The 72,089-nt window shown below is 43.7% G+C and overlaps 1 protein-coding gene across 1 annotated transcript; it reads left to right on the plus strand.

Moving 5' to 3' along the window:
* The first annotated feature begins 5,366 nt into the window (after positions 1-5,366).
* LOC144799892 (NAD(P)H dehydrogenase [quinone] 1-like) lies at positions 5,367-37,382 on the plus strand. The gene is made up of 6 exons (XM_078671501.1): positions 5,367-5,619; positions 15,267-15,446; positions 15,549-15,679; positions 15,952-16,065; positions 34,209-34,310; positions 36,962-37,382. Exons 1-6 carry the CDS (start codon positions 5,613-5,615, stop codon positions 37,277-37,279), a joined length of 852 nt encoding a protein of 283 aa, XP_078527627.1. The 5' UTR covers positions 5,367-5,612; the 3' UTR covers positions 37,280-37,382.
* The last annotated feature ends 34,707 nt before the right edge of the window (positions 37,383-72,089 follow it).

Raw genomic sequence — 72,089 nt, forward strand, 5'->3', positions numbered from 1 at the left:
CGCCCGAGTCTTCCTGTCTGCGCGCCTCAATGAATCCTTGCGCCCACGCTGGTCCCTTCGCCTTAGCTACGGCCATGAATTCCTCCCACAGCCCATCCTGCGACGCGCCCTGTTGTGACTCGTCCACACAGGTTACTTGAGAGAACAGCGGAAACGGGGTCCCGAGGGCGTCCATTCGAAAGGTGGCTTCTGCCCTCACGGGTTCCTACGGGTGAAAAGGTATATGAATGCGTGAGCCACCCCAATCCCAGGTTGCCACCCTGGTTGACAACCGCTGAAACCTCGAAACCATTGCCCTCCACCTGTCCAGTATGCCCCGCGCCCTCCAGTGTCACCATGCACAGCCTTATACCTGTACTCAAACTGTAATCCGTTCAAATGGCAATGACGGTCGCTCGTTCTTCACCCGCGGTGTGTGTCTGACCTGTAATACAAAGGGAAAATTTTAACAACATTCTTCTTCCCTTCTGCTGGGCCCTGTGTCATAGGCCATGTTCCTTCATGGCAGGGAACCCTCAGTAATACACCCGTGTTAGCCCAGTATTTTATCCATACAGTGTATGTCCCGCCTCGCACCTGGGAATGTTCTCTAATGCAAAGCTGTGCTTCGTGACTAAACGCACGGTCAACCTGTCTTTCAGCATTGCTTCCCTCCATGTATCAACGAACAAATGTGACACAGCTCCGTGTCCTTCCCCCGGCTCTGACACACTCCAATTCAAAAACAGCATGCCTACTTTTGTTGACTAAATGCCAATCCAGGTGTTAGAGCCTACATCACTTTGCATTCTGTGATTCGCAGTTTTCACTTTAACATTATAGCTGTGTCCTAAAAGAAACCAGAATGCCCATTTGTTGGCTAAAAAGCTGGTAGGCGCATTTGCGGCTTTGCATACATTTTTGTTAATGTGCTTTGTAAATTACTGGGTGTCATCTTATGCCTTATAACTTCAAAGCCCCTGAGACAATTCTGCATGTATTTCGTTGCCTCGCAATGCACAGACCTGCCTGTCGCTTTCCTGTATCCATTTACGTGAGGTGCGGTGCTCTTCCCACGCGCTACGTTTAATTTACCCAAGATGTCCGGGTTGACGTCATGACACTGGCCTGTTACATCGGTGGTGACCCGGGGAAGGCCGACCTCCATATCCCACCCCACCTTGGTAAGGGGAAGCGCTTCCAGTCATTTAAGTTGAATAAGCAGGCCCTGAGATTTTGATATGCAATAAAGAAGGCAGTGCGCGTGGGCTGTGAACAACGACTACTTCTATGAGACCCCCCTACAGAACAATTAACAAGGTACTAACTGCACTCGGATGAGTTCAAAGGCCATATTTGCATTGACCTCCGACACACAGACCTCCTGGCAGGATGGCGACAGGCTGGTGTGGCCAGTCATGCCCGGCTGAGAACATTCGCAGGCAGGTGCGTGGTGCCTCAGAGAAAGACCCCGCCATTAATGATGTCGACCATGTAAATCGAGGGAACGACTCACCCCCCTTCACAGACGACGCCCCATAAGGAGTCCAGCCCAAAGCCTGCCTGGCACAAATTAAATCGGGGCGGGCTGGGAAGGCAGTACTTCAATACCTGGCCTTCAGTGGGAGGAGGAGTCGTAAGCCTCGGGTAGGGAGAGCGTACTGCAGCGGTTCCCCCCTCGGGAGAGGGGGGGAGAGCAACAGTCACCGCGATACCCGGGACCCCCCCAGCACTGCCGGCGGGCCCCTTTCACCGGCAGACCCGCCGTCACGGGCGCACCTGCAGTCGTGGGCATGGGCCTAGCTGTGTACTATACTTTTAGCCAATTGAGGTTAAAAGCAGCGACCCGAGACTGTCACAGAAAGAGGACATGCCGAAGGGTCCCCGCGATGTATCCAAATGGCGGCCATTTTAAATGTCTTTCTAGCCTCAACTCAAGCCAATCACGCAACGAATCGAGTGCACCACCGTTTTCAAACACCGCGTTTTCCCGCCAAGATTGCCCCCAGCTAAGCGGGCCGCCCGGCACAGCTGCGACCCCCAGAGGGGGGGGGGAGCATGCACGAGGTGGGGGCCAAATCCCCACTAACTGCACGATAGGCCCTGCGAGCCGACCCAGCCTCAGCGGCCCGCGGCTAAGTGGGCCGCCCGGCCCAGCTGCAACCCCCAGAAGGGGGGAAGCGGGCAGGAGGGGGATATCTGCGTGCTCCGGGCCCATCATAGTCAACTACATCATAGGCCCTGCAATCTGCCCCAACCTCAGCAGCCCGCAGCTACGCGGGCCACCCGGCCCAGCTGCGACCCCCAGAAGGGGGGGAGCGGGCACGAGGAGGGCTTCCCATGATACTCACACAGCTCATGCATTGCGGCAGGCAGGGCAGAATGACCGACAAAGAGGTTGCTTTCAGGGCGGCAGGGGCCTAAATACTCTGCCCGCCCCCCCCCCAGGCGTGCCCTCCTCCAGATACACGGCACTGGTGCCCTGGCCAGGGGAGGGGTCGTAGAGCTACCCGAACCTCCCCCTCTTCGAGGACTGAGGGGGGGCTTCCAACTAATGGGCACTAAGGGGGCTGCCCTGCTGATGTCCCCCTTTGGGGGACGCGGGCAGCGGCATACACCTGCCCGTGGGAATAACAGGATGCCGTGATTTTCGTCCTCAGCCCTGCAAAAAGGACTCCCGGAGTATTAACATGAAGCCCCTGTGGGCTCTCTCTTGTGGTTGCTTTTCGCACCAGAATCCTTAAAATCGCCCTCCAACTCTGCCAAGCCTCAGGGGCAGCAACCGCTGGTACTGAGTCCCCAGTAACTTTATATGACCTGAATGTATTTCTTGCTCCATTTGCCAAGCACTTAAGTTTACAGTGGTGCATAACTCATGGTGCACTGACGAACACTGTTTATAAAATGCTGCGTCTTGGGTCTGGCTGAACCCCCAGCACTGGTCTACTACACCCAGCGGGGATGCCTTTCTCCATGAAGGCTGACATTGGCTACCTAGACTCCCTCATGATATTGAACTGCAGTGTGAATGGTGAATCCTCAGGAGTCAACTGCACCACGTGCTGTTCGTACTTGTTCCTCCACTGTTGTAAGTGTGTGTCACTGCTGTACAAAGTGGTGCACTCACATTTAATAACCAATGTGCGTCATTGTCACTTGCAAGGTGAGCCCCCCTTACCACTTAGAAAAACTGCTTTGCTTTTTAAATACATGGCATGGCAACCAGTGTCAGCTGCTTTAACGTCATATTGGTGAGGCAACGTGAACGCTGGGTGTGGGGCAAGGGGGGTTGGGGCGAGGGTTTGGGGGACACAATGAATTAAAGCCCTTCCCTGCCATCTGCGGCCCCTACCACTGTGCTCCTCTCATGATGCTGGGCATACTGCACAGGCTCCCAGGGACAAATCGCAATGCTGCTCTCCTGCTGGTAATACCAGTATGAGAGCAGAGATATGATTAGCAAGAGCGGGCTGACTTGACGCTCGCTCAGGCACAGAGAGCCTGTGCCATTTCTCCACCTGGCTGTGCAACCCAGCTGGGTTAGAGAAATGTAAGTGTGCATGTTGGTTTGGCAGTCCTAAAATGGCCGGCCAAATTGGCATGCGCATTTGCAGTGCCTCCACCCCTCCTCCTCCCTGAAGCTGAGTGATTCTCTGTCAGGCTGGCACCATCCCCACCCTAAGGCTGGCAATTGGCTCAGCCGGAAAATTAATATGATAGTAAACTGCTTTTATTATCATTTTATCTTTCAGAGAGGTAAAGTTCGCCCCCCCCACCCCCATAACGGAGAAGCAACCCCTTATGGCAACATGACTGCTTGCATTTAATCAAACCATGCTCCTAATTTCCGTTAACTGTTTAATTAATTATATATATGTGTATATATATCTATACTACTATTATAAAGAGAGAACTGTCTCCTTTGAGCCAGGTAAACTCGAAAAGTACACAACCAATCGCAACACCCAATACAGCGTTGGAAAGGGGGGGTACTGTAGATGGACATAGGCTATAAAAAAATAAAAATAACGTTATTTAAAAAATAAACAATAAAAAAAAAGTAGTCCCTAAGAAGTAGCGCCGGCCGTGTGAGCAAACAACGTGGACGTGCGTGCTGACATCATCTAGCGCGGGGAGGAGCGGCGGACAGCAGCGGTGAAGTCAGGCTGAGATAGATGAAGCGCGGGGAGGAGCGGAACGTGTGCGGCTGACTTAAGCAATGGGAGGAGGTGGAACGAGGAGCGGTGAAGTCGGGCTGAGGTAGGTGCGGAACATGTGCGGCTGACTGAAGCAATGGGAGGAGGCGGAACGAGGAGCGGTGAAGTCGGGCTGAGGTAGGTGAAGCGCGGGAGCGCTGGGAGGAGGCGGAACTTGTGCGGCTCAGTGAAGTGCTGGGAGTAGGCGGAATGTGTGCGGCTAAGTGAAGCGTGGGAGGAGTGGCCCGTTAGCGCGGGGAGGAGCGGTGAACTGTGTGCGGATGATTGGGGGCCATGAAGGTGGCGGTTCAGCTGATTGGGGGCCCTGAAGGTGGTGGTTGCGCTCCAGGGGACCCCCGGACAACGTCGGGACGGGCTGCTAGTATATATATATATATATATATATATATATATATATATATATATATATATATATATATTAGTGAGTCGTGAGGCTCTGAGTGTGAAAGGAAGAGGATAATTGAAAGTGAACATGGACGGAATCGAGGCATATGAGACTCGTTCTTGTTAAAATGGGGAGGATTAAAGACGGTTAGAAATGCTGATGAACTAGCATAAGTGTCAACATTTAAAAGTTGAAAGTGGAAGATTTAAAAAAAAGAAATACATTGGAGAACTATATTTTCTCCATTGGCATATATTGTGGCAGAAGAAACTTTAAGCGGAAGACTGCTAAAATGAAGCAATTTTTGTGCTTAAAATCAGACACTCCTTACTGAATCGGATCTGTTGACATGTGTGTAATAGTCATGCCATGGTTGGTAGTCTGTTAGGTGGCATACTAGGGAATGCATTTCAGCGCGCAGCTCTTGTGATTGAATCATTTTTACACACTCAAATCACTGTTGGGTTTATTGTGTCTCACACTGTAGTTTTCTCTTTACCAACCTCTGATATTCGACCTACCTACCCCCTGTTCTCTAAATAAGTTGAAGGTCAACATTTTCATGCGTGTGACTTAGGGGCAGGGCACATTAACACAAAAAAGGTTTTTTGAAGAAAAAATCAGTTACCTCGCAGTTTACTGTGGTATTGTTCCTTATCTATCTTTAATAAAGTGCTTTGTCACTGGCCATGTTTTCCGACTAAAGTCCAAGTTCACTACTCCCGTGTCCTGAGGAGACTCGTGACGCTGCAGATTCCTTCTCAATACTTGTAACATATAAGGACACTTCCGGAAGCCGCTTCGCCATCCATACAACCTCCTGGGCCTCTTTCACTTGGGCAGAGATTGCAGGCGGAGGCAGGTTTTCACATCGCCTTGGTATAAAAGCACGGCGGCCGCAGAGCAGTGACTATTGGCCTGACGCCAGTGAGTGGGGAGCTGCGATCCGGAAGCAGAAAGTTGGGCATCAGGTCCCAGATAGAAGGGGGGAGATCGACGTCCAGGGACCACGAACCAGCCTGCCTTGAAGAATGGCCGGTGAGTACCCACCGGAGTCCAGGGGGAGGCAATAAAGTCATTTAAACGGGGGCCACTAGTCCCTCAGAAAGTCACGCGCCATTCTATTGTATTTGCATCTGCATTTATCTTTCTAAGTAACGCGTTCCACTAGTACACATTTATCCTGTCGAATTGTGCACTGAAAAGCGTGTATATTGATGTTTTTTTTTCCTTCAAGAAACGCGGACATCGAAATAATTTGTTGCAAAGTGCAGAAACAGCCCCTGTTCTGTAACTGTTCTGTCATTGAAAGGAATGTTTGCTCTTACACATTGCTACAGTTCACCTCGACTGTTACACAGTAACCAATGCATGCTTTAACACAAATCTGTATTCCCCAAGTTTATTCTGTCTTTCTGTTTTTTTTTGTTAATATCAATCGAGCACTCACAGTGTATGCCGTTTTTGTTGTATCCCTTTTCTTGTTGCTAGTCTTTCATTAAATTATGTTTTATTATGTTGTATTTGCTTTTCTTACATGAAAATCTCAATAGTACTTGCTGAAAGCAAAACATAATAATACAATGTGACACTGAAACACGGAAAAATGTATAGATGCATTTATGTATTTATGCATTTATTTATTTATTTATTTTTGCTAACAGTTTTTCACCTCTAGATCCTTTCCTGTGGTGATTTTTCTTTAAACAGAGTTGTTCATTCTTTGATAGATGATTACGGATTACAAAAGATTAGTTTTTCTTGCCAGTGATAGTATTTAGGATATGGATAAGAAGTGGTCTTTATATACGGTTGCTTACCTTGAAAATGGTTTAAAACGTGTTTAAAATTGTTGATAACAAAACATAAAATTGTGCACAGTGCAGATGCGCTGGGGCTGGTGGACTCCAATAATCATGAGTGATTTGTGGTCCATTGACACAGCCGGACAACCAATAGCCAGTCTGTTCTTTTAGTAACAGTCTCTGGTGCATCTTAATGACGTCATAGTGAGTGTGCATAGTGGGAATAATTGTGCACATACCTACCACAGCTAAATCAATGCATGGAAGAATATGGTGTGGGAGGCCTGGTGCCGCCTTGTGAATCCTCCAAAAAGAACGGTTCTCGACTAGTGAAACAGGGCATCATGAACTCGTATGTCAAAGATTATTGGTTCCGTTTCAAATAAATACATGGTTCTCAGAAAGGCAAAAAAAGCAGCCATTTTACAAAAATGCATCTCCGCCTTCCATTGGTTTGTTGACCATGCAACTCACTACTGGGATTTAGTGACATGTTTTGGTTTACGGTATCCTTTCAATAAAACTTGCCCAGCATGGAACAGATACAAAGCTGCCCTTCTAATTTTCGGGGAACTACTTTCTAAGTGCCTCATGTAAAAAAGACTGCTTAGGTCAGCTGTAAAGTTTCACCGTTTAGCATGGCGGGCGAGCATCAATTGGTTACTTGCTGCATGCAGTCTTTTCTCTGTCTAAGGAACTGAAATGCCTCATGCACCCACGGATTCCTAGCAGAACAGGGAGAGGGTGTGGCTTAACAAATAAAGCTGCTTACTTTAAAGCTGGGGAACCCAGTTCGAGTTCCGGCATCTGCTCAATCTCCTGGTTCCTACAAAAAAATTAATATGTCCTTGTGTGATAAAACTGGTGCTTATGAAAAGTCTTCAATACCTTTGGGCAAAGATTGCATTAGCTCAGCATTGCAAAAAAATAACAAGCATTTGCAATGAAGTTAGATGGGGCACTGGGAGGGCCAGGTATCATTATTTACATAAAAACAATAATGATAAAATAGGCGCCGTGCAACAACATCATGCGCGGCGCCTGTGCCTATTGAATTAAGCGGACGCCGTGATCATGCGCGGCGTCCGTGCTTGTAAAATGAAATCGTGCATCACGCGCTCAATGTTGCAGGAAAGCATGTTGTGCCTGCAGTAGTAAAAACACGTTAAAGAAAGTAGTGTTTAAAGACTTACGAAGACGTAGCGTGTCAACCGAAGTAAAGGGGCCAGTAGCCATGGGAGGTTACAAATGAAGAAAAGGCGGTACTAAGGAGGGACTAACAAACTAATTACTGAATAAGAAACCTGCATTTACAAAGGACAAAGACCGAAGCCAATGACAGATATGGGTTGAGAGTGGGCGGGGCTTCTCTTCCATACTCAACTACAGCAGCTCACCCGAGCAGCGCATGCGCGCTGACTCAGGCTTGACCTAAAAACGGCCACCCTGGGGACCACAACGGGCCCTCACCCTGGCGGCCCACTGGGAAAACGCCCGGTGCCCGCTACAGCCAGTCCGGCTCTGCTCTATGGTGCAACATCCTGTGATTCTATGCAAATTATTGAATCTCTCAGGGTGATACATTGCAATATAAATATGCTGCAAGAGCAAAAAAAGGCAAAACTTTATGAAAAAATTGTTCCAAATCGGGTGTTAACAGTATTTTGGGTACGGGAAACTGTTAAGAGAAGCAGACGAGGAACAAGCATTGGTAAATGCAGAAAAATATGCTACCTCCAATAGAAATAGAGGAAAAGTAAGTGCCATGCACAGGAACTAATGATATGCCAGAAAAGAGAGGAGGCGGGATGTAAGCCCCTCTAAGTTTATATTAAAAACAAAAGATTTCTCAAGCACAGCGCAAGAACTGTGTAGGCGAAACCTAAAAAACAAGCAAAAACAGACAAGGGTGCCAGCAGCCTTCAGAAAAAGTGTTAAAACGCACTTTTTGTTGGAAGTAAGTGGTAGAGAGACTGCTGCAGGGAGTTACAGCTCCCCTCTGGAGGTGTGCATTCTGGGTGTGGGCCCAGCTTGCATATGCTTAAGGCCAGCCTGCATATATCATTTCCTATATGACATCCACAGTTTACTAAATGTTGTTCGCAGTGATCGAAGTAAATAAAGAAAATTATTGGAAGTTTGATCTTTAGTACAATAGGAGCTGAGTCAGCGAGTGTGGGCGTGAGCTGAGATGTGGCTAAAAAGAACAAAATACCCTGTAACCAGTGATTAATTTGTAAAAAGTAAATAAGTGCCGGGGCCCTTGTCAGTAGGCCACTTCAGCTTGTATCACCCATTGTCCCAGCCAGTGTGGCCAATTACAGTACCAACACAGCTACTAACCATCACTCTCCTACATGTGGGACGGTTAGACCATTCCAGGCCCCAAAGCCATAAAAATAGCTTGGGTGGCAAGCATCAGTATTTTGTATGTATATTCAAATTAATAAAAACCTGTTCTTGTGCTCGTTTGTAAATTAGCCAAACTGTACCACCATGCGGCAGACTGCCATCGGTGCCAGTTCTTACAATTATGTGCTGGTGCCGAGCACCGGAGGCCACTGGCTCAAATTAAGCACTGCCTACAACTATATTGTTGGTACTTCACTTACTGGTAACAGCATATGTAATAAAGTGCACACACCTTAAATGAAAAATAAATGTCATTTAAATGTATCCGTGGGAAATGCATTTTTCAGGAAGGACAGCTCACTTGGTTAATGCCAAGACTTCAGATTTCTGTGAATGAAACTGGACAGTTACTGATTTGAATCCTAGTCAGTGCACTGGGTAAGTAGTGGCTTGTATTCATAATGCTAAGAGATCCAAGTCTGTGATAAAAAGCAGTACTACCCACAGTATAAGATAGGTTGCACATAGTATAAATAGGTGGTTGTAAAAAGTGCTAAAAGATGGTGTTTAACTTTTTACAGAGCTTTCAAAAGTTAATTTTTAGAAATATGCTTACTGTGCCTAGTGCAGACCTTTTTTATAGGTTTCCATTAAAAGGACAAGTTCCATATTTTATCAATTAAAGCCTATACTGTCTCCCAAGAAACATTTCGATTTCTGATGAGCTTTTCTTTGAGGAAGCAGGCACCCTGAAGAGAAGTCTTGTTTCATCTTTAGCTGCCTCTTGTGTCTCTCACTTCACAGTAGAAGAGACTCTTCATCTCCCCCTTTCAACCTGCTGCAACTCAGAATTCAGAAACTGTTGGTCTTTTTTTTTTAAATAACGAGTAAGGGAACAGTTTTGATCAAATTAATAAAGCTTGGGAACTCAGTTCCCCCTCCCCTTGCCCAATTTGACCTCTGATTGCTTGCAGCCTTAGAATTTTACTTTTCCCTTGTTTATTCCAAAATGTTGTCAATAGATATGAGTTGTTTGTTTAAAGATAATCCTGTAGTTTTTCAATTATTTGTGGCTTCGTTATATGACTCAAGAACACCGGTATAGAAATTACTGAGTGGGCTGCAGAAAAGAAAATTATAAACCCTCTGCAAATATGTTTTTCGTAACAGCATAGGCACCATAGAGAGATGTTTGAACTTAAACCTAATCCTAGGTAAATACACAGTGGAAAAGCAAACACCATTATACCTTGCCTTCATGGACTTGCCCATGGCTTTTGACTGTGTTAACCGCTCTAAGCTGTGGCTTTTATTAGAAATGGGGCTGTTTGCGACCCATTGTGCATTTCTTAGCAACAATGCATGAGAACACAAATGCCAGGGTAAGATTTGGACAAAAAAGGGAAAGTATCCAAAGGAATTAACACTGGACGCGAGGGCGACAAGGGTGCGTGCTTGCCCCTCTGCTGTTTATCTTATACATAAACATTCTTAACCCTATTTCTTGTACCTCCGATGCAGGTGTACCACTTCCAGTATTACTATATGAGGACAATGCAGTTCTAAAAGCTCGTACCCCAAAAGCTCTGCATTTGTTAGTCCACTCTTTCATGTAATTTATGACTACCCTGGATTTACTGACTAATTTCTCCAAATCATTTATAATGGTGTGCAGGGCTGAACTGGCCATAGCAGGCAATGGGCATTTCCCCGGTAGGCCGCTAGGGTGGGGGCCGGTTTTGGGCCCCTGGGGGCTGTTTTTATTACTGGGGGTCAGCAATATCGGCCCCGGTAACAAAATCAGCTGAAACAGGCCCTTGCAAACTGCTCCGCTGCACTCCCCCTCCCCACAGGGGGGGGGGGTGCAGCTGAGAAGTTTGCAAGGGACGGTTTCTGTTCCCAGTCCGGCCCTGATGGTGTGTGGCTCCAAGCGTACCTGCCTCACAAACTTTCCAATTGACTCTAATCAACTGCTAAGCACAAGCAATTTTTCTTACCAGGGGATTACTTTTAATGCACCTTGCTCGTGGGTACCAAATATAACACAGGGCAGGGTGAAGTTATCTAGAGTAGTAGGCTCACTCTTCAGTCCCCCATTTCTCCCAAGTGGCAGGGCACTTGCATCGCTATTGCAGATATATGCCTCTCAATTTGTTCTGCGGGGCGAACAACCTTTACAACGAGGTTGTTACACCCCGATACATTGCGGTCATTACAACGCAAGTCGTTACAACGACTGGCGCTGGATGGCGCTATACACTAAGGAATAGTATGATTTATTATTCCAACACCTTCCCTACTGTTACGTAGGCTGGAGTTGGAATAGTAAATCATACTATTCCTAAATCCAGGGCCTCTAGTGCAAGTGGTTTTAACAACTTGAGTTATAATAACTGTGATGTAACCTACCGGGATGTAAATTATCGTGTTGTAGCATAACATATTCGTTCCGCAGGCATCCTATGGGGTGGAAATGTAGGGTGTTGCAGGCCCTATGGTAATATGGTTATACAGGCAGAGGAAAAGCGATTCTGTAAGAAGATTCAGTCCTCCTATCTTACTCCCATTTTATTTGCCACAAAGAACTGGGTTTAAGCTATATGAGTGACCGAATCAGAACGCTTCCACCACTGTTATGATTATCCATTTGGAAAAGTGAAGAGACTTCTCTCAATAGAGACATAATTACTGACTGCCTAGCTTGCTATAAAGGACTCTCTATTCTATGGATAGCTTATGCAAAGAAATCTTTTGAAGAGATCAGTTTAACCCATGTTTTTTCTGATACAGCATTGAGTGTCAACCTAGGGAGAAAGCATGTATAAGCATTACTATTAACCCCCGACAAGTGAAGAGGCGAAGTGTAGAAACATTAGAACCCTCTATTGCAGCTTACTTGCATTTGGGCCCTGCAGATTCTCCCACTAAATATTTAACACTAGAGGGCGATGGAAACACTCCTTGCTGTGGGAAGATACAATTCAATACTTACTCTGCATCCCACTAGGCTTCCAGAGTGATCTTGAATCTGAATTGTGCCCATGTAATGACATCTCGGCATAATCAATGTTACAGATGATAATTTTTTGTGTTTTTTTTATAAAGATTTACTAAAATGTTTTTAACGTTTTTTATGATGTCCAGAAACCTTGGGCAATGTTTTCAAGCCTATCATTCTTACACCTGTTATTTGATGATGATGCCTGTTTTTATGAGAGTTCTTTCTTGCGTGCTGCAGTTCGATCTCGGGTCACAATGCACTTTGATTAAATGTGTTTTTATTGGTCTTTTTTAAAAAGTTGTATGTGTGTTATCTGTATCTTTCTCTGCTGATTAAAAATTTCCTGGAGAAACTGGTTATGCAATGTTCGTATTTTTTGCATTTATGCACTTTATGGCTGCTTTTGCAGCCCAATAAAGTTTGATTTGACTTTGACTTTGAACACAAGAATGCCATTGGTGGATAAAAGCCAAAGTCTTGCCTGGCTGTTCGCATCAGGGTTCAAGGGACATTACGCCAATGACCCAGAAAGAGTAGAGCCGGTACAAGTGCACCTGAGGCCGTGCCGGCTCATAAAACAAACACCTCTGAAGCAGGGCTGGTTCTATTCGATGGCAACACTAAGCAGCCACCTAGGTAACCACCTGCAGCGGGCACAAGATGAAAGCCATCAACGCTGAACATGTGCCCCTTCTGTCAGGGCAGTGGATAATCTGACACACATCCTTGTAGAATCCCTTCTCTGACCTAGAAAGGCATGCCCTGCTCAGTGTGTGTTGGCATGCAGTTGAGGTGACATGGAGCTCTCCATTTTTTGATATTTTAATTGGTGAACAGATTGAAGAAAGAGCTCAAGATAGGTGATTTGCTTTCCTTGCAGATATCACCATTGAGTTGAGCTATTTTAGGAGATTATTTCTAGCTCATCCGTCCTCCACAACATTTTAGAGTTCGGATTTTCCTACATTTTTTGAAGCTCTTTACCAATGACAAACTTCCCATCTAAGATAAATGGTTGCCTATTTGGCCCACTGATTTCATATATACAAAGATTTTCATGTGGGTTAATCAGCATCTTTGGGTGGAGAGAGATTTGTCCATGATGACAATTATGAACAAACAAGAAAAAAGTTAGCAAGAGCCTTTGCAGTAATAAATATATACATGTGTATTAAAGCAGACGTGAGAAAGTAATTCACACATTTCTTTCAGAAGTGCTTGTACATGTTGCAGGTTTTCAGATATATTCTGGAACCGTGTTTGCATTTAAGTCTACAAGTTGGTTTACTCCATGTGTGAATTGGGTCCCTGGCTTTTATGTGTTAGATTACAATACACCATCCTTACATTTTTCCGCTGAGCAAACCCAATTAAGAAAAGAGGCTTGCAGTCACTACTTTTACAGACTCAGCAACACTTGCTATAGCAGTGGCATAGCAAGGGAGGGGGGGGGGGGCAGTCGTCACGAGTTTTGTGGGAAGCAGCCTCCTCCCTGCTCTTACCTGTAGCTGTCGTGCGGCAGCAAATGCAGGAATTGCCAGCAACCCCCGCTCTTACATGTGGCCGGGCTGCCAAACGCAGGGACCACCACGGGCAGCCAAAGGACTAGCTGTGCCACTGTGCTATAGAGACTGTGAAAGGTTAAAACAACTGAGTCGAGATGGGATTGTGTACTGGTCCATGCAAGTGGTCTTCTAGAGATTGTAACTGGACACTGATCTATGTCAGTTGTCTCTTTGGAGATGGTGATCGTACATTGATTCATGGAGATGGTCTTCTAGATATGGGTGATTGCGTATTGATCCAAGGCAGTTGTCGTCTGGAGATGGTGACTGTACAGTGGTCCATGTACATGGTCTTCTAGAGCATTCATGGACACAGATTCCTTTTAAAGTAAAAGTAAAGTAAAAGTAATGTTTATTGTTTAGTTAGTTAAAACCATAACAATTTAAAACAAGTAGCAAAAGTGCAATATTACAATAAGCAGTTAAAAAGCAGAAATTTAACTATAAAATCATTTCGTTTCTTAAAAGTTCAATGCAGTAAGTTAGACCTTGTTTGCCCAGCTTCCGACCCTTTTAGCAAAGCTTTTTAAAGGCTTTAATACATTTGTTCAATCTGCCATGCAGTGGGGGGTCTGAGGGGCTTAGGCACGCTATTATTGCGGCTCTGCAGGATCTAATTCCTCTTTCGTTGAAACTTGTCTTTAGAAAGATTACACGTTCAGCCCGCAGTTTTTTACATGTGCAAATTATATGGATGAAGTCTTCTTTGTGATGATTGCACAGCCGGCATGATTTAGGGCCTGTGTGCCGCCAAGCTGGCAGCTCAGCCTGGGATGGTAGTAATCCAAAACGCAGTGCCATAAGTTGTTTTTTTACGTTAATTGAGTAACTTTCGCTCAAATAAGCCGCCGGTGCGAGGGACTTGTAGTGGTTTATCACCATCCAGGCGATTCCTTTTGAAACAGTGGATAGTACCGCACAAGGAAGACTGTAAACCCTTGTGAATTAAGACCCATAATGATACATTATGGCCATACCAAGGGGCAGTGGTGGCTCTTCCGCTATGGTGGAGGAGCGTCGCCCCCCCAAAAAATGGCAGAAAAGGTTGGTAAAAACAATAATAAACACGTTTTATTTTTCCTTTGCTGCCATATCTTGGGGGTGGGACATGAGGGGGTGACAGGCATTGAGGGTTGTGGTAGGTGCACTCCCTTCACTGCGCGTGGCAGTTTGGCCGGCCATCTGAGGTTGGCCAAACCATCATGTGCAGTGAAGCGCCTCTCCAACCCAGCAGCGCTGCTGGGTTGGAGAGAGCAGGCACAGACTCTCAGTCTTTCCTGGAGCGCAAATCGAGGGTACTCAGGCCAATCCTGAAGCATCTCTCATGTATGAGAGCAGCTTCAGGAATGTGAGTAGGGCATTCTGGGAGCCCGTACTGCCTGGAGAAGAGGAGCAGAAGACTGCGACTCGGCCGGCTGCAGGTACGTTTTTTTAAATTACTTTTTTTAAATTCCCCAGAGACACCTATGACCCTCTCTCCTCCGCCTGCCCCGCCTCTCCTCCAGCACATCGTCCGCTACCACCAAGGGGGCCTGAGGACAGGACAGTTATCATATCCCAAGCTAAATGCACTGTCTCACCAAGTCATTAGTTCCCCTACTTCTTTCCCCACTCAACATCAACACAGCTACATCGATTAAGCCGATGTGTTGAAATAAAACATTACCCTTACCCCTAAGCCTATATATGCCAAAAGGAGGATTTTCTACAGAAGTCTACAAAACACGATGGCATGTACCACACACAACTAAATCAATCTAGGCACATTGGTGAACAGACCCTTAAAGCGTTTTACGTGTCAATTTGCTGGTTTGTGTTTTACTACTGCAACTCAAGGGTGTAAGGCTCATTGGCGAAACATAGATCTACGAAAAAGGTTTTGCCTTTTCTCTTGCTTACTATATATTGCATTCTGCTACTGGTTGCTACTGTTTACATCTCTACTGTTACTGTCTTTTGCAGGGAAGCAAGAACTCATCAAGCGTGCCCTCATCATCTTTGCTCATGAGGAGCGTGCTTCATTCAACTATGCTATGAAGGAGATGGCAGAGAACACGTTGAAGCAAAAAGGATGGGAGGTGACTGTGTCGGATCTGTATGCCATGAATTTTAACCCTGTGCTGTCACGTAAAGATATAAAAGGTAATGGAAGCCGGTACTGTCACACACAAGATCTTTGTACCTTTGTTTCCTCAAAATTTCTCTCTGATACTATAATGTCAATTACGCTATTTTTTCTCTCAGGTAGTCCCAAGGACCCAACCCACTTCAAATATGCCGTTGAGACGGGCCGTGCTTGGAAAGAGGGCTCTCTAAGTGATGATATTGTAGAAGAACAGAAAAAGTTGGAAGCCGCTGATCTTATTATATTCCAGGTAAAGGATGATCTTCAAACATAATCCAAACAACAAACATGTCTAACATGGGTAACATTGTGATGGGCTTCACTGATACCGTGCAGTGGGCCTTACAGATATTCTGCTGTGGAGTTCACTGATATCTTGCTGTGTTGCTTACTGTGTGGATCATGGCTCTTTACTGTGAGACTTAGTGAATCTGTCTGTGGGACTCACTGAAACCCTCATTGGCACTTATTTACCGCCTGCTAACTCTTAATAGTGATTTCACCACATTTGTCTGATTGCAGTTTCCGCTGTACTGGTTTGGAATGCCCGCCATCATGAAGGGCTGGATCGAGCGAGTGTTTACACACGGCTTTGCTTATGCATTACAAACCATGTACCAGAACGGACCCTTTAAGGTAAGGCCAGCTCGAGTCTATATAAGTGCATTTTAAAATTCTGTACACCCAGTAGTCACTGAGATTTGAGTTTCCAGTCAAAGTTATTAATTTAATTTTTGGAACTATGTCTAATGTCAATACTAATACTCCCCATCACCTTTTTCTTGAAATGTATTGTGTTTTCCTTCTTAAAGAACAGAGTCTTGAATCTCATTCAATTCTCCCATTGTCCAGACTCATTTACTTCCAACACAGACTATCTTATCTGTTCTCCCTTCCCTCGCCTCCTCTCCCCTCCCATCCCCTTCCCTTCCCCTCTCCTTCAACTCCCCTCCTGCCACCCCTTCCCATCCCATCCCCTCCCTCCCCTTCCCTGACTTGACCTCCACTTCCCTTCCCTTTCCTTCCCCTCCCCTCCTGCAGCCCCTCCCATTCCCTTCCCTACCTCTTCCCCTTCCCTGCCCTCCCATTATCCTCCCATTCCCTTCTCCTCCCCTCCTGCACATTTGCCTGACCTGCCCCATCCCCTCCACTTCCCTTCTTTTACCTCTCCTGCCCTACCATTATCCTCCCTTTCCCCTCCCCTCCTGCCACCACTCCACTCCCCTTCCCTTTCTCTCCCCTCTCCTCCCGCTCCTTTCCCTGACCTGATCTCCCCTCCCCTTCTCTTCCCTTCCCTTCTCCTCTACTCCTGCCACCCCTCCCATTCCCTTCTCCTCTCCTCTCCTTCCCCTTCCCTGCCTCCCATTATCCTCCCCTTCCCCTCCCCTCCTGCCCCCTTCCCTACCCTCCCCTCCCCTCCCTTCCCCTACCCTCTCCTCCTACCACCTCTCCCCTCTCCTCCACTCTCCTCCTTTCTCTTCCCTCCCCTTCCCTTCCCCTCCCCTCTCCTCCTGCCGCCCCTCCCCTCCCTTCTTTTCCCTCCCCTTCCCCCTTCTCTTCCCCTTCCCTTCCCTCTCCTGCCCTTCCCATCCATTCCCCTCCCATTCCTCCTGCTGCTCCTCCAGTTCCCCCTTCCCCTTCCCCTCCCCTCCCTACCCATTCCCTTCCCTTCCCATCCCCTCTCTTCCTGCCACCCCTCTCCTTCCCCTCCCCTTCTCTTCCTTCCACCTCCCCTCTCCTCCTGCCGCTCCTTTCCTTTCCTTTCCTTTCCTTTCCTTTCCTTTCCTTTCCTTTCCTTTCCTTTTCTTTCCTTTCCTTTCCTTTCCTTTCCTTCTCTTCTCTTCCCCCCTTCCCTTCCCCTTCCCCTCCCCTTCCCTTCCCCTCCACGTCCCTGCCTTCACCTTCCCTTCCCTCCCCTTCCCCTCTCCTCTCCTCCTGCCACCCCTCCCCTCCCATTCCCTTCCCCTTTCCCTCCCCTTACCTCCCTTCATTTTCAGACTACTCTACTCTCATCTATTGTTACTTTACTAGTAGCCCCCAAACATACATTACAGGCTTCCGAGTTCTCTCTGACTTGCACATTTCACAGATCCCTCCCATCTCTATCATCATTTAGATGGCTAGACTCCTCTAGCACCTGCCAGCTCTGTGTGGCTCAGGCTCTCTTACTGTCTCCCCTCTCATCTTCACACCGACCCTTCTGCTCTTCCGGGCTCATGGTTTACAAAGCCCTCTGGTCTCTCCCAAACTTAAAGAGCTTGATTGCTCTCTCGAACCCCGACACTACCAATATCTTCTGTTTTCTCCTGCCCTCACATTCTGTTCTTCTCCCTCTTACACTTCCTTGCCCAGAAGCCTTTTCTCTCACCCAAACTTAAATGATACAGACTCACCTATTGGCAGTCCTCAGTGACCTCCTGGAACCCTTGCTTATCATCACTTACTGTACAGTTCTAGTGTGCCATGCTTTTTATTGGATTCCTTTATTATTGTTCCTCACCAAAGGCTGTCCTGGGTGGTATGCCCAACCCAATTGCTTCGATGACCTGGATGAAACCCCTGGTAGTTTTTTTGTCTGTGATTTACAAAGCAGTTTTGCCAAACCTCCTAAGTAGTACTGCAGATCCTGGTGCTTTCCACATTTGCCTATACATCTTCGAAACAGTCAAATGTTGCACCCAAAATGTATTTATTCATCTTTGATGTCAATGTGCTAGACTTGAGCACCTGTGAGGACCCCTGTACTTCTCTGCATTCTCCTAAACTATGAATCTCAGGTTTTTGTGATCCCACTGGTATTATAAAAGCTTTAGATGATGATTCTCAATGCCACTCATGGGTCGCCATATTTCCTCTCGTAGGTGCCCCTTCTGTCTATTAGAAATTGTAGGACCACTGCCCATGTTTTCATCTCCCTCTGACAAATAATGTTGCATATGAGGGGGGAGCCTTTTGCTAATGCCAGGGGGCAGTCAAAGCAGAATTCATTCTTGCACAATGTGACTTCTTTAAAGCAGTGTCCACCAAATAAATATTTAGTTTTAACACCACCACAGAGCATCAAACACTTGAAAAAAAGTCTATTTGAGGGAGTGGGGTTTAGGGAGAGCAAGAAATATTTTTTATTGAGGTCTTCTTCCTTAAAGTACATTGGGAAAAATGTAAGTTGCATCAGAAACACATCATAAATGTATTCTTTCATTGTCATAGTGCAGCTGACCAGCTTCACAATTTGGCACCGATTCAGGCTTGGAAATGCCTGGTTGTGCTTAGGGAACACTTTTGAAATGAAGAACCGGGTTTTAGAACCCAGCGGCGCCAGGGGCACGCCCAAAGGCTTCGGGTTCACCTGTCTTGGAATACAGAGACACGGGGTACTTCTGAGTGGCGTCAAAGATCAAATTTATTGGCTGCAGCCAGTAACAGAAGTCCTAGAAATCATCACGGTATGAGTTCTCAGGAGACTGCTCAATTTTACCAAGCAAGTCATCCCTTTTTATGCCAAAAATCACATTCCAGACAAATACCTAACATTTACAAACTGTCCAATCACATGTATCCACACCAGAGGTATCGCATGACGGTAAAACCCACTTTTCAGTTGCCCAGCCCATAATCAATCATCGGTCAAACCCAACATTCTTCTTTAGATAGGTCGAACGAACCCATAATAAAAAAGGACCACAACCCATATCGTAAATAGACCATAAAAGAAGAAACAGAAACAGATAGAAGTAGGATAAGGCATGTTTGTGTGCAGTAAAACCTTATGATGTCCTGTGCTCTGATCCTTAATCTTGATCAGCTAAAGGGCAGGAACTGGTTTAACAAGGTCAGCTTCAGGCAACAGGGTCAGTTCACTCAGGTCAAACAGGAATCAGCACGAACTCTAGCTAAGGTGTACATGTCCTTAAAAGACTAGTTCAACCACAGTCATCGGCCTATGTGAGGGCAACAACAAAATGGCTGCCATACATAAAATGGAACTCACGGTTCAGAACGAAATCTCCGCAAACGTAGTGAATCTGTAAGTCTAGCATGACGAGATCACTCGTACTTGCCGAACTCACTAGTTACGGTTTACTATTATCAAATTCGTAATGAAACCATGCCATTTATAAAATGGGTTCAGAATTCACAGAACCTCAGACCCTCCTTTTGCCCTTATATAGGTAATCACTCAGTCAGCGCCTGAGTCGATGTCAGATCGTCAAGATACTGCTGGAGCATCATCCTATTACTCGGGACTTCTCTCGAGACAGGTCTTCTCACACACGTAGTAGTACAAAGGCCACATATGGCAGGGCCACACTGTACACAAAGACAACATGAGAAGAGAATCGCTAAAACCATCCCAATGATCATCAGAATCTTCCATCCCCAGGTCGATAACAGTTCCCAAAACCATCCAATCAACGACCAATCTCCTTTATCCACATTTATAGACTCAGAGATCTTATGTAACTTAGAAATGGCCTGGTATACTGTAGGAGCATTGTCTGGTATGAAAACGCAGCAACTCGATTGGATCACTTTACATACCCCACCTCTGTCCGCAAGTAAGACGTCCAAAACCATTCGATTCTGTAATGTCATAAGGCGATCCGCTTGAAGCTCAGCGGTCAGATTACTAAGGGCACCAGCAGTTTCATTTATGGTGGATTCAACCACTCTCGTTAATTGCCGTAGGTTTCTACTGTTTGCCATAGGTCCCCAAAACAGTAGGAAACCCTTGAAAAAGTCTCCCACTTTTTGTCCCGTAGTATCTTCCTCACTGAAGACACCCCTAACAACTCTCGTTCTGTGGTAATCTACAGCAGCAGTATACGTAGGAGGCAACAAATATGCAACATAACATGTTCCCGAAAAATCAGGGGGCAACCATGTATATGCTCTATCATAGCAGACAAAATACGTGCCCTTAGCTGCTAAAAACAGTGGGGAAGTTTGGGACGCAAAGACATACGTCTGAGTACAAACACTCTTCCCTAACTGAGCTCTCGGATTCTTGCCTTTCCCTTGCAGACAAAAATGACCACGATGGGGTACAATCCAAATCGGAGGTGACCTTTTTCGTCTCTGCTTCTCACCCAGACTAATACTATATCCGGTTGCATTCCAACCAACATATGCTAGTAACTCAGCCTTGGGAATAGTCTTATACGTTTCGATATCTCTACTCATATCTGTAATTCCCTTCACCAAGGCTTTATTACTTGAGTTATCTCTCATGGAACGCAGGGGATAGACTTCGATGGCATAAATAAACATAGTCTGATATGCCCATACGGACCCATTGTAACTGAATGGCAGAACCAGATAAGGAATACCAATATCCATAGTATGTGGCATAAGACCACACACCCAACAATTAGTGGTGTTCACTACTAACTGGTGTTGATGGAGAAGTTGCACAAAGGAATTATTCACAAATTCCGACCTTCTAATTTGCTCGTGTTCAGGTAAAATATGAAAAGAATGTAAAGAAACAGTAGTAGGAAAAGACATAGGTTGGGAAGTAGGTGCAAACGGCTGTTGTGTGGCATAGAAAACCAAACCCACACAAGCTAATGCAATATTCAAAAGCATTAAAAAACACATTATTAAAAAACATTTGCTACGAACCAATATACATATTCGGACTTTAGAGTCCATTTTCCTAACATTCTGGGCAGCGTAAAAAAACTCCATCCTCTAACCGTGCTGTTCGCGGCAGTTGGTTCTCTTCCACTAAGGAATGCGCCTGTCAGTCTAGGGAACGCCCTTGGACCAACCAGAACTGTCGAGCTTGTGTCCACACGGCTTGCAATCCCAAGTCTTTATACCGCGACCCTACAGCTGAACCCGGATGGTGGTTCGAAAAAGAAAAAGACAAAAAAGTTTCTTGATCTGCCAAAGTGTAAATTCACTACATAAAAAAGAAAATATTTATTTGTCCATATGTACAATCTTTCTTGGTCTCAAATCGTAGCGTTCTTTGTCAGGCACAGTCTGATCTTTGAATAGAAGATCCGGATTGGTGGTGTCAATCTTCAGATAAGGAGGCACAGCAGCTTGTAGAACATCATCATCCTCAAGTTCAGACCTTCTCACAATCAGAATCAGCGATACCATCCCTTACCCACTGATCATATGGTAAAGGCAAAGGAACTTTTTTACAGTGGGTGGCATGCACCCAGTTCTTTTTGCCTGCTACTCTAACAGCGGTTCTAGTAACCAACAAAATCAAATAGGGGCCGGTCCATCTAGGTTGAAAGTTCTTGGTACGCTGAAAATTCTTCACAAGAACGTACTGTCCAGGTACAAGTACGTGGCCTGGATCTGTAGTAGCTGTCGGCAAACTGTCATAGACCTGTTGGTGGAGAACACGTAATTTAGCAGTCAAGTCATGTAAGTAATCCACCACATAGGGTATTCAATACTGCTGTATTCTTTCGGACGAGGCACTCCACAAACATTCGCTGGACGACCAAACACAATCTCATACGGACTAAGTCCCACTCGAGAATGCACAGTCGTCCTTGTTGACAAAAGAGCCAACGGCAAGGCATCTGGCCATGTAAGACCAGTGCTCGCTTGTACCTTAGCTAATTTCAGCTTAAGCGTACCATTGTAACATTCAACAAGTCCAGCAGACTGGGGGTGATTCGCTGCGTGGAACTTCTGACTGGTTCCCAATCCAGAGCATACTTTCTTCATGATTTGACCCACAAATTCACTCCCATTGTCTGACCATACAATTCTCAGCAATCCATACCTAGGGAAGTACTCTCTCACCAAAACCTTGGCTGTAGACTAGGCACTATTATCTTTTAGGGGGTAAGCCTCTATCCATCTAGAAAAGGCGCAAACAACCACAAGAACATATTTCAGATTGCTGTATCTCTCCATGTGAATATAGTCTAACTATATCACCTCAAACGGATACGTCGGAGGAGCAAAATGACCAGCTGAAGTTGGAGTTCCCTTACCAGGGTTATATTGCAGATAAATCATACAATGTTTCACCAAGTTCTCTGCACATTTTGGGATTCCAGCATTCTGCCAAACTGGAGCCAACAACTTACATATTCCTTTCGAACTTATATGAGCCAATCCATAGCCATTGTAACCACTGGGAGCACATACGCGTCTGGCAACAACCATCGCTGGTGTTCCGACAACTCAATCCAACAACGCGTAGAATCCAACATACCCGTACTCTCTCTCCAAACATTCATTTCCTTTTCTGTAGCTTCAGCCTGAATCATTTTCACATTTTCTATCATGTCTTCACACATTCCACCAGCCATTACCCATCTTGCTGGTCCTGCAACATACATATGGCTCATCATGTCTTTCGCTGTTTCCTTCGCAACTTCATCCGCAAACGCATTCCCTCGACCAACATCATCCACAACTTTCTTATGCACACTACATTTCACAATTGCAATCTGCTTTGGGAGAGTGAGAGATTCCAAAAGTTCATTCACTAACTGCCCATGCTGAATTTTAGTTCCATGGGAAGTAAGGAACCCACGCTCTCTCCACAAATGCCCAAAACTGTGCGCAACACCAAACGCATACTGACTATCGGTATAAACATTCACTCGCTTTCTTTCCGACAACACACATGCTCTAGTCAGTGCAATCAACTCTGCTGCTTGCGCAGAATTCTGTGGTATGCGTTCTGTCTCAACGACTGTATTTAAAGTTGTGATAGCATACGCTGCGGTCGTTTCACCATTCGGAAGCTTAAAACACGAACCATCAACCCACAGCGTACCATCAACATTCTCAAAAGGAGTGTCCTTAAGATCCACTCTAGCTTTTGTTTCTTCCTTTGTACGAAGAAAACAATCATGCTGTTCTTGAGCATCCGTCTCTGTAGAGATCGGCAACAACATAGCTGGATTCAACACATTACATCTTTTAATGTGAACATGGCTAGCCAACAGTGTCAACTCGTAACCGGAAAGACGTGCACTAGTAAGGTGCTGTGTCTTAGTCCTATTTAGTAAAGTATCCACTGCATGCGGAACCATCACAATCCGCGTATTATCCAATACCAAACCAGCAGACTGTCGAATAGAAACGGCAGCTGCGGCTGTAGCTCTCAAACAACTCGGCAATGCTTTAGCAACTGGGTCTAACTTTGCTGAGAAATACGCACATGGACGCTGCTTGTCCCCAAAAGATTGTGTCAACACTGACAACGCACATCCTTCTCTCTCATGCACATACAACGTAAAAGGCTTGCTATAGTCTGGAGTACCCAAAACAGGAGCCGAACACAATGCATTACGTAATTCAATAAACTTTTCTGGCATTCATCAGACCAAGGAAGAGGATACGGAGTATCTTTCAGAGTCAATGCTAACAGAGGTTTCGCCAACAGTGAAAAATTGGGGATCCACTGTCTACAATATGACGTAACACCCAAAAAGGCACGAACTTCTCTCTGTCGATGGCACACTCATTTGCGCAATCACTTGAATTCTTTCTGGGGTCAATTTCTTTCCCATCTTCGACAAGAGATGACCTAAGTAGGTTACCTCTTGGCGGCAATATTGCAACTTCGAAGGCGACACTTTATGATGAAGGTCAGACAAATATCGCAACAACGAAAGAGTAGCCTCTTTACAAACCTCTTCGTCATCAGCAGTAATCAACAAATCATCGACATACTGAATAAGAGTAGAACCAACTGGTAACACAAACCCGTCAAGCTGAGTTTTCAACGCTTGACTATAAATTGAGGGACTTTCACAATAACCTTGGGGAGCTCTCTTAAATCGGAAGCTTCGTCCTCTTAATGAGAAGCCAAAAATATCCCTACTCTCCTCAGCAATAGGAATACTGAAGAAAGCATTCTTCAAGTCGATGACAGAAAACCAAACTGCCGAAGCAGGAATCAGAGTCAATTATGCAGTAATATCAGGTACCACGGGCAACTGTGGCACGACAATCTTGTTGACCTCTCGAAGGTCGATCACAAACCGGTACACAGGTGGCTGAGAAGCATCTGTACGCTTAAGAACAGGCAAAACCGGGCTATTGCACATGTTACCTCTCGTTTCCTCAACCACACCCTTCTCAACCAGATCATAGACAATCGCTAAAAGAGCTCTCTCACCATCACTCGAGATCTTGTATTGTGGTATACGAGGCAACTTAACATTCGACTTTAGCGTAACAACATACGGTGGAATCTGCAAAAGACCAACATCATTTGGACCTGTAGCCCAAAACGTTTCAGGAAGCGAACGTAATTCCAGTGGCAAACAATCTTTAGACAAATACATTGGAGAAATCACTTTCTTACCAAGAGTAAGTTGTACTCCCGAAGGAGAACAATGCAATGTTGCATACAATCTTTTCAGCATGTCCAATCCTAACAAATTCTCACCACAACCAGTCGTTAGAATAAGTGGAGCTTCCAATTCACAAGGGCCAATAGAAAGGGAGAAAGGACTAGAAACCGGATTATGAACTGGGGCGCCTGAAAATCCTACGGAAACATTGGTCAAGCCAGACAAAGGTGCGCCAGGGAGTTTAGAATGCATAATAGAACTCTTTGTCGCACCAGTATCCAAAAGAAAAGGTTGGCTGTCCTAGTTATCATTATAACCAACACTCTCACCTTCAACATAGTAATCCTCAACATAACGCTCATTCTGGGGGATCACACCACGACCTCTTCCTCTAGGCGCTTGCTGAAAACCACCACGACCTCTCTGACCAGGTGCACCATTCGCACGCTGTAACAAAGTCGGACAATTATTCTTGAAATGACCTTCCTCTCTACAGTAATCACACTGATTCGGGCCAGGAAAGAATCGCTGAACATAAGGCTCAGGCTTCTGTAACAATCTCTGAAATTGTGGAGGTTGCTGAAACTGAGGCTGATTCTGACGAGGCTGATAAGCTTGCTGCAAAAGAACTTTCTTTTTTAAATCCTTCGTTTTCTTCTCTACTTTATCCTTCTCATCTTTATCCCTATTCTCGTAATATTGAGCAGTAGCCAATATCTGGGCCGACGAAGAAACGGCCCATGAACTCTCAGAGTCCTTCAACTTATTAGAAAGTTCGGGAAGCAAATTAAAGACAAATTTATCCACGAACAACCTTTGACCACCTTCCGTACTCATATCCTGACCACTGTGATCAATAAACGTCTCTTCAAACCTAGTGAAGAAGTCAGACACACTCTCATCTTTCTTCTGCTTGCATGCTGCTAACTTATCCCAATTCACTCGGAAAGCAGGCATCATCGTCTTCATCAAAGTAATAATTCTACCAGGTAATTCTGCAACTAAGGGTTCAGGTTTAGCACCTCCTACTTGTCTACCATCTGCAGCAACAATATTCGCCCAAGTATCACCTAACTCTGCTGCATGATTCTCATGACGAATCTTCGCCCACAAAGGTTGCGGAACTACATTACCCATCAACATGGCAACATCGGCTAAATTCATTATACACGCATCTACTGTCTGAGACAACTCTTTGTAGAAACCAGCAGGATTCTTATGAGGATCAGGTAAGGTCTGCTTAAGAGCCAAGACCTCTGCTCTCTTCCAAGGGACATGTACCCATATTCCCTGAAAATGAGGCAAAACAGGCGGATTAGCAGTTGCGTCTCCTTCTTTCCAAAGTGGAGGAACCTCTCTCATTGGATACTGTCTCACTTTCCTCCTAACAGAGGGATCAGGTTCATACAACATCTGAGGCGGAAGTCTAGATCTAAAAGCCAATATTGTCTCTACAGCATCTGTAACATCAGTGTCCACTATCATCCCTTTAGCAAAATCTGACTGAACATCAAGCACATCCTGCGGAATCGGACCCAACTCATTATCTTCCCATTCCTGACGCAGGAAAGTACACATCACATCGAAAACATACCTTTGCTTAGGCGGTTCCCACTGAAAGAAAACATCCATAACCGCTGGCAAATTATACCTTGAAGCATTCAAAATCCATCTACGAGCCAACAAATCCAACACTGTCCGTTCCTCGGAACTAGGAAGCTGACTACGACTCTGCTTACGTTCCGAAACAGGGGTCATATTCAATGACCCAAACAATGGAGACAGCAGACTAACAACAGTCTCGGTCATTCGTTTTCGAGCAGAAGGAGAAGAAGCAGACATAAGAACAGGAGAACAAGTATTCTGAGGCAAAGAAGGTGTAGGCATAATAACAGTCGGAGGCAAAGAAACAGAAGTAGAAGGCAAAGGAGCTTGAGGCAAAGTTGGTAGCAAAGATGGCGACCCTAGAGCGGGTTGCACAGGAGAAGGTAAAACCATCTGTGGAGCACCGGGTGGCTGAACAACAACAGGAGGTTGAACAACAAAGGGTGGAACAACCGGTGATAATGGAGGCGCAGTAGCACCCTGCACATAAGGAGGTGCAATCTCAGTAAATGAGAGATCAAAGAATCTTTTTCAAGATCTTCAATCGCTTTCGGAGGAGAAGACGGCAAGGCCGGATAACATTTATCTATGGCCATGCAACGTTGCCTATCTGACACCTCAATTGCTTTATCTTCTTCGTTTTCTTTAAACTGCCTAGCAGCTTGCATTATTGATACATCCTTTTCTCTTTTAGCTTGTTTAATTTCTCGTTGTCTGGCTTCTTTACGCCAAAGGCGAAAGGAGTCAAACATTGCCGGCCGGGCTTTCTTCCTAAATAATTTAGTGTCTAAATTGTCTAAAATCTCTGTATTAAAGCTACCATGTCGGGGCCATTGTAAGACACCGTCTTTTCTAGTGTAGTGGACCCATACTTAATTGAACGTAATGGGGCCCACGCGTGTTTAGAATAGAGCTCATAAGTCGGAGTTCCAACCGGAGGTATCGGACACGAATCCTCCAATCGGGAATCCCTGTTGCAACCACAACCAAACCAAGTACCAAATTTGCTACGATTAGGCATCTTCGCTCACTAATCGAGCTTCAAACTTCAAGGGATTATCTACTGATACACTCGTAAATATACGAGACCCTCGGCTTGGGAAATTGCAATTTTCAAATCAAAACTAAGGACCAAACAAACTAAGAACCAAAGAACCAAAAACTAAGGACTGGGAGCGACCCACTTATACTTAACTGAGGTATCAGTCACGCCACCAGAAGACCCGTCTATCGTCTCGCCGTACAAAGCATCACGATGGGTCCAAGACAGGGCGACAGTCAGGGCAGCAGTCCTTCGTAGCCGTCAGGAAAGCAGGAATCCTCGCAGCAAAGACCTTCAGTCCACGTTCGACATGCCGGGGTCGATGAAGTGGTGGCCGTCCTCCAGAATTTCCACACGAAGCTCCTCACGATCTTCAGGCTTGGACCGGTACCGCTGAAGTCGCCCCACGTTGGGCGCCAACTGAAGAACCGGGTTTTAGAACCCAGCGGCGCCATGGGCACGCTCAAAGTCTTCGGGTTCACCTGTCTTAGAATACAGAGACACGGGGTACTTCTGAGTGGCATCAAAGATCAAATTTATTGGCTGCAGCCAGTAACAGAAGTCCTAGAAATCATCACGGTATGAGTTCTCAGGAGACTGCTCAATTTTACAAAGCAAGTCATCCCTTTTTATGCCAAAAATCACATTCCAGACAAATACCTAACATTTACAAACTGTCCAATCACATGTATCCACACCAGAGGTATCGCATGACGGTAAAACCCACTTTCCAGTTGCCCAGCCCATGTTCAATCGTCGGTCAAACCCAACATTCTTCTTTAGATAGGTCGAACGAACCCATAATAAAAAAGGACCACAACCCATATCGTAAATAGACCATAAAAGAAGAAACAGAAACAGATAGAAGTAGGATAAGGCATGTTTGTGTGCAGTAACACTTTATGATGTCCTGTGCTCTGATCCTTAATCTTGATCAGATAAAGGGCAGGAACTGGTTTAACAAGGTCAGCTTCAGGCAACAGGGTCAGTTCACGCAGGTCAAACAGGAGTCAGCACGAACTCGAGCTAAGGTGTACATGTCCTTAAAAGACTAGTTCAACCACAGTCATCGGCCTATGTGAGGGCAACAACAAAATGGCTGCCATACATAAAATGGAACCCACGGTTCAGAACGAAATCTCCACAAACGTAGTGAATCTGTAAGTCTAGCGTGACGAGATCACTCGTACTTGCCGAACTCACTAGTTACGGTTTGCTATTATCAAATTCGTAATGAAACCATGCCATTTATAAAACGGGTTCAGAATTCACAGAACGTCAGAAACACTGAGGTGTAAGTGGCTGCGTTTAGGGATGGATGAATGGAGGATTATTCAGCTCTCCAGCCATCACTTAGCATATATTGTCGAAATGTATATTATTTGCCCTCAAATCCTCCTGGAGATGGTCGGACTCACTTGCTATACTAAATTAAGTATGACCACATTTTCCAGGGTTGCTTTTAGTTCCCAGTCCATCCCTGAAAGGATTGCTATGTCCATTGCTGCAAAGATACACAGATGCTGGCTTGAACCTCATCCACATCAGCAGCAGACAAAATGCCTTACTGCCTGTGTGTTCGCTCAACATGTAGCTCATTTCTAGTCTTGTGGGAAATGAGAGCCACAGGACAGGACTCAGTTCCCTTTCCCACTAGGGCCACTAGGCTTGTGGCCCAAACTTAGGCGACAACCTGGAGCCTTCGACCTTTGCTTCAGTGTGGATGTTGGCAGTAGGTAATGCCTAGGCACTGTATTGTTATCTCTGCCCAAAGATCACAAAGTGTTACAAACAACTTGATTGGAGGTTCACACGAGGGCATAAAGGGATCACTTTTGGGGATATTTGATCCATCGAAGCATTCATGAATTGGAATTTGGTCACACAACACCTGCAATCATCTTTCATTGATAAGACTCTATCAGGCTATAGTGGGCTCTTCACATAATTCCCACCTATTGCCCCCATTTGCTGTCCAGGGTGCCATACCTATGACAGATCCAGCCCACTATGTCCTCTGAAGTGGTGGTGGACCATTCCTAGACTTGAAAACTCCAAGTAATGGCTGAGATTGGGCCTAATCCCCACCTCCGGCTTTCAGACATCCCTGCCTCAGATACTGGTTGTGTAACTTCCTGGAAGGGCCTCCCTTGGTTGCACCCTGAAGTCCTAAGCATTGAACTCCGCTGGAGGCTTCCCTTTTTGCAAGCAGCCAATCACAGACTATCTTTCAACTTTCAGAACATTCCACCTCTTCAACCACACCCACCTATGTTTCTGGCCAATCACACACTATCAGTTAGGCCCTGCCCACACAGACCAACAAGCTACCTCATGTTACTAGTGAAAACCCAGAGTTACACGATTTACACCTAAGGGGAAGAACTACTGTACAAAGCAACCAATAGGAGCACGCACATAGGTCGTTTACCTTCTAAAAATGGCATTCTCTACCGCATTCTAGACTATGTAGTTGCCAGAGCACTCCATTTGTAGCAAGGGGCCCTATAATTTGCCTTTGTGAGATGGTTTTCTTTTCAGGGTCCCTTTGGTCCTCATGTGCTGCTTACAGAAATCAATTATAAGTCAGGGCTTTAAGTGGGCCGGGTCCTGCCAGTGCTCAGCACCCACAGAACAAAAAAGCAGGTGCTGAGATGGGTCCCTATTGGGCTCTCCATTTTTGCCTTCACCCTCGGTGAATAAATAAATCTTAACTCCGCAGCAGTGCCACCCTTCGCTGCCTTTGATGTAACTTCAAAGAGGCTCGTTACAGTTCTTTTAGTCTCATCATTTCAGAACTGAAGCATTTTCAATGGTTTATATAACAAAGCCATAGTTGTTGCTTATTTATCTTATGCAACTAGCAACCATTGACAAAGCCAATAGTCCTGGCTTGTTGTAGGTGTAATAATATTTGTTGTATTATATATCTGGATGCCAGGACAGAAGCAGCAAAATACCTGTTGGGTGTCACACTATGCTAAACACAGATTTTCAGTTTATATGTTTTTAATCCAAGCCCTCAATTACATTGGCCATGCCCCTATGGAAGACCCCCCCCCGTTTTGTCATTCTATTTAATTTAAAATATTGGCAATGGCAGTTGGCAGATAGACCAAGGATCGAATGGGCAAGATTACTAGATTGTTTTCCTTTAGTGAAATCCTCTTATACCTGTGTATCTCATACGATGTGTCAGGTTTCATGTTTTTATTATGCTTCCTTTTAACCGCTGGTCAGAGAGTCTTGTCCGCTAAGGTTTAGGAACGTCGCCCCACTGCCCTGCGAGCAGTAGTTAAAGGAAAACTAAAATGATAATAATCAGCATTATTATCATTTTAGTTTCCGTTTCCTGATGTGGGCAGGGCAGGGGCCAGGAGGAAGAGTGGTTGGTCCACTCTAAAGTGCGCATAACTGTTTGGCCAGCACTCTCAGGCCGACCATAACAGTCATGCGCATTTTGTATGTTCTGCACTCAGGCTGAATTACAGCCTGGGTGCAGAATATGCCCAGGCCCCCTTCCCCGTCCGATCGCCGAACCAGCGTTGACTCGGGAAGTCAGGAGCCTGGGTGCTTCCTGGTTCTTGCTTCCAGGAGCAAGAAGTGGAGGCGGTGCCCTGCCGGGTGGCCAGCCTGAATGTTTTTTTTTTTTAATTTTTAATTATTTTAATTTACACTCCCACCCCTCCTCCTCCCCCTTCCCTGCCACCCCGGTAAATAGAGGCCACCACTGCCTCTGGTTGTTCCTCAGTTTTGCTGTGATACACCCTGTAATCTACAAATCACAGTTGAAGTCCCCCGGGGACTCGATTAAAAAACACCAGGGCTCAAGCCCTAAAAAAGAAGTGGGGGAACTCACCATGTTAGGCAGAATGGGTGTGACATCACTGCGTGTGACATCATAGGAAGTGACATCACTGGATGTGACATCACAGGAAGTGACATCACAGAAAGTGACATCACAGCGTGTGACATCACATGTGGCATCACAGCCCATGACCTCACAGGAAATAATCTTCTTCTTTTGTCTAGTCCTAGAATTCGCCACGCGTGAGAGGGCCGCGGCAGTTATGACGACCTCGGCTCGTCATGAGCACAGCTCCACTGTGCCTCATGATGAGATGATGAGCTGAGTTCGTCATAAGCATCGAAGGGGTTAAGGTGCTATAAAAGAAATAAAACAAAATGTTGGTACTTACATTGTTATCGGGGTAAATACTGGGGCGACCAACACGTCTGACATTCTTACAGTGCATGCATTTATATACAGGGACTGAACAAAGGCAAAAGCATTTGTCTCTTAAGTACCTGTGAAGTGATAAGATGTGAGCCTTTGTTTCCCTTCCAGTGCATCTAGGTGTGAGGTTCTCCATAGACCTAGCCAGGATACTTCAACAAAAAGAGGCCTAATGGCCCCTTAACTTTGGCCTTTGTTATGGGCCCAGCTTGCATCTGATATGCCCCTGCCCGCCTGCACATTGCTGCTCAGAACAAAAGCAGGCAACGTGCAGACGCTGCTGAAAGTGGGTCTGGTGGCTCAGTGGACTAAAGCAGCAACTGCAGGGGCCTGTGTTCGACCTCATGGTCACAGTTTCAAATCTCGGCGGGTCCACTAAGCCTTTCATCCATTTGAGGTTGATAAAATGAGTACCATTGAGTTGGGTAACAATAAACATCTGTTATTCAGCGCCAGGACACCTTCGGGTAATCGTGCGTGCTACAAATACACGTGTCCAGTGTCAGAAAATTACATATGGACAAATTCAGCATGTGTCTGTAAATCCAAGAGAAGCAGGACAGGAATGTGGCACTCTGCTGAAAGTGGCCAGCTTTACAGCAGGGTAGACGGCGTCTTCCCTCTGAAAATAATGGGTAGAACGAGTCTCCCCCGTCTGCCCTCGACTCGAGCCCTGCAGGACACTATTGACAAATATGAGTATTACCGACATTTGCACTTAAGATCTATTAGTAAGGTGATGTTATATCTTAACACCTCCTTGCATGTTTTACATTTTAGACAACTGCAGTACAGGGGTGACGGACACTCTGACAAGTTGCATATAGAGCTTAGTTCATCCATGTGGAGAGGATATTCGCTTAACCGCATAAAATGCCGCAGCATCCTGTGGCGAACGAGATCCTGTTTTCAACCAAGAAAGTGCATTCCACTCCCACGATACCCAGCAGGGCTACCAAAGTCATTCCAAGATTTGCTCTACAGAGCTTGGTAAACAAAGTAGGGATACTTAAGGCACGTGAACAGAAGCAAACTTTATAGAGCAAGATCTCCTTTAGAGGTGCATGGAGTGACTAAAACACAGAGCACGTGGGACATCGGTGCCTAGCCCTGGTGGAGCTAGGAGTGCATAGGTTTTGTACGCTATGGATTACCTGATTTCACCTGATTTCATTTTACATTGCCTAAATATTTTGCATTGCTTAAACATTTATTAATATAATGCATTATGCATATTTTTTAATAAAATAATCAATTTACATCACAGCATCTAATTGAAGTTTGCCTTGAGAGAGGAGGCAGCTGTTTAATGTCCTTGCTCTGACATGACTGGACGCCACTGAGACAAGAAAGCAAGGGCCTCATTCATGAGAAATGACGCATCGCTGCGTGAAAGCAGCGACCCGTCACTTCTCAGTGCGCCCTCCTTGCGACATACCTGATGCGTCATATTTAATGTATGACGCATCATGTCGCAAGGAGTTACAGATACATCAGTATTTCTGACGTATCTGTAAGCGCAAAAGTGACGCATTGCTGGAGTGTGTCCCAAAAGTGACGCAACTCCAGCAATGCAACCTTTCACATGGGGCAAGCCCCAGGTGAAAGGGCCTGTGTCAGTCTTACGCCTGCTGTGAGGCAGGCGCAAGATTTTGACGCAACGACGTCCTAGAAGTGACGCAGTGAGATCTCAAAGATTTCACTGCGTCACTTCTACGAGGCTTTTTGCGGTAGAACGCCCCCCCTGCATACAATATACCTGACGCAGGTATAATGTAGCGCAGGGGTTTACAAAGTGACGCATCTGCTTAGATGCGTCACTTTGTAAATAGTGCGCAACAGGAGGCATGTTTTACGCTGCTGATGCGTCACAAAAAGTGACTCAACGGAAGCGCAAAACTGACAAAGGCCTCATAAATGAGACCCCATGCATATGCCCTCAAATCTGCTCTGTGATAGGATCAGCCTTCCCCATGGCCGGAAAAAGACACCTGTACAGGTGTATTCAGTCTATTCATGCGATGATATCTCAATGTTGGGAGGCGTAATCCTCACGCCTACTTAGCTTCTAAGAAATGTGTAATATGGGGTTTGTTGAGACATGAGCATGCTAGTAAAATATGAGAGTGTAGAGATAGGATGGTTGGAAAAAGCCAGCACAATTGTAGAATTGTGAAATTGGCTCGAATGATCATTGTGGTGATCAGATCCGAAGTGTTGAAGCGAAATGCTGTGACTGGATGGTAGTGAAATGATGTCTTCTACGAGGAATCTAAATTTACCTGTATTTATGTTCGATAGTAAATTTGTGACTTTTGCGGGTATGTTGAAGTACATATAATTAACATGTTAGCATATACATTCAACTAATATTATGAATTATAACCACGAATCAGCTACTTGATGACTAAACGTATGCCTTATTTTCAAAGAGCACTAAGGCTGAAGGTTTGTACTACATATTAGCTAAAACAAACAATATCCTTGCTGATTGGAGCTCAATGTCCTTTATTCACCTCCACGTGGGATCCTATGGGGTTTATTTTGAACAGAAGTCTGTACATGTTATTTCTCACCAGAAATTGCATTGTTTTTTCTACAGAAAAAGAAGGCTTTATTGTCTTTCACCACTGGAGGGAGCGAGTCATCCTACGGTCCATCGGGTATCCATGGAGATATAAACCTGATTTTGTGGTTGATACAGGTAAGATCTGAATACATGTACCACGGCAGCTATGTACACCTATATATGAAACAGATATGGTCCTAAACAAATTAACAGGGCAGGGTTAATTTTGAAACAGTTGTCAAAGTACTTACATATATGTAAGCATAGGTTTATTATTCTTGAATCCGTATCTGTGTACCTTCATAAAACACATATCTTCAAGGTACATAGATGTGGACTTAAGAATAGTATCTACACTTACCTACATAAATTTAATTTGATCACATTGGGCTAGTTGATGTTCTGGAGTTGATATTTTGTCATTCGATACTGTTGAATCAGCCAAAATCCAGGATTACTTCCTTAACAGCCGTGCAACATGCTGCTGCCAGACAAATCTTGGGCACTTGCTGCAGGGGCGGCCTTAGGCATGTGCAAGCTGTGCACCTGCACAGGGCCACCAAACCCCAGGGGCCACCACGCCAATATATATCCTTAATATAATAATCCTCTGAGGATGGATACATATTTGCGTGGTGGCCTCTGGCAGGGATTTGGCGGCCTCCGGCTCTGTTCCACTTCCAAACACCCTGACCCCCCCTCTTCACTGGCATCCGCGCTCCGCCCTGCCCGGACCCCCTCTTCCGGGGCCCCCCACCTACGCTCCCTGCCCAGGGCCGCCATGAGCCTAGAGCCGCCCCTGCTTGCTGGTATGTTTACAACTCCTCTGTCCTCAGCTTTCCTAACTGTCTTCCCATTGTAGCTCTTCATGTGTTCTAGAAGGTCAACCTAATGTACCAAACCATCCTTTGCAGGATCCTGCTGTGCCTTTCTAGTAAGAGCATCCTTCGGTTGACTCTTTTGAAACTCGCAGCAAACATGCCTTATATAAGGAAACAGAATTTTGAGAAATCGAAATAAAACTTTATTTGTCTTTCTTGGTTTCCACACCAAAGAAATACAACTCGTTCTCGGGAACTTTAGCTCACGCCTTGCCTGAGCCCCTTTAGGAACATATTGCAAAGCTTTTTATTAAAGAAATTCCTCATGAGCTGCAACCTTCCATTTTCTTGCGAGAGTGGTCCTGCATCTTAGATATCTTCCTATGCCTTCTAAACATGGCCCCTGGCTACTTGCGGGTCTCCAATGTACCGCCTTGAGTTCAGGCCGGTAACTTCCATGAGTCCATCGACTTCACAACTATTCCCCTTTTAATGTATTTCACATTTGCACTATTTGTTTTCCAAAATACTGTCCTGTGTCCATCCTTTGTGTTGTCCAGAAACACTTTTTCTGAACTATATAATCAACTTTTGATATATCCATCCTACCCCTCTCAGAAATGTAAACTGTTTTCTTATACTCTTCCTCCCTTCCTGCAACATTCCCGAACAGCTAAAAATTCCCATTTCCATTCTCGTGGGTTTGTCATATTCTTCTCTATATAAATTTATGTTTGGTATGTATATATCTTCTAGTACAGGATAACACTTGATATCAGCATGGTTCGATCTGAGATTAAACTTGGCAAACATTTTTCGAGAGATGTTTCTCTACCTTTGCTTGATTAGAGCACAATTGCATTTTAAATATTATTTTTATGTGGCTTATCAACGGGGGGATGTTTTTTAAAGCCATTAGAAGTAGGGTACCTGACAGTAAACAATTTAACGGTAAATGGGACATTCTCCACGAATAATGGAAGAATAGGGGATGCTTCACCTCTGGATCTCAAAAGTTCTCTTCGTATATCATTTTGATTCAAGACCAGCTCTAGAATAAGGCAATTTCAGGCATCAGCCTTTTGACCCAGGAGCAGAGGGGCACTAATTTGACTCATGGGGTGAGGGTTGGCAAAAGGTAAATTTGAATACTTGCATAGTTATTTCCTTTTTTTTTGTGGGAAAAGCCCCAGTGCCCGTTGCCCGTATTATACATAGGGCGCACTTTCCCTGTTTTCACCAATTTGCACCTTTTAAAAGATGCGCTTGGCACAGACTCGAATGGTGCACCTCATTACCTTAAATGCACTGTCTCCAGGGCAGCAGCGGCCAGAAGCCTACCTGGGGACAGCACATTCAGTGAGATACGGAGCAGCTGCTTCTAAGTGGATCTATGTTTCACAGTGCTGGCGACAATCCTCCTGCACTTTAAAGAGGTGACACCATTTTTGGCTCATCGAAAGTAATCCTGCTGAAAAAAAATTTGCCTCTGTGCCCACGCCCATATTATAGTGCGGGTGCAGAGGCAAAGTGATTATCTCATTTGCATGTGGTCACGCCCTCATGCAAATGAGAGGATGCCCTCTGAAGATAGCACTGGTGCTACATGTGCCCCAGAGCTACCGGTATTACAGAAGGGGCTGCAAAAGCATCTGAGGCCCCTTCTGTGATTCTTAGTGCCCGATGGAGGAACAAGCGGGTACACACGCCTTTTGTGCCCCGGCTAAGTGGCACTATGTGTAATACGTTCCCTGATAGGCAATTAATGGCAATCAATGCATTCCAAACACCTCGGTATCAGATTTTATTAGATGCAATTTTTATCGCACAAAACATCAGTCGAATTATTATGAGGGGCCCTAGTTGTAATCAGGCCTGTAGAATGTTTCAAAGCTCCACCTGCAAGGGCTGGGCACATTTCTCGTACACACTTTAATATATTTGCATCTCTTGTGTGATTTCCAGAACGGACTACTGAACTTCTGTTGTTTCCAAGTCCTGGCTCCCCAGATCTCCTACGCGGTCTCGCACATGCCCAATGCGGGACGCACGCAGCTCCTAGAGGCCTGGAAGACACGGCTGGAGCACATCTGGGAAGAGAACGCCATCAGCTTTGTGCCCGGAAGTGACTTTGACATTTCCGTTCCTGCTGGGAGCTTCGCGCTAAAGAAGGACGTGGAGGAAGCCAACGCCCACCGGAAATACGGGCTGACAATAGGGCAGCACCTGGGGAAACCTATCCCCCCTGATGATCAAGTTAAAGCTCCTAGCAAAAAAAATTGAAACAAACTATTGGGCTATTGTACAACACAAACGCTTCCTTGATTTGTACTTTCAAACTCATGTCGAAGAGATCTATTTTAAAATAAAGTATCTACAATTAAAAGTTTTGTTTATTTTCAGTACTTCAACGTTCTCAATTAATGTCAAATAAATATGCATAGAAAAAAGAATGCAAAGAGTCTATCTACCCGAGCTACTGAGGAACCTCCCCACTTCAGCCGTAGTATTTGGAAAATGGAGCCCCAGAAAGTACTTGTTGCTTTCTCAGCATGAAGATTTTCTTTAACTTATTTTTTCTGTTTGTTTTACTGTTTATACGAAAGATCTAATGATGAATACACATGCACCTATGGAGGGAACCAAGTGCAGTCATTTCCACAGACATACCAAAATCCTGCATTTGAATTCTCAAAACTCTTAACAAATAAAGAAGCAGGTACCAATGTTTGTCAGGCTCTCTCCTGGGGTATTTTGTTTTTCAATTTTTTTTCTAAAACAGGGGCATCTCAACTCTGTCTTCCTCACACAGAAGCATAGCAAATGAGCAGATGGACGCAGAGATGTTTTGCATAAATATTATTTTATTATTAAGGTAAGCATATCATTACCTTCAAAATGTAGTGGTAAGCAGTTTAGTGGTTGCAATATTTTTGTAGGTGGATGTTATTGACCTCGATATATTTCGTAGAATGCTAAAATGATAGGAGAGATTTCCTGCCTTTCTTGTCCGGATGGAGGAGCTGGCTGAAAATAGGTCTATTGATTTTTGACACAGCAATTTTGAAATGTCGCACTGCCAGTAAAATATGTTACAATTTAATGGTGCTCATCTAAACAACATCAGAAGGATTGGAGGTTTAGTTGGACTTGTTAGAAGGAACTCAAAGTTGTTAGCATGCTGGTGAGGTGGACAAGCCTAGAAATGGCAGTCTGGTGTCTCAGCAGTGCATTTATTTCACAAAATGCGTAGGGTTAACATAGTGGCCGGTGTCTTTACATCTACCAATGAATGTTTCTTTTAATCACCTACCATGGATTCACCAAAAGGTTTGGCATGGGACAACTCTAGTCTGCAATCTAAAAAAGAAGCAAGCGTTGTAAAAAAAATTAGAAACACATTACTTATGGAATACTACTAGGTAAAGGACCTCTTAGCAAATAGGATTTGTTTGAATGGGTGATCTAAAAACTTATATTATCTGATTCAGTCGTGAAGGGCATTGCTTTTCAGAACTCCACTCCCACACAGAGGTGGGGTGATCTGAAGAATGAAAGGAATAACTAGAACATTTTTTCCACTAGAATAGAGATATATGTGTTTGTGTACCACTGTTTGTCATTAAGATTGTGCATATCCCTGTGATTGTGTGGGCCTGGGAGGTCTGTGTTTTTCTGGAGGTGCTGCTTGTGGAACTGTCTGTCTCTGAGTTTAGGGGTGTGACTCTTGTGTTGTTTGAGACCAGTGGTGTGCAAGGACCTGCATGCTGCTCTTTTTAGGTCTCGCCTGTCAATGCGCTTGCGCATTGAGCTTGCGAGAATATAGGGGCTTAACGAGAGCTTAACGATCGGGCGATTTGATGCTGTGCCCGTGAAAAGCAAGCTCAATGCGCAAGCGCATTGACCTAAAATGCGCGTGCACATGAAAGCCAGCCATCTGCCGCCAGCAGCTTCACTTGAAAGGGATCCGCTCCACCCCCTGCTGCATCAAAGGCTTTCGGCTGTGTCGCATTTCTCCTCCCCCCTCCCCACAGCAATGCCAAGAGCTTTCACTCTCACGGCTGCCAGGCCGTGTCTCTCGTTTCTCCTCCCCTTCCCCCCTCCGCACTCGCTCATCAAAGGCTGCTCACTCTCCTTCTCCCCCGCCCCCACCCCATCCGACTTGTCTTCATTTCACGCTGATTTTTTTTGCGGGCCGTTTCTCTAATTTCTCCTCCCCCTTCCCCCCTCCCCACTCGCTCATCAAAGGTCGCTCACTCTCCTTCTCCCCCGCCCCCACCCCATCCGACTTGTCTTCATTTCGCGCCAATATTTTTTGCGATTTTTTTTGCAGCCGCCAATGCTTGTTATTTAGGGGGATTTGTCTTTGTTTCCGTTAGTCAGTTACCTTCCTCCCATGCACCCACCCATAACCACTGCCTCTATTTTACTTCCCTGGGCGCCCCCGTGAGCGCATGGGAACAGCGTTTCCTTGATTACACTAAAGTGTGCTGTTTGGAGGTGGACGCAGGCGATCATGAGGATAGCGCTTCATTCCATTTCAAGGCCCCGAATTGAGGAGAGCAGTGCCCTAAATACAGAGTGTTTCATTAAGGTAAGAACGACATAAATACAGCTTCGTGTACAATGATTCCAAAGACTATAGCACATCTAATAACGTTGCAAAGGCATCGCCACAGCAGCAGGACAAGCACATACACTTAAAACTCTCTTCCGGGACCCATACATGCCAGCTCTCACAACATCCACACACCGCATATAGCTTATCTCCCTCATAGGCCCATAAATTTCAGGCTGCTTGTTTCCTTCGCTCTCACATCCTAGCCCAAACATTGCAGACCAATCTGAAAAAATTACTTGTAAAATGTGTCACGATTTTCTCTCCCCAGCAGTCAGCAGCCAGTCTGTGCCACCCCCTCCCTCCCAACACCACCTGCCTGTCACTGCTTGTTTACCATCTTATTGTCAGTTGTCCATTTTGCTTGTCTCGCCTGTTGTCTGTGCGTTACCAATGCTTGTTTTATCTGTAATAGTGCCGTAAGCTGTTAGTGGGAGAGAGGCTCATGGTTACTTTTTCTGAGTTCTTTTAATTTTAAAATTGTCAGAAATCACATCCCAAACTCACCTTACTTCATGATATTACTAGAAGAAATTTACGGTTTTGTAATATCTTAGCTGGTGTTGTTGCTCTAATTTTTGTGTGCTGAAACCGCGAGTTGGGCGGAATAGTTTGCTTCTCGTTATCTGATCTCAGTACGGCAAGGAAAGTGTGTTTTTTTAACAAGCCTGTTGTGTGCCCTGCTTCTTGTAGGGGACGGATGTAAATTTAGAGATCTGCCTTAGGAATGGCCAAACCCACCCTCTAACTAAAACAGCTGTTCCCTATGTGCTGCAGTATCAAGCTCCTTATAAAACACCCAGGGTAAACAACATCAAGAGGTTAAAGCCTCCAGTGCATATTTGCTGCTCTTTAGTACTGCTCATAGCACGACCCGAAAGGCTGCTGCCACATCCAGGACCTGGCATAATTTTGAGGGATTATTAAGTAGCTGGGTTAAATTCTAGTGCTTTTTTGTACCAGTGTCTGTAATATGCGAGGCAAAGGAAGGGCACACACACACAAAGATAATAATTCATTCCATATGGTTTGGCACCTTTACTTTCCGCACCCCACCCCTTGTTGCTTTTTACAAAGCTGCATTTACTTGAATTCTGCCTTTTCTGACTTCCCAGTCCGCATTATAAATTACAACAACTATTAGGTAAGTATTATTTACTTTTAACATTTATAAGCCATTGTGATTATAAAATACAAAAAAAAGAAACTACTTTCAAAACGTCAACATAAGTAAAAAAATAATTACATCTACAAAAAAATTCGCTCCAACTTTTCTAATGCGAGACCAATTGCATTTCCAATGCTTGTTTATTTCTAACTCCCATAAGTTCAAGATTGTGGATCATCAGTTGACCTAAGGAACAAGAGGGAGTTCATAGGAACAGTAGAGTAATGGAACAACATGCAAGGTGTGCCAAAATTTGAACTCCTCAACTTCCCAGTCATCACACGTTAAAAGTCGAACTACAAGTAAAGTATTTCACACGGGGCAGCAACTTAGGGTGAAACGCCTGTTTGCCTCCACAGTTTGTAGCAGGTGAAGCCCGACCCAATTCACAGGACCGCACCTTCACTGTTTCCATGACTTTGAAGGCGGTACATAATGTACTGTTAATACTATATCTCGACCGTCTTCCTTGTCCCACTCTCATGAAGTGAGGTCTGCCTCATCTATGAGACAAAATTGCCTTAAAGTAGCCTAAAATGGAAAATAAGTTGTCTCCTTTTAACCACACCTCTGTGTGCTTTTTCACCTCCCTCTTCCTTTGTAAAAGGTCAATGAGTTCCTCACTCATTAAAAATAAATATCAAAGCCCCCCCGTGGTTGGGATTGGTTTTAGTTCAGGGAATGAAGAAATCCATGGCTGAGACATGGAAGACCTGCATTCATAATAATGAGTAACTAGGACATTACCTCCTCATTTGTCTTCCTCGACCCAGTTGTAACAAACCGAGGATATTCCCAAGCAGAACAACATGCAGGGAGATGCTATCTGTAGTGCTAATGTGTTCTCTAGAGTGTTGAATGTGCTTTTGTCCTGGTCGCCTTCAGAGGCTACACCTTTCTGACTTTTGAACTCCTCTTCTGGCCCATCCCTGAGGAGTGCCAGGTCATTTGCCCGCTCCCAGGTGGTTGACCAGTAAATACCTTGGGTTGACTTTATGACAATGGCTAAAGCAAGGGAAACCAAAATCTAGCACATACCATGTATATTCAAGAAAAATACATTTGAGATCGATAATCCAGACTGTAAAAACACAGTTAACTCAATTTCTACACACTTAGTTGTTGGGAGCTCAGCATATAGAAAAAGAAAGAACAAAGAGAGTTCTACCTTAACAACTTTGGATCACAAAATACACATTGTGTGTTCAAAAAAAGGAAGACTCGAAGTAGCCCCCGGGAAAATAATGTGCATAAACAAGTGGGAATGGAACAGCATTATGAAGGTGTGGAGAATGGAGGGAAGTGCTGGCGACCTGGAAGAACCCTATTGGGCGGGAGACGGACGAGCCAGATTCAGATTTAGATTCAGACCTAGGTCAACACCCCGTAGCGTCTTCGGCTACTCTACCTTACTCAACTTAGACGGGTTTGGGGTGATGGCTTTCCGGTTGCCTAGGTCATGTATACGGGATTATTGGCTATCCACTTGCTGCCGAGATGGGGCGGGTCTACTCACAGCAGGGGGTCCCTTACCCATTCAGTACTGTTTGCCTCCCTCTGTGTCACTTCATTACATTGTGCCCCATCACACGCTGGCACTACTGTCTATGATACATTTCCCACCCTCTGCATACAGTCTCTTTTTGTTTATCTTTGTTCTTTCATTTTCTTGTTTCAGTTGAGTTAACGTTCTTTTTGGTTTTGTCATTCTGTTGGGACTGCTCTCAGACGACTGATGCAGCATACTGTAATCTAAGAATGTTATATCGCTATGGGGACCTGTTGGTAGGCACTCTCACCATGTGTATTATCCAGCACGGACTATGGTGTGGCCAGTACTGTGAACCCTGGTATGACTCTGGAGGTGGTAGATCCCTGTAGGAACTTTGACTATGTAGCACCCCTGTGGGTGTAACGAAATGTATAGCGATCAATCAGTTTCTTTCACTTGAGTGTTTATATAAATGCTGAAAGCTGTATTTCAGTTCTGTATAGTGGATGCCCTTGCATTACTGGCGATTTAGATTGTTTTGCTTCCATATACGTTCTCTACTATAAAATCCGCAAAATGACAATAAAGAGATTTGAGAAAAAAAATGAAGTTGTGGAGAAAACATGACATCACAAGTATGCACAAGGCATCGGTGAGGTCCCAATACAGCCGTAGGTGTTTTTACACAAGATTCATTTGACTTTCACACATTCTGCAGCAGCCTTTAGGATGCAACCGCCCACCACTAAGATACAACATAATGTCATGGGATCCGAGATTTGAAGAGAACTTGTCTTCTGGGTCCTCTATCCTATGCAGATGACTTATCTTCACAGTGGGCAAAAGAGATGCCATTCACCTCCTTCTCTTTTTTCAACCACTAAGATACTTCAAAGTATTTCTCTATTGATCCTCAAGGATGGGCAGTGTCGCTGTTTCCTTGCCCAGGAAGAAGGTAGGTTAGATTGAGGTTTGAGGCAGGGTGATGGTTTCTACAGTGCTAATGTGTAACCTAGAGTGCTGAAGGCGCTTTGTCTCGGCCACCTTCAGAGACTACACCTTTCTGACTTTTGAGCTCCCTCTGGCTCACTCACGAAGAGTGCCAGCCCCTTGGCTCACTACCAGGTGGTTGACCTGTAAATACCTGGGGTTGAGTTTATCACAATAATGAATGGTAATGAGTGGTGGATGATGAGTGATAAGCACGGTGCTTAGAGAGGGGGCTGAGGGCTCATTTATGGTAATTACACTCTTAGAAGCTACAGTTGCTTCAGTTTTTAAGTATGAGCGCTCTAGATGGGAAGAGTTTATGTGAAAACCAACAGTATGGGCCACTGAAGCTCTCGCCATCCAGCCCCTCGTCTCTTCCTCCTCCCATCTGCAATGACCTCTTTCATTGCGATTTAGACTGATCAAAGAAACAGTGGCGGCTCTTCCGCTAAGTCAGAGGAGCGTCGCCCCACTGCTCGTAGAGCAGTGTAAAATAAAAAATAAAATGATAATACCATAAGTTATAATATAATTTTTAGTATCGCCAGAATGAGGTGGGGCTTGGCTCTCGTGGCGTCCGGGAGGAGGAGTGGTTGCTGCACTCTAAAGGTTGCATGATTTTTTGGCCGGGACCGTCATCCGCACTTTGCATGTTCTCCACCAAGGCTACATTACAGCCTGGCTGGAGGACATTCCCCGGCTCCCATTCCCCATCTGAGCACTGAACCATGGCGCTCAGACAAACCATAACGCTGCATTGCAGCATTGTGATTGGCTCAGGGGAGCCTGACTGCTTCCTGGTTGAGGAGCGGAGGAGAGATGATGTGGGAAAGTCAGAGGAGAGACGCAGCGATCAGGTAAGTGAATTTTATTTTGCCTAAAATTCCACCAACCCCTCGTCCTGCCACCCCATACTGTACCGGCCGCCACTGCAAAGAAACTCTATGTACTATGTGTGGCGGTGAAGATGTACATGAAAGACAGCATGAAGTAAACATCTCAGGAAAAGAGTGTAGAGACAGGGTTTTTTTGGGTTACCTTGTGAGAGAGAACAATTATTATTCACAAACTTGTGATGTATAGGTCACTCTCACAGAAGGAACCCCTGGATTAAAATTTAATTGAAGTAATTTGTAAGGTATGAACTTCATCAGGGGGTACTGCTCTTAAGGCCCTACAGTTCGGCAGGAATCTGTTCTGGCTGATCTTTCTACTTCTGCAGCTAACAAGGAGGTGTATCAGAGAGAGAGACAATTATGGCTCATATTACCCCAACAAATGAAAGTAGCCCCTTGCAAGTGTTTTGGGATGCAATAACAGGCATTAAAATGAAGGCACACCATCATCTCGGGACCACTGCACATAGCAGTTATAACTAGGTTATTTTTAGTTAAATCTGTACACAAGGGTTATTAAACCTACTTAAAAGCACATACACTTTGTCAGGGTAAACAGGCAACCCCAGAACAGACTTACCTCCACTCTCAAAATGTAGGTGCATGCGCTAATCAGCATATTTGTGGAGAACCTCCTCTGGTCTCTCAGGTTTTGTCTAATCCACTGGAGGAAACTCATTAGGCAGGCTAAAAATGCCTACAGGGTGTCAGGTTCATTTTCCAGAGAGAAGGGACAGTAAAAGCCACTTGGTAATCTTTGTAACAAGTAATTGGTATTGTAGATAGAACCTATTGCAAGCTCACTGAATGCAAAAGACCTTAACATCTGGACTTTGGTTCTCAACACACCCTTGGTTCTACCTCAGTTTCTCCTCCAGTTCTCAGAAAAGCAAGGTTTTGTGCAGTACTTTGGGTCTATTCAGCTACTCAGAACTAGTGCACTATTTGAGCTAAAATCGAAAATATACTCATATATTGCCAAAATGCTCTCTCTTTCTCCACACAGTGTTCCATGGTAGACTGTGAAGGTGGAATTGTGCTTTATATATTTTATGAAGAAGGCGAAGGATTTAATTTGCATTTGGAGCACAAGGATTTATGTTACGAAAGATATTTTGCACTTTAGTTAGGAATAACTTGTATACATTTTTTGATTGAATTAGCTTCTTTATGAGAATATTTTGAGGAAGAATTGTATATGAAATTTATTCTGACATTTTATGGGGACTTTTAATGAAATTATCTCATGACAAAATGTTTGGACTGTTTATTTATTTATTGATGTCATGTAATGCACTTTATTTCGAGGTTTCTGTACCTTGAACACAGATGAATTGAGTGTCTCTTTTATGTCTATTCTAAATTTTTATGTTTCATATAGGTATCCCAAGGTAGTCACCTAACCTTTCACCTATATTCTCCCCTATCATTACACTACATAACAGTTCTTGGGACTGACTTTTACCTAGTTACGGTACTGCTCACAGGACATAGGGTTTTCCCTGAAAACTAGCCTCATCCATTATGCACGAGGATTCTTGGAAACTCAGCAGGACTGCTATCTCCTGCATAATAACTATATTTAAGGGTGATTCCTTGTGTCATCCTAAGTCCGACATGACACAGCAAGGTAGAACCCCTGAAGGTAACACTTTGGGTATATAAACACCGTATCTTGCTGGGGTAGGCAGAGGAGAAAAAGGACTTCCATGCTGAAACACTACCACGAGACGCTGAGGTTCCTGCATGCAGACACTCCAGCTCGCATTGGTCTGACATCCCCGAGGGGTGTCCATATCGAGACCAAGTCCTACGGTCTCTCACTTCAGGTAATGGGCTTGGCTTTATCCTAGATAGATTCTTGGCTCAACACCTACATACATGCTAGGTACACTTAGGTACATCTAGTTAGGGCAGCATTGTAGGAGTACGCATTTTATTGTCATGTATTTTACATAACTGCCCATACTCATTGTTTTAGCACTATGGTAGAAATCTAATCATTTGTATCTGTTTCTGTCTAATGGCTGTTTGAGCACACCAATTTTACAATAGAAGGGCGCTGGTTCAATAAATGTTTATTGAAAACTTCCCCACCATTTATTCTGTGTATCTCTCTGAGACAAAGTGAGCACGAACAACTGAGCAAAAAGTAATGTACGGTTTCCACGATCCCTGATGGAACAGAGTGGTCATGTTCGATAGTTTCCAAGAACCATTCTCTCTTTGGTAAGAGGGGTTTCTAGTGCACTGTGAGCTAGCTGGTATACAGCCGAACATACTCAGTGGGCATGTCTGGAATCAGTCCGACCACCAATCCCACAGTCTATATTGTCTTAACGCGCAGATCCTATATAGGTTTATTGGAACGACAAAATGTTGAACATGTTGCATGTATTTATATGCTTTCAAAATGGGATTTCGCTACTTTGAGAAAGGCTGGGGAGCAAGCCAAAATGTATTACATGTGGCAACGCTGGTGAAAAGTATTTGGAAATATACAAGCCTGTGGAGTGTCGGAGTCTGTTTTGGATAAGTTTGGGACAGACAAGTGTTGTTAATACATGTATGTGTGTGCATATATGTATGTATGTATATATATATATATATATATATATTCACTGAAAAAACCATAGGTTTTACACACGTTGTAGTTAGGAATTAGCATTTAAAAAACCTTGCAAATTCACTGAAAAAACCATAGGTTTCACACATGTTATAGTTAGCTGGATATTTCACTCCTACAAAACCATTGAAATTCCCCCGTTATAGTTAGTTTAGCTAACTATAACTCGCGCGCCCGCAATGCATTGCTGATGACGTCACATATTACATCACTCATGACATGGCCAGTGACATCACTCATGACATCACTGATGACAACACTGATGACATCATCCAGTGAATGTGTCTCTTTCTGAAAAATAAATATTTTTTTATACGTATATCTAAAGGTCGATGGAAGAATAAATAGGTAAATAAGTGTCTAAATGGATGTTTTTTTTTAAATTGATTGTATAACTGACTTATTAAGTGTATCTTAGTGAATACATGTATTAACAAGTAATGTTTAAATATTTAAATATCTGTATCAATGTCTCACTTTATGTATAAGTGGCTGCAAGGGTTGGTGAGTAGCTACATAAGTGTGTATATGGGTTACTAGCTTCTTTTTTGAGTATCAGTATGAGTGTCTGTATGGTTCGGTGGGGGATATTACTTAGAGCATAGATGCATGAATGAGTGACTCACTGTTTATATGTGTTTTGAAGACAGCATATGTGCAGGACTGCATGGGTGGATGAGTGTGTGTAGGGGTGTGTTAGTGAGTGAATGACTGTCTCAATAGTATCTTTATGAGCAACTACATATGTTTTAAACTAGTATATGTGAGTATTGATGTATATAAGTGAGTATATGTGAGAGTGAGAGTTTAAAAGAGTTCCTGTATAAATAAGTATGTGTTTCTATAAGTGATTGTTTAAGAGAGTAAGTATGTGTACGTTTCTGTAGAAGTTAGTGTAGTGGTGTGTGTATAGCTGTATATGCAAGTAAATGGATGTTTGATAGTTTATTTGCATCAGTGAGTATGTGTGTGAGTAACTCTATGGATGAGTATTGGTGTGCAACAGGATGTATAGATGTTGGAGTACATATGATGAGTGAGTACATGTATGAGTGACTATATAGAACTGTTGGTGAATGAGTGGGTGTGTATGTAGATGTTGGAATTACTGAATAGGTTGTTGTAACTAGTATTGGTATCTCTATTTTTTGGAAATGTTAGTTTCTATTTTTGAATGTGTGTATCAAAGGTAATATTAGGCTGAGAAGAGGTCTGCCACTCTTTCACAAGGATGATGTCATCAGTGATGTCATTTGAGTCCATCGCTAGCGTCCCCAATGAGGAGGTGCATAAGAAATAGTCCAGCCTGGCATAGGTTTTGTGGGCCCCTGAGTAGTAAGTGTAGGCCTTGCTGTGTGGGTGTAGGTGCTTCCACAAGTCAATAAGGCCTAAGTCCCGGAGGTGTGCCAGGCCAGACTTGAAGATTGCTCCCACTTGGCCCGACCATTGGCAGGAGCAATCGGTCAAATAATGAAAAACTATATTAAGGTCACCCCCCAGAAGGAGGTGTCTCTCCATGTTGGCTGTGGCTACCGACAGGGCTCTATGGAGAAAGCCTCCTGCCCCTCGTTGGGAGCATATACAGAGCCCCCCACCAGGACCTGACCCGCCACTAGGAACCGATAGGCCAACAAGCGCACCCTGATCTCTGCCTCCCGTTGAAGCACCCTACCCCGGAATGTATGGGACACCAGTATCGCCACCCCCGCAATCTTCTTGGAGGAGGAGGAGAATAGCTGTGCAGGAAAGGCACGGGATTTCAACTGGTGCTGGTCCTTAGATAGCAAGTGAGTCTCCTGGAGGAGGCAGATGTCTGCAGCAGAGTGCTCCAAAAGGGACAGGACGGCTTGCCTTTTGACGGGATTATTCAACCCTCGAACATTAAGGCATAGAATCTTGAGCCATGAGTGGGTCAGCTGTACTTCAACAACCGGCCCAAAGCGTAGAAAGCTGTCCGTAGGCCGAGTGCCAGAAAGGGAAAGGGCAGACAGCTACTGAGTGTGGTGCGAACTAACCAAAATAAAAAGTGTGGACAGAGGAACCCACCCCCCAACAACCCCACAAAAGAAGTCCAGACAAGGAACCGCAACTCCCTCCCCCACCCCCCCCCTGCCTCGCCCCCCCCCTCTGCCCCGCCGTGCAAACGACAAAGCCATGCTTCCAAACCTTGGTGCCATAGAAGACGAGTGCCGAAGGGCCCAACCCAGCAGACTCCCTCCCCCCTCCCTAACCCCAACAGCCCCCACCCCCCTAAGAACCAAAGTCTATCGCCCCAGGGCACCCAGTAGAAACATCCAAGTGAGGAACATGGTCAATCATGTCATGAATTATGTAATATGTGACATCATCAGCAGTGGATTGCGGGCGCCCGAGTTATAGTTAGTACAACTATCTATAACGGAGGAATTTCAATGGTTTTGTACGAGTGAAATGTCCAGCTAACTATAACACCCTAAAACCTATGTTTTTTTCAGTGAATTTCTAAGTTTCTTTCAAATGCCACTCCCTAACTATAACATGTCTGAAACCTATGGTTTTTTCAGTGAATTTCAAAGGTTTTTTAAATGATAATTCCTCACTATAACATGTCTGAAACCTATGGTTTTTTCAGTGAATTTCAAAGGTTTTGTTAATGACAATTTTTAAATGTAATAATTCTTATATTTTTTTTATACTGATTTACTACATTTTTTAAAATATTTATTTTTAGATATTTTATTTTTTAAATTACATTATAATTACTTTATACATTACATTACAAAATATGCTTTCTCAGAATGAATTACTTTAGTTTAAATACTTTGCAAATAAGTAATAGACTTTCAAGTACAGTACTTACAGTTGTTGCAATGGGCAACACAATTTCAAACACAATGCAACATTGAGCTCAATGGGTATTTCTAGTTAAATGCAAATAGTTACTTTATGGATTACGTTTCTAACCACAGGACTGGATCCTGGTCCTGTGACATCTCCTGTGAATAGTTGAGTAAAAGTGTTTTGGTTACAGTAGTGATTTTTAAGGAATATTATTCTATTTTAAAAGTTGACACTTAGAAACTTTTTCACATAGAATCACCTATGTTATCCTATGGGAGGAAATTCACTTATCAGGTAAGTAGTCCTATTGTCACTTTTTCTTACTCAGCGGTGGATCCTGGATCCAGCACTAGTGCATCTCCTGTAAACAGTTGAAAGAATGTGTTTAAGTCATTCAGGCATTTTTTTAGGACTATTTTTAGTTTGTGAAAATAGACAGAAACTTTTCTGGTGAAAACCAGACAATAGATTCATGTGGAAGGAAATACAAGTTACTGGTAAGTATGCTTAGAATTACTTTTCAGGGTCAGTGCTGGGCTAAAAGATGCAGCACTGGGATCTCTCCTGATAAAAGGTGAGTAAATCGGAATTTGTAGTTCAGCTGATTTTATACAAATATTTTAAAGTTCCAAAACTCCACGTTTAGAAAAATTTCTAAGTGAAAGCAGTCGATGTTACCCTATGGAAGGAAATTCACTTAGCAGGTAAGTAGTGTTATTGTTACCTTTTCTTACTCAGTGGTGGATCCTGGACTCAGCACTGCTGCATCTCCTGTAAACAGTTGAAAGAATGCGTTGAAGTCATACAGGCAATTTTTTAGGAATATTTCTAGTTTGTGAAAATAGACACTTAAAAACTTTTCTGGTGAAAACCAGACAATGGATTCCTATGGAAGGAAATACAAGTTACTGGTAAGTATGCTTAGAATTACTTTTCAGGGTCAGAGCTGGGCTAAAAGATGCAGCACTGGGTTCTCTCCTAATAAAAGGTGAGTAAATCGGAATTCGTAGTTCTGCTGATTTTATGCGACTATTTTAAAGTTCCAAAACTCCACACTTAGAAGATTTTCCAAGTGAAACTAGTCCATGTTAGCCTATGGAAGGAAATTCAAGTTACTGGTAAGTATGGTTAGAATTACTTTTCATGATTAGTACTGGGCTCAAAGATGCAGCACTGAGGTTTCTCCTAATAACAGGTGAGTAAATCGGAATTCGTTGTTCTGCTGATTTTATAGGAATATTTTAAAGTTCCAAAACTCTACACTAAGAAGAATTTCCAAGTGAAAGCAGTCAATGTTACCCTATGGAAGGAAATTCACTTAACAGGTAAGTAGTGTTATTGTTACCTTTTCTTACTCAGTGGTGGATCCTGGATCCAGCACTGCTGCATCTCCTGTAAACAGTTGAAAGAATGCGTTCAAGTCATACAGGCAATTTCTTAGGAATATTTCTAGTTTGTGAAAATAGACACTTAGAAACTTTTCTGGTGAAAACCAGACAATGGATTCCTATGGAAGGAAATACAAGTTACTGGTACGTATGCTTAGAATTACTTTTCAAGGTCAGTGCTGGGCTAAAAGTTGCAGCACTGGGTTCTCTCCTGCTAACAGGTGAGTAAATCGGAATTCGTTGTTCGGATGATTTTAGGTGCATATTTTAAAGTTCCAAAACTCCACACTTAGAAGATTTTCCAAGTGAAACCAGTCAATGTTAGCCTATGGAAGGAAATTCAAGTTACTGGTAAGCACTGTTCCCAATAACCTGCGCGGGTGAGCGTGCGCGCACAGAAGTCACCCTTAGCGCACAGTGTGCTATATTTAGCGCGCACTCCCGAGCGGCGCGAAAAACTGCTATTTCCTCCTTGCATGAGACACGACTTTTAGAGTGCACAGCTGCAGGGTTTGAGCTAGTATTTGCGCTAAATACTGCGTACACCAGCAACTGTGCACTGATAGAAAAGTAATGCAGAGTGCCAAATATAAGGCAAACAGCAGCTGTATTCACGCAACACTGTCCAGTAGCTCCGCACCCGTAAAAGAACGTTCCACCTCTTCCTCGTAGTTAGATAAGATCAAACATTTTAGAAACACATTTCTTCAGTTAAGAACTTCGGAAATGAGCTCTGAGTGTTTGATCTCACAACAGCCGACTGCAGCTCACACGGACAGGAAAAGTAAAAACCAATCTTACATACAGTAAGAAAAAGGTTCGTCATAATCAACTCTAACAAAAACATATGGCTGTATAACACCACAAAATAGCAATCTAAAGATGCACAGGCAGACACATTCTTCACAATAAAGCATTCTCAGTAGATACTGAGTGACTCACTGCTTTAAAAATCTGCATAGTCGAAATCTGCAACCAATTACATTAAGCCTGCCTTTTCCTGACACACACGAATTCCCTGCTCTCTGCTCCCGAAACAGAGAGAGGACTACAGTGTGAAAGTTAAAGTTCAAACAGGTAAATAGTGCGTAGCCATAGTTCTGTTTCGTGCTTTGGCTCCCAGCAACAAACACATTTTTACTTATTGAAAAATTAAGAGAACCAGATGGTAAACTCACAGCAAAGACAATCTAGCGTTAATTTCACAGTTTTCTGCACTGCAGTAAATGAGCACTATAACCGTTTCAAGATGGGTATACATAGTCAGACTCATAGCTGCCAAGGTTTCAGATTGCCATGTGTGACATTTTTAAAATTTCTGTGAAATTATGAATGACATTCCAATGACTAAGAGTGACACTTTCTCTCGAGCAAAAATCATCCAATGAAGATTAGGGAAACTTCTAAATATAAGAAATTACAAACATTTGAGCAACAAGAAACTCCCCCTGCCTCCCTCTCCCCATCCCTAACCCCCGTCCCCGCCTGTGCCCCAGTGCTGAGAGAGCAGCGAGAGCTAGCCTGGCTGGTACAACAGTCACGCACTGACCCGTAGTCTGGAAAGATAAACCCAGTTAGTCAGGGCGCCCATGATAAGGATGAGAAGACAGAGCAGCCCTGCGGCCGGGCCTGCAGATTTACTGTGATTAAATTAGATCTGCAAATAAACCAGGCTCATTCAGAAGGATGATGAGACAGAGCAGCCCTGCCTGCAGATTTTAAACTAAATTGATAATTTATCAGAGATCAGACTGCGTGTGCCCCTCCGCGGCGGCGCCAACACAAGCACTAATTATTAAACTGTGCATAGCCGCCAAGGTTTCAGATTGCTATGTGACATTTTCGTAATTTCAGTGTAATTATGAGTGACATACAGTGACTAGGAGTGACACTTTCTTGTGTGCAAAATCAAGCAATGAAGATGAGGGAAACATAAATATCAGAAATTACACCAATTTGAGGAATAAAAAACTCTCCATCCTGCCTCCCCTCCCCCCACCCCCAGCGCCTTGAGACCCTTGCGGGTATGTAGTGCGCTTAACAAATGACTGATTGACTCTAAGGAAATCTTAAAACTTTTCACAGCACCAGAAATGGAAGGGCACTAACTCCACACGAAGGCCTGTAGTGATAAATGAATGCAAAATTGCTATTGAACTAAAACAGCTTGTGACAAGTGCACTACAGCTGCAGGGATGGCCTTGCACCCGAGCGGTGATTCACATAGCAAAGCTCTCGGCTCCTCGGGCCAGCTCTGCTCCCTGAAAGTGTTTCAGGGCTTCTTGATAGTGCTGGGGCTGTAATCTGACAGACAGCCTTTCTGTTGTAGTATCTCTTCCACGGGTCACGTTAGGGGTGCAATAAAAGCCTGTCCTCCAAAGTGTGAGAAACGCACATGACTGGAGGGCTTCACTGGTAAGTGTGAAGTTCAGATCCGTCTGGCCTGCCAAATATGTATAGATGGGTTGGGGGAGGCTGCAGTTAGAGAAAACATCCTGCGCCAATACCAAAAACTCAACATCACAGTTACAGCACAGACCAGCGTACGTGTTGTGCACGAAACCAACTGGGCAGGTGACAAGGGAAAAAAAATGAAAAGTAAGATTTTTTATGTAAATGCACCCACTGGTGAAAAGTGACAACATGCCAAAACCAGCTGCATTACTATTGATTGCATAGGCCTAGTAATGCATCTCGTTTTTAAATCGTCACACAGCTAAAGTTTACCCACAGTCACCAGTCAATGCTACAAATGTCCCAAAAATACATTGTTTACTGACACAATCAAAAACTTTGCAAAAGAAATAATAAATTATAAAGCAGGTGTATTTATGGCTTGCCTGAATGGAAAGCAGAGTTCAAACAGCTAATAATACTGTATCTGTGCTATTGGCACATGGTTTTGGCCAGTGTAACATGTAACTGGCAGCCAGCCCCTCGCTAACAATCCCACTGCCCTGTTCTCTCAGTCTCTCCTCGGGATCAGACTGTGTTAATTGGAGTGCGGCCAGGCGGTGCAAAATGTCACAGTGCTGCAACTCGCACTCTCCACAGGTCTCCCGGGGCTGGGTCTCTGCCGCCTTGAGATTCTACAGTCTGTCTCCTGGCCACAGCTAGCTAGCCCTGGTAGCAGCTGGGCTCAGCTCTGGCCTAAACATCGAGCGAGCAGGGCGACGACTGCTGTGATCCAGAGCGTACGGCTTCCCCTTCGATGCTGCATTAAAGTAGGCCTCCGTCCCAGGCCTTGTGACTGGGGAAGCGGGCACACCTTAGACTGCTGTCCAGGCATACGGGGCAGCAGGAAGGGGAGGCTCACTCACTCAGGTCGATGCTGTGCCCATCCTGCCTGTCCAACGGCCGCCGGGTTAAGTATATTAAAATAAAGTATTGCCTCGCCCTCCTAAGCAGGCAGCCGGCAGCACAACAGCGCCACAGAGCTGCCCGTAATGCAACTGCTGAGGGCAGGCCCCGCCCGGGTCTCCGGCCAGATTGTAACATTGTAGCACAGCACTAGTGATAGCACGTTCTTTAATTATTTAGTGCTACTGAACCTGGCAACTCAAAGTAAAGTCTGCTGTGGCCCGGGCCGGGCGCACAACACACAGGTGTCTACTTGGAGACTACTTTTGAAAAAGGGTGGAGATATTCTTGTCAATTAACAAGGATGCATCACCTAAAACTTCTAGCGGTTTAAGTGTTTGAGAAGGCAGAGGTGTATCATTGAATTCAGCTGGACAACATTCACACTGCTTTGCTTCATGACTGAAAATAAGGTTTAGGTCTTACTGATATTAAAACAGATGGTTCATGGTTATACAATACCTACTTTTTGTGTATCAGGGCATTACTGCAGACGTATAAAGTTACTTGACCTATTAAGAGCTATGGACTGTGACAGGGTGCAAGAGGAACCCTATAATCATTGAATAGTATGGGGAAGAGATCAGAGCATAGGATCCAAATAGTAAAAAGACTTTAATCAGATGGGTAATATCTTCGGGCAGTATTCTTCTTGATCAGTTATGCAAGGAAGACATGCACATGAAACCTGATGCGTTCAGAATTGTTATAATATGTTCAGTATCCCTTGGTTGAGTCACAACCCCCTAGGAATTCTAAATGACATAGCCTCATTCCATATCCATGGTTACCTTCACTCAGCAGATTTTAAACAAACATAAGCATTTAAAAAGCCAACCACCCACCTGTAAAGAATATATCTATCTTAAATACTCCCCTACGTAAGCAGGTAGGATAGCTCTGCTTCCAGACCTTCTAAAAGACAACTCTGGGGCACCAGAGTCCACTGAACCTTTGTGGATTCCATCATTACTGCACCCTGAGGACCATTACATATTTTTCCTCGACAAACTTTCATCCAGGGCCACAGACAGAAAACAATGCACATCTTCTGAGATAAGCTTTGAGCCCCGGCACTTATTGTTTTACAAATTAAGCACTGCATCCCGCAGTAATTGGCAATAGTTGAAATTGCCAAATGAAGATGAACGCTGCAGGCAACAGCAAAAATATTCCATTCCACAACTTATTGTGTATATGTAATCTTGTGTAGGCTCTCAACATTTACCCACTCAATGAACAGTGCTCCAGTTAAGAATCTTTAGTAAAATCTTATGATGGCACCACCGTTGGAGTCTTGTGCTTTTGTAAGCCTGAAGTGTACTTGCCTGTGTAACCAATTCATGTCATGACGAGTGTATCCAAATTGCAAATCTGCCTTAAGACCCTTAACGTGGCACTGTATGTGTGGAAATGCACCATCTTTTCAAGCAAAGGTTTGGAGGGATATTTGGCGCTGCACACACGCACGGTCTGGTTCCTGGCGCACATAGTCATGGCTGCAGTGCACAGAGACCCCACACTGCCGCACACAGAGGAAAAAAATTAGAGGGAACATTGCTGGTAAGTATGGTTAGAATTACTTTTCATGATTAGTACTGGGCTCAAAGATGCAGCACTGAGGTCTCTCCTGGTAACAGGTGAGTAAATCGGAATTCGTAGTTCTACTGATTTTATAGGAATATTTTAAAGTTCCAAAAGTCCACACTTAGAAGAATTTTCAAGTGAAACCAGTCAATGTTAGCCTATGGAAGGAAATTCAAGTTACTGGTAAGTATGGTTAGAATTACTTTTCATGATTACTACTGGGCTCAAAGATGCATCACTGATGTCTCTCCTGATAACAGGTGAGTAAATCGGAATTCGTAGTTCTACTGATTTTATAGGAATATTTTAAAGTTCTAAAACTCCACACTTAGAAGAATCCCCAAGTGAAACCAGTCAATGTTACGCTATGGAAGGAAATTCACTTAGCAGGTAAGTAGTGTCTGCAAACACGCCCTGTGCCGCATTTTAAGTTAGATAATTAATTCCTCCACAATCTTCTGTGTCCCTGGGGGCCAACTAGGCCACCAGGTACCTCCAGTATGCGCCAGGAGGCTGCGTTGCAGAGAGGTGTTTAGAGGCCACGCCCCTTTTGACAACACTCTGCAACGCAGCTCAGTGGCGCTTACTGGAGGTACCTGGTGGGCTAGTTGGCCCCCAAGGACCCTCAGTATTCAAGGGGAGTTAATCCCCCAACTTAAAATGCGCCACAGGGTGTGTTTGCACACATATCACCTCAGGCCCCGCCCCTTCCCTTCACCACTGTGCAAACGTGCCTCATTTCTATCACAGTATGGATAGCAGTGTGCTAATCCTATGCTTAAAATCTTTGATAGAAAAGCAGATATTTGAGGTGAGCAAATTTAGAGTGCTGTTGCTGTTATAGGGTACTCTATAAAGGAGCTCTCTACACCTAAACTTGGGAACTACCCAGAGTTCTCTGCTTCTTTTTTGCATAAATGATGCAGCACTCTGTGCCTGAAAGGTTATTGTTTTGAGATTGATTGGCTTCTATTTTGAGATGGTCCTAATACCTAGAAACATAAAGAGAGTCCTGCATATGATAAAAGGATAGTGTTAATATATGAAACGCTTGAAAACATACTTTCAGACTTTTAACTTGGAGAACATTTTAAATCCCTCTGATTTTGGGGTGGGAACGAGGTGTACAAAACATGGGAGATCTGAAATTAAATCTTGGGCTAATATGAACTGAAGTCAAATATTTTTGAGACAGTGATTATTCAGAGAAATAAATCAAGTAAAGTTCTCATCTAGTGAAGCATAAAGACATGTGAAGATTGTGAAGAGCTACCCCTCCTCCTGTGTTGGAGAAGATAATCATATTTGTTGTCAATGACGTTTCCCTCCCCATATAAAATCCGTACTTTTTATCTTTCTGAAAAATGACCACTATAATGAGCATAAGAGTGGTGAAAATAAAATAGTCGAGGCAACATAGATTTTTAATTTCTATTAATACCACATGTTCCCATTATTGACAAAGGTAAAGCCTACCAACGTAAAAATAACAACCTCATCCTGTTTAAGAGTGGGGGAGTTCTAGTTGTACATTTCTGGTGGGCCCTCGGAAACCAGTACAACAGAGGAGTTTTAGGGGCTCCTGACATACTCCGCTCTGGAACTGGGGAGGAGCGTCTAACAAGGCACTGAAAAGGAAAACTTAATTTTTCATTTTTCTGCACATCGTGATTCACTACTTTTCAAGAAAAAAGTTTTAATGGCAAATGTATGCTTATAAAGAGACTTCTTTATCAGTAGAGTCGCACAAAATTTTGAAGAGTTCCAAACATTTAACATCTCTTTTCAAGATCTGATATCTTGTATCTTTGAGTGGCTCCTACTGATACACATATAACACATCTGGGGGCAGATTTAAAAGCCCCGTACGCCACATTTGTGTCGCCATTGCATCACTTTTGTGACGCAACAGCGGCGCAAAGCCAGCGCTATGCTGCGGGGTTTTTACAACGTGACGCATCTAGGGAAATGCGTCACATTGTAAAGCCCTGAGCCACATGTGGGCGTTCCGGCACAGGGGGTGGCGTTCCGGCGCAGGAACACCTCCTAAAAGTGGCTGATTTCACTCAGTCACTTTTACGGCCATGCTGCGTCAAAGCCTTGTGCCTGCTTGAAGCAGGCATGAGGATTGATGCAGCAGGCTAGGCATAGGGGCACCCCGAGCCTTGCTGGATCTGCGTCGCGCTTGCGACGCAACTCCAGCAATGCGTCACCTTTCCAGCATCAGATGCGTCACGCATCTGTCTATTCTTGCCCCATGGTGCGCCGCATTGTAAATGCGGTGAATCCATGGTGGTGCAAGAGGTGTCTGCCATGACGCACAATAACTGGCGCATCCCTGCTGATATGCACGGATGTTCCAGTTATTGTAAATCTGCCCCATGGAATGTAGTGCTGCTGCTCTGCAGGTCAGTTTCTTACCGGGAACGTCTGTGCTTATCATTCATTATAATAACAACGAATAAACACAGCACTGAGATCCAGAGCACGGGAACTGAACATTGCTAGAGGAAGCAGAATAAAAGAGATACAGGTTTTAGTTAAAAAGTCTGAACTTGTAGGAATTCATCATGAGCAATTAAACATTGCGCATGTTTTACATAAACTTGATTAATACGGCATAATTGAGGTTCTTTTCTTTTACGAAACACAGCATAATTCACTTTGCTTGTGACTCTCTTGAATGTTAAACTCTCCCAGTTAAAGCACCAGAAGAGAGCGCGAGCATTGAAGTTCCATGTTTAGGATTCCTGTCTATGCTATTCTCACATTCAGCAGCAGGTGGCGCTAAGACACAGCGTCTAGTGATTTTCAAGTAGCTGGACTATCGAGGATGGTACTTACACACCTTCCTTCTCACAGGACAAACACAGGGCGGCAGGAGGGCAGTGACGCGGTACCCATAGGGCCGATGTGCCACGGAACACTGATTATTAAACTGTTTTGTTACCAAACCAGCCATACAGGGTCACTTTTCCGAATATGCACTGAGGCCCAAGGCACCCTTGATACACCCCAGCACAGCAATGCACACAGCCATATCAGTTGTGCTTCAGAAGCATGTGTACATGGAAGGGGAGTACAGGCAAGATAGACCATGTACAATGTGATGAAGTACTTTAATTACACATTTTTTTTAAATGATATGTTGGTTAAAGAGCTACGCTTCAATATAGAAAATGGCCAGGCATTCTTCTTGCATGAAGCTAAAATGAACACACTGCCCTCTAATGCATGGAATAGTGCACTTTAAAGCTCGGCACGCAATGCACAGCAATGGCGGAAATACATGCAGGGCAGGCCCGAGGGGCCTGTGGCAGAGACCAGCTTGTGGGGCAATTTTTTTAAACAGTGGATTAAGAAACTCCAAATACCTGGGCTGGTTTTCCAATAGAGCTTCAGGTGAGAGATAGCTTGAGCAGGCCATATATTGGCCCATTAATTGTTATTTTTTACATATTTATATAGTGCAAACTTGATCGGAAGGTATTGGAGCGCTTTACATGATCACCGTATTTACATTCAGGCACGGGAAGATTAAGTGATTTGCCCAGAATTACAAGATGTGGACGCGACCCCGAGGCTCGAACCCTGGTTTCCAGCACCAAAGTCGTCAGTCTAGCGGAAGGACCACTTCCTCTCCCCTGAGAATGACAATAGGGCGTCAGGAGGACGCCACTATGCGGTGCACCTTCTTCCATCCAGGGCCCCAGAAGGTGTCAGTGAGCCTTTGAGAGAGGTGTGTCTTTTGGCCAGTGCAACTAACAAGTCATTGGCGCTAGGAGGAAGCTTTTGTCCCCCACGGCAGGCCACAAAAACCAGACAGACAAGCCTCAGGTGCCTGCTGCCAGTTTTTGCAGATTGAGTTTAGGAGTTGCATTCAAATACTTTGGAATGGAATTGGAGAAAAAAACAAGAAACGCAAAAGTTTTAAATAACTTTGCAATTAAAAGAAAAACCTGACTAGACACGGATAAGAAGAAATCACCTTTTTCGGCATGAATGGTTGCGAACTGAAATTGTGCGGCCCTTTTTTTGGGCCTCTCAGGATGATTTTTCATCCCAATCCGACCCTGAAATACATCACGGTCTAATGCCTGGCCCACGCTGTACTCTAATGCGTGGTACACACTGAACTCTAATAGCTGTCACACAACTGCCTCTAAATCTTGTAATGGCCATTGGAACACATAGCACTCTAGTGGCTGGCACACATAGACTCTAATACAGTGATACTCAACGTACGGCCCAGGGGCCGCATGCAGCCCTCCTGGTCTTTATATCCCCCTGGGCTGCTCTTCACTCCACTTATCACTGACAATAAAAATATGTTGAATACACAGGCAAGCATATATTTAAAGGTTAATTGATGTTAATGAAAGGATGTGGCTAGGGAGTCCTGCACCACCGAACTTTAGGAACACCTTTATTTTTATAGATTTCTTGCAGCAAAAGTATAAAAATATGACAAAGTCTCTTCAAAATAAAAAAATGTATTTAGTTAACATGCAAAACCACCTTTTGGCCTTAGTATATCAGATTATATCAGTGCATTGAGGAGTATTAATTTAAAAGTTATAGTTGTCAAACATGAATTTAGAAACATTAATCCCCCTATAATAATTCCAGTAGTGAAATAAAGAGGTAAGTCAATTGTTATGTGGACCCTTTGGGTGGTCTGGGTTCCTATTATACATGAACAACATTATAGATTATGAACTCAAACACTGGAGAAGGTTTTGTACAGCACACATCCTGGCATCGTGTATTTTGGGATCCTCTTATATGTGATAATGAAAAAAAAGGAGGGAAAGTGAAATAAAACAATTGCATCGGATCACACAATTTGGTAAAGTGGGGAAGCCAGGATTAATCCCATGTTTTCTGGTTTCACATTGTTCAATTCAGCCACCAGATGTATATGTTTTGGTTACCCTACACCAACCTTCTCACCAATCCTCCTTGAATCCCCCCTCACAACCACCAGCCACTAGCATCACTGCAGCCCTTGGTCAGATCACAGATCTAACTTTCTGGCCCCTGGGAAAATCTTTACGAATACCCACGCTCTAATACATGGTACAGTGCACTCTAAAGCATTGCACACAATGTACTGTAACATGGGAACAATGTCCTCTAATGTCTGGCAAACAATGCACTCTAAAGAGTGTCACACACTGCCCTTTAATGCACTGCACATTGCACTCAAATGTCTGTCACACACTGACCTTTAATGCATGGCGCAGTGCACTCTAATGCTTAAAAGATGCTGCAGATAGGCCCAGATCTCTGTACTGGGGTGAATGTATGACATTGTTCTGAATATCAGTTGTTGCTTTTGCATTTGTCAACCACCCCGAGTGGGACGGGTATGCCCTGATGTGGGTTCCGTGCTCTCCATGCCACTGGAGTCAAGCTATCCTGGCCGATGAGGGCTGAAACCAGAAACCGGTCCTAGGATGCTTGTTTGCAGCCCAGGGAGGACCTGACCTGGCAGTTCGGTCTGGATTGTTCTCATTGGGCACAGGGCCAAGACTGATTTGCATATGGCTGGGCTCAAACTGGAATGGCATGGTGAGCAAAAAACAATGGATTTAGGCCCAGATCTCTGTACTGGGGTGAATGTATGACATTGTTCTGCATTCTGTCCATCAATTGTTGTTTTTGCACTCTAATGGCTGGCATATATTGTGCTCCTCTGCCTGGCCTACACCGTACTTTAGTTCATGGCACAGTGCTCTCTAATGACTGGCATTCAATGCACCCTCTGTACTCTAATGCATGACACAATGCACACAAGCACTGGTCCTACTAGACTTGTCAGCATCATTCAATACTGTTGATCATGATATCTTAGCGGATCGAATGGCTGCAGGGATTTAGGGTACAAAAGAGATGAAAGATAGGAGACAATAGATAAGTGGCAGTTCTCTAGAGTCAGAAGGTCAGTGTCCAAGTTAAGATGAGAAGAGACAACATGACGTCTTGGAGTTGATCCCAGTAGAGCGGTACGAATAGATAAAATGAACGATTCAGGATGCAGCTAAAGTAAATCTAGGTTTAAAAATAAGCTTTAGATTTGTTCTACATAGTTAGGGGACAGTTGTATATCCCTCATTTTACTGGCAGTCAGTCAATTTAGTAAATGTAGTAGGAACTCAGCGTGTGTGTGCAGAAAATGTATAGGGCTTTAGAAAGCAACATTTTAAACCTTTTCTAAAAGGTCAATCACAAGTTTTTGGAACATACCAGACTTCTCAGACATGACAAAAAGGACTTGAAGACTACAGAGACCCATAATGGGACCCTAGAGATGACGGCAATGTTGGCATACTTCCCATTCCATCAGGGTACCTATTCCCTCAGACCATTACTTCCCACTTCAAGAAGGCGGAGCAATATTTCCAGGTCAAGTCGGAAAGAGATAGTATCTAACCCAGAACAACTGTAAACACCTTTCCTGGCAACTGTGCATTTTGTTGGGGTTACTTCGCTTTCCTACCTGTTTGTACCCTGCCTTCAAGTAGCCTTCGCCTTCACTATTGTTGTTTAGTAGCTCTCTTCGGTTCCCTCTCTTTATATCCTGCTTACCATCTGCACATCTTCGCTTCAGTGTACTACACCTACATTCACCACACTCTAAAAAAAGGGACAAGAGGAAATAAGTCTTCACTAGTCCTCCCTCAAACAATGAAGCATGCCACTATCTAGTGGGTGAGGGCAGTATTAAAAACCATAAGGATTTGCCCAGGTGATTGAGTGTGTAAAAAGTAGTGTATTCTAAGGCCTTCTCTTCTTTATTTGAGTTGATACTACACCTACCTACCTACCTGTTCCTGAATCCCTGCTTCTACCATCTGCTCCTCACCTCTATATCTTCTACTAGGGTGCCATCTTACATTTGCCTACATTGGTGAGTACTGTCAACTACTTGGCATAATACCTATGATAAGCTTGCTGTCAATGTCCACACATAATATTAATAAAATACTGTGTCTCGTCATAGGTGGAGGTCAACTACAGTTTGGGGGTGCAGTCCTGAGGACTCTGCAGGCCATTCCAGTGCTCCTCCCTTCCCTTATTCTTCTTCACCGTTCACCTCTGAGTCTCATACGTAGTGCTCGTTCTAGTAACTACTCGTATTCAGACTCGCGGGGAGGCACAGCGTCAGCATCGACAGCCATACCATACCATAGATACCTGACTCTTATGATCAGTACTGAGAGAAGTACCTTAACCATGTGGAAGAGAAATGTGGGTTGTCTACTTGGTATCTCACAGTAGCTGCTATGCCATTGGTAAAGGAATCCATGCTCATGTTTGGGTTAGAGAAACATCAATGATCCTGGCAGATGGTGTTGGGATGAGAGTGTCTGAGTGGAGAAGAAGAAGGCGGGCTCCTAAGATAATAGGAAATAAATGGTTTCGGTCTCAGTTCTCATCCAGTGGCAAATTTCTGTCAGACAGTCAGAGACTTCAGCTTGAAGAGTAAGGCTAAAAGTTGGAAAGAGCAAGACGATTTGGATGTCATTGGAATATTGATTATAAGAGAAACCAATAGCGGAGATAATGTCCCCCCCCGCCCCTAGAAAAGAAGAAAACCGAGGACTGAGACTTCGTGGACTTCTTCAACCCCCATCAGGGTTGCAACAGAGAGTAGAACCACAAGACTCTGATAGACCAGGCTGAGATGTAGGAGGAGAGCCAGTAGAGTGCCTGGTTAGTGATACCAAAAGCGGTAAATGTAGAAAAGAATGTAGAGTGATTGTGCTATCAAATGCAGCAAAGATTTAGAATTGTATTAACATTGAAGTTTATTGCAGACAGCGTGAAGGTGGCTGCCAGTCCTTATTCTGTACAATAAAGAACTTTAAACGGTCTGAATTCTTTGGCTTGGTCAGCAGCGTTCTCTCTCTCCCTTTACCTTTCCCTCTCCCTCTCCCTCTCTCCATCCCCCTCTCCCTGTCCCTCTCCTCCCCTCTCCCCCTTCCTGGGCGTGATTCAAAAGCTGCATGTTGTTGTAAGTTTGGTAGTACTACTACAAAATGTACCACATAGTGCTATTCGCAGACTGCACTGTTGAAGTAATTTGCACTTTTGGAGTACGTTTTTACCTCCATTATTTCATACAAAAGTGTAAGTTACTACAAAAGTTCAGTTTGTGAATACAAAAAAGTATTAAACTCACTCAAAGTGTAAACGTACTCAAAAGTGTCAGTTACCTTGGTGAACCAGGTCCTCTGTGTCTATCACCTCATTGCTATTACCTTTGTATTTCTATTTCTCTATCATTACTTCCTCTCTCTCCTTTTTCTGTCTCCTCTGTCTGTCTTTGTCTGTTTTGTCCCCTCACATTTTCTACACAACACAGGGCCCCTTTTTAGGTCTTGCCTGAGCCAGCGTATGCACTGCTCTGCAAGACATTTAGTTAGTGGATTTTTAAAGTGCTACCAGAGGCTTTTCCTGGCCTCAAACTTGCGGTTACGCACGCATGCACGCGCGCAGCCACCAATGGTCTTTCCTTCGTCTGGCCGTCATGGCTCATAAAGCCTTACAGCGCTATCCCAGGCACCTCGCTCTGCCCCTCTCCCACCACAGAGCGGGTCCCTACAATCACTTTCACAGACGCGCACGCGCTCACTTTTATTTTCTTCCCGCGGCCGCGTCAATTTCATTTTATTATGTGCCGTCATATGCTTTCAACAGGACATTACATTTTTCTTAATGTTGCTCCTGAGCCGCATACTTGCAAGTTTTGCATTATTCAGTTGGTGTATTTTAGTTTCATAATCGACTGCTTGTTAACAACCACCGAGAGTCTTTTTTTTGTGTGTGGCGTAGAGCACGTCCCTGCGATCACTTTCGCAGACGCGCGCCCGCTAACTTTTATTTTCTTCCTGCGGTTGCGTCACTTTCATTTTATTCCGTGCCGTCATATGCTTTCAACTGGACATGAAACATTCCTTAATGTTGCTCCTGAGCCGCCATGATATACAGATTGTTTTCCTGTATGCATACCAGAGGCTTTTCCTGGCCTCAAGCTTGCGGTTACGCGCGTATGCACACACGCAGCCGCCATCAGTCTTTCCTCCGTCTGGCCGTCAATGCTCATAAAGCCTTAGAGCGCTCCCCCAATCACCTCGCTCTGACCCTCTCCCACCAAAGAGCGTGTCCCTGCGATCACTTTCGCAGACGCGCGCCCGCTCACTTTTATCTTCTTCCAGCGGCCGCGTCAGTTTCATTTTATTCAGTGCCGTCATATGCTTTCAACAGGACATGAAATATTCCGTAATGTTGCTCCTGAGCCGCATACTTGCAAGTTTTGCTTTATTCAGTTGGTGTATTTTAGTTTTGCAATCGACTGCTTGTTAACAACCACTGAGTGTCTGTTTTTTGTGTGGCGTAGTTTGACGTAAATATTTTCGGGTTCTGTACTCTCCTCAGTGCATTTTGAGGTAAATCTGGTTACTGCGACTGCCCGCGAGGTGATTCCCTTGTGTGATATTTCCCTCATGGGCCTCGCCGCTGGCTGTGTATGCTTTCCGTGCTGTTTGACGTTCTGGCTGCATCCGGAAGCGGTCATTATTTAGTTCAGATAGTCATTTTCGACTCGTCCCTTGATGTGAGGCAAATGACAGCCGAGGGCTTCTCGACCCTTGAGACAGATGGGCCTGCTTCCTTTCTGCAGCGAGCACCACATATTGTTGCACAGGATAACGCACTAGGAGGATTCACTTCCTGGAGCCTTCCATGCATCAATAATACCATTCCTTCAGAATAATTAACTGTTAGGTTCCTTGTCGCCGAAAGGCTAGCACAGGGTGTTTCCCTGTATGTGTTCTATGGTGCGACCTTACTGTCTCACCTTAAGTATTATTATGTTCAATTAGGAATGGTGGAGGCAGAATGCCAGATTTGTGTTTGACATGCGTGCCACACTTCATTTACATCCCAGTACCAAACAGGCTCGGCTCTGTACAGAGATCAGAGCACAAGGGAAGCAGCATTGGTTGTTTTCCCCTGGAGAAGCGCAAACTCGTGTAGGCACTTCAGTGCGTATACTCTATACCCACTTAGTTGTTGGTCATGACGTTTGCTGTGATGTTTAGATCTTCAGCAAGTGAAATGCAAATTCCTTCGGTAATTTAGTTGTCGATACACTAAGCACCGACAATAGTAATCTTTTTGGACACTGCTTTCAACGTGATCCTGAGAACAGCTGAAAAATGCATCTTCAAAATTGAGTTTGAAATAAAAGTAGAGCCGGCTGCTGAAAAGTCCATAAAGTAAATGTTATGTGGAGGTTAAATTGGGCACATGTGGTCTAGAACACAAGTTCTTATTCATTTGCTTATTTTATACCTATTACGCTCACTTTATCTTAATTTGTGTCCATCATCTATTTTAAGGTTGATTTCAAAGTACTATACTTATGTCTAAAGTGGCATTGTCGTTTATCTATATGGTTTTATGGACTTTGTCTCTAAATAAACTATCTTTGAATAGGTGGCCATGGCAGATGCAGCCCAGACCATTGAATGGTGATGTGGGTTAGTCTGTTAGATTGTCAGAAACTTTCTAACAAGTAAATGTTTTAGCTTCTCCCCCTTTGTTCATTTAATTAAAACAAAGTTTGGTCAATCCAGAGATCTAAGTGTCAGACCTTAGTTTAACTTGATATGTTACAGCTATTGCATAGTGTCAAACATTCCTGAAGTGCAATTGTAACTCGTGCAAAAAATGTATCTTACGTGGCTTTGCAAAGCGTGTATCCTTTTCCAGTAGCCAATGACGGGAATTCCAATCTGAAAGGAACTGTAATTTTTGTTACAGACTCCTTCCTTTGCCCTGCTGATGTGGCAATAGTCTTGCAGATTTGTTACATGTTGGATAACTGGTATTAACAAGCATTGGCATAGCCAATAGGTCTCGCTTCTGGGACCTTATAAGTATTTAGTTATGCAGCACAATATCCTTAGTGCAACAACATCAACTGTTGCATGGCTAAACACTTATAAGATCCCAAGAGTGAGACCTATTGGCTATGCCAATGCTTGTTCTTCTTTGCTTTCTTTATCGCTGTTTCTGGCTACTCAATTTCACTCTTACTACTACTTCCCCTCTCTTGTCCTTCCTCTCAGTCACCCCTCTCTTCTGCGCTCTCCTAAGTATCTATTCTCTCTTCCTCTTTATTTGCCTCTTCACTCTTTTTCCATTCCTTCTCTGTTGTGTCTTTCTCTTTCATTCTCTGTCACTCTTGCCCCTAGCTCTCTTTCTTTCACACTCAACTTTCTCTCTATTCTCCTTGTCTCTTCTCTGACTCATTCTTATTTTCGTTTGTGTTGGCTCTCTCTTTCTCTATCAAAACTCATTCTTTCTCTCTCTCACCAACATCTTTGTCCCTGTTTTTCTCTTCTTTGGCGCCTTCAAGCCTTCGTCACTGAGCTGCTGGTGAAGAACTCCAAGGGCCCCTTCCAAGGCCTAGGGCAAAGACTGAATCAAATATATTTTCCAAGGCCTAATCTTTGCACATAACTGTGCTAATAATTTGGGAGCAAGATAAGTGCAGATTACCTGACACAGCAGGAAGCGCAGACCTTTCCAATAACCATTCCCCCAAAAGCCACGTTTCTGCGTTTTTGTGTGAACACTGTCATAACATTATTAAGCGGGCAGATGCAATTGACTCGAGGCCTGGGAAAAGAATTAAGGAAATCAGTTTCTTTTCGTGTGGCAGAAAATGTGTGATGTCTATGTAGAAGTGCTTGAATAGAAAAGTTTATGTTGGTGAAATAACCTGCAACAAAAAAGCGAAAACCAGCATGCTACCCACATGGCAGTGCACAACCCCTAATGCTCAAAATTACTGTCAAAGCATCGTCTCCCTCAGTTTCCATTTTGGGTGATTCTCAACACTCCACAAATGAGGTTGCACCTTAAGAACAGAACAACGGGGGTGTTTTGGATCCAGGAATTGGATAGCATGAATCCATGCGGCTGAAATGAACAATTTGAACATCAATATTTTTGGAATAATGGATTAAAATAGCAATGCAAGTGCCATTCACACCTGACTAGATGGACTTTGATTTAAAAATGAGTATGCTTTCATGTTAAAATGATTAGTCGTAGAACAGAAGTATGTTTTTAAAACATGGCTTGGTATTTCATATATTGAATTAAATCTTTGTGTGGATCGCAGTTAGAATTTGTGGATCGCTGTCATATTATTGAAGCATACAGTATGGATACACAAAAATATCAGAAATTATATATTGATAACAAAAATGTTGACTTTCTATACTTTAGTAAAACGTCAAATATTGAGAACCTAAATATTGCTGTTAAAAATATAACTTTTTACCGATATTGAAGACAAAATATCATTCCCGTTAAATAAACTTGTGAGATATGCCAAAAATATAGATTCACACAATAGTAACTACAATATTATCACAAACATAATTTAATAATCATTAATAAATATATAAAAGAACACTTTTTACATAAAACAATTACTTCAAATAAACCAAAAACATTTCATAAACATATTTAAATTACATAAAAATATATTACAACAGCAAAATGTTTATCATTCACCCCAATACATTATATAACTAACATATTACCAATACAACCCCCAAAAAATTGCATTAACTACAAACATTTAAACACCAACCTAAATATTAATAAATATATGTGTGTATATTTATATATATTTATATATATATACACACATACACACACACATTTATATATCAAACTTGATATCATACATGAAAAAATGAAACCTTAATTAGCATTTACATTGAAGGACTCAACTGATATAAGAAATTCTTACTCCAATCGAAAGATACTAAGGGAATTTGTTGGACACTCAAGGAGTTACTTACTATCCTTACTCCAATCTAAACCAATTTGGGGAAGGCAATGGACACTAAAGGGTTGAGTTTCAGGTTTCACACTTGAATGTAAACCAATTTGGGGAAGGCATTGGACACTAAAGGGGTGACATTTGTAATTCAAACTCCATTCTAAACCAATTTGGGGAAGGCATTGGACACTAAAGGGTTGACTTTCACTATTCCCACTCAAATGTAAACCAATTTGGGGAACACATTGGACACTAAAGTGGTAACATTTTACTATTCCCACTACCATCTAAACCAATTTGGGGAAGGCATTAGGCACTAAAGGGTTTACATTTAATATTCCAACTCCAATCTAAACCAATCTGGAGAAGGTGTTGAACACTAAAGGGGTGACATTTACCCTTTCCATTCCAAACTAAACACATTTGGGGAAAGTCTTGGACACTGAAAGGGTGACATTTACAATCCCCACTACAATCTAAACCAAATTGGAGAAGGCATTGAACACTAAAGGGTTTACTATTCCTACTCCAATCTAAACCAATTTGAGGAAGGGGTTGGCCACTGAATGACTGACATTTACCATTCCAACTCCAATCTGCTCCTATTTGGATAAGGTGTAGGAGATTAAAGTAGTGACATTTACTATACCCACTTCAATTTAAACCAGTTTGAGGAAGTTATTGGACACCAAAGGGGTGACATTTACTATCCCCTCTTTAACCTAAATCAATTTGGGGAAGGTGTTTGACTGTAAAGATGTGACATTTAGCATTATCACTCCAATCTAAACCATAATTGGGGAAAGTGATGGACACTAAAGGGGTGACATTTACTATTACCACTCCAATCTAAGGCTATGTTAAGACAGTGTTGGGTGCAAAAGAGTTGAAATGTACACAATCCACTTCAAAATATAAAATTTTACACAAGGTAATACAAATCCAACATTTTAAATACACAAAATGTTTGTTATATGTCAACAACTTGGTCAACTTGTTAGAACATTGCAAGCCTGACGACCCATGTCTGGCAAACAGGAAAGTCCTGGTCCTCCTATTTGCGGATGGCACGTTACTTGTCTCGAGATCCCCAATGGGTATCCAAAATCTTCTGGATCAGTTCGGAGTCTTCTTCAGACAGAGAGGGCTGGAGATCAATACTAACAAAACTAAATACATGCTATTGAACCTGTGCAAGATGGCTAGAATGCACCTGGGCCTCAATGGTACCCATTTGGAGAGGGTCCACACCTTTGAATACCTGGGGCTTACTGTTAATGAGCAATTTGGCTGGACACTTCAGATTCACATGTTTAAACACAGATTAGAACATTATAGTGGTGGCTTTCTGAGAGCCCTGAAGGGATCCAGCTTTCGTGATGACACCCACATTGCAAACAACTTGCATGCATTGGTGGGGGGGGGGTCCCTATATAGTGGGGAGCTCTGCGGGCATGCTAATGTCAACTATCTGGGGTTGACTGAAAATCCTTTCCTCCAGCTCCTCACAAACCTTCCCCTTAGCACTCCACTGGTACCACTTTGCTTAGATCTTGGCATTTGCTCACTTACCCACAAAGCAAAACGCTGACCTCTGATGCACTGGAGGAGGATCTGGTTCTCAGTAGACCTATTACTCTATCAGCTAGGCTTGGAAGACATTACGAAACTTTCCAGGGCCACCAGAATTCCTTGGTTGGAGTATATTAAGAACACACGTGAGGAGAATGAGTGCGGCGACATGTGGGCTCGCCAAGAAACATCCAGTGGCATTTCTAAATCGGTATTAGAGACAAGTAGATGGCAGATTGCACCAGAATAGGGGAGCAGGTATTCTAACTTCTACCTTTTTGGAATTTAAAGACATATATCTTCTGGAAAGGTATATGGACATAATTGAGCCTTCGAGTGCTTAGACACTTTATATCAAGTTCCGAATTTGGACTTTGCCACTTTGAACATTTACTACAAAGTGGCAGCACACTCTCGTTGAAACTGAACCTGACCTAAACTGCCCGTTTTGCCCAGAGATTAAGGAAACTGTATATCATGTTCTATACTTTTGCCCACAGTATCATGCTCACAGGAGGAAATGGATTTTGCTGTTATGCCGTAACTTGGGCATTAGGTACTACAAAATTGCAAGTAGGGTACTCAAAGCAAGCTCAAGTAGTTGTTTGCTCCAGGTTTCTGCTATATATGTGGTGATACAGACAGAAAAAGACTGCCCCATTGCCACCCAGTAAATAACGCTTAATATCCTTGAGTGCCCTAGTTATATTTTGCTGTCATTTATGGTTTTTCTTTTTATATGCTGTGCAGCAGAAGATAACCAGTATAGGAGTTGTTGGATGAAATCCACTTTTGCATCCTAAAATTGTTGTTATTTTCCCCCTACAAGCTACTAGTCTTAATTGTGGGTATAAAAAATATTTTTAACTGTGGGTAGTACAAACATTTTCATTATTCTACATTGTATGTATAGTTTAAATTATTGTGTTTACTTTTATGGCAATTGCCAACATAAAACTCATTATGATGATGATGATGATAATACACAACCAATACTCCATACTCACACACATTTCTTTATATAAAAAGTTAAATAAACTTTTATGTAAAAACACACTAACCAAAACTACAAACCTATATATACATATTTAAATCTAAAAATATGAAATTATATTCTAATTACTATTAATAATAAATATATTTTCTGAATATTTACTTCCGCTTCATGAAGTTTAAACCACAAATTGACAAATAAAACCATTATACAAAATTGACAATCATAAAAAAGTAAATACATTTTATAATTTAAAATAATTAAAACAGGTTTCTGAACTATTTTCATGTAAAACTTGTTACAATATATTTAAAACTTTTACATTTGACATAAAAAGCTTTTTAAATATTTAATTGTATTAAAAGTTTTGTTATATATTTTTAAATTCCATACTCTTTCATTGTTTTTAATACCTTTAGTATACATCTTCAATATTAGAAAATTAAAATGTATTAAACATATTAATACAACAAATTACATTTAAAAATCTCCTCAGCCTTATCCCCTAAAAACCCAATATCCTGCTACAAACAATATTAAACAATTATTTATATACATTAATACAGCTAAAAAGTACAAATATCAACACGTTCATAACAAAAAAATATGACTGAAACACAAATAAATAAAAGTAATAAACATATAAAATCAAACACACTACATTAAATTATATACTAATTAGCATTTACAAACCTTATTACATAAAAC

This window comes from Lissotriton helveticus, chromosome 12, assembly GCF_964261635.1.
Source record: "Lissotriton helveticus chromosome 12, aLisHel1.1, whole genome shotgun sequence".
NCBI lineage: Eukaryota > Metazoa > Chordata > Amphibia > Caudata > Salamandridae > Lissotriton > Lissotriton helveticus.

Excerpts from the sequence above, each read along its gene's own strand:
- LOC144799892 (XM_078671501.1), top strand. Across the intron at positions 15,680-15,951 it reads CTGATCTTATTATATTCCAG|TTTCCGCTGTACTGGTTTGG; the intron begins GTAAAGGATGAT and ends GTCTGATTGCAG. Across the intron at positions 34,311-36,961 it reads TGATTTTGTGGTTGATACAG|AACGGACTACTGAACTTCTG; the intron begins GTAAGATCTGAA and ends TGTGATTTCCAG.